This window comes from Petaurus breviceps, unplaced genomic scaffold (assembly GCF_028583685.1).
Source record: "Petaurus breviceps papuanus isolate PSGF00001 unplaced genomic scaffold, PetGlider_PUasm1.0 186, whole genome shotgun sequence".
In the NCBI taxonomy this organism is placed as follows: Eukaryota; Metazoa; Chordata; class Mammalia; order Diprotodontia; family Petauridae; genus Petaurus; species Petaurus breviceps.
The window spans coordinates 45,600,995-45,668,635 of NW_027185798.1; the positions used below are offsets into that span (position 1 = coordinate 45,600,995).

General features: G+C 37.7%; 1 protein-coding gene, 1 long non-coding RNA gene and 1 pseudogene across 4 annotated transcripts; 2 read left to right on the forward strand and 1 right to left on the reverse strand.

Annotated features, from left to right (window-relative positions):
- Nucleotides 1–35,054: 35,054 nt before the first annotated feature.
- On the reverse strand, nucleotides 35,055–35,532 carry LOC138162878 (uncharacterized). The gene is made up of 2 exons (XR_011168737.1): nucleotides 35,390–35,532; nucleotides 35,055–35,314 (listed from the first exon to the last, which is right to left on the reverse strand). It is a non-coding gene; the product is annotated as an uncharacterized lncRNA (long non-coding RNA).
- Nucleotides 35,533–39,353: 3,821 nt separating this feature from the next.
- On the forward strand, nucleotides 39,354–59,526 carry LRIF1 (ligand dependent nuclear receptor interacting factor 1). 3 transcript variants are annotated; one of them, XM_069090396.1, is made up of 4 exons: nucleotides 39,354–40,009; nucleotides 52,685–54,182; nucleotides 55,417–55,671; nucleotides 58,192–59,526. In XM_069090396.1, exons 1-4 carry the CDS (start codon nucleotides 39,942–39,944, stop codon nucleotides 58,657–58,659), a joined length of 2,289 nt encoding a protein of 762 aa, XP_068946497.1. In that variant the 5' UTR covers nucleotides 39,354–39,941; the 3' UTR covers nucleotides 58,660–59,526. The 3 variants fall into 3 exon arrangements, with proteins under 3 accessions (XP_068946497.1, XP_068946499.1, XP_068946498.1); XM_069090398.1 differs by lacking the exon at nucleotides 39,354–40,009 and adding an exon at nucleotides 40,282–40,645; XM_069090397.1 differs by lacking the exon at nucleotides 39,354–40,009 and adding an exon at nucleotides 52,076–52,386.
- LOC138162877 (ras suppressor protein 1 pseudogene) lies at nucleotides 47,045–52,912 on the forward strand (annotated as a pseudogene).
- Nucleotides 59,527–67,641: the final 8,115 nt, after the last annotated feature.

The following is a 67,641-nucleotide window of genomic DNA, read 5'->3' on the forward strand; positions in this document are numbered from 1 at the left end:
AGGAAAGAACTATTTTCTAAGGGGTACCTTTGATTGCCTCTTAGACTACTGAGGAACGACTGAGAAAATTGTGGTATGTGAATATAATGGAATCTTATTGGAATGTAAGAAATTACAAAAGAACAGATTTTGGAGAATTCTGAGTGGTAGGAAATGGTGAAGAAGGAAGTGAGCAGAACAAGAACAATTTACAGCAACATTGTAAGGAAGAATACCTTTGGAAAACTTAAGAACTCTGATGAATACCCAGAGGACTTATGAAGAGTAACTGGAAGTGTATATTTGGGGAGGAATAATTCACAATCAAAACAAATTCTAACCTTAGAGGGTGGATCATTTAGGATTTTAAAGGAAAAAATATTAAAGGCAGGAACCTGCAATTGGGGTATGGTGAGGGAAAGAAACAAGGAGTAGGGGTATACATGCATATTGAATCAAGCATAGAGTATTGGTTTTAAGGTTGTTTATACTTTAGCACCAAATGTAAGAGAATTGAATGGAAGGAAATGCACAATTAAAAAGTATAACTGTAAACGCAAGTAGGAAAAATGTAGCCATAAAATGGAAAATAGTGGCAGAATAGATTTTTGAAACCCCAAAATATAGTTTACAAAAAACTTTAAATGTAAAGATTAACATAGAGTTAAAATATCTAAGAGCTAGAGTAAAATCTACTATGCTTTATCTGAACCAAAATAATTAGGAGAAGCAATAATATTCTCAGAAAATAATGGAAAATAGACTTGACTAAAAGGAATAACTGGGGAAAAACTATATTATACTGAAAGATATCATAGATAATTAATATAAATACTTAACATGTATGCACTAGGTGGCATAGTACTTAAATACTTATGTGAAAAGTTAAATGAGTTACAGGAAGAAAAATATAGTAAAACAATTTTAGGTGCAGCTAGGTGGTGCAGTGAATAGAGCACCACCCCTGGAGTCAGGAGGAACTGAGATGAAATCTGAACTCAGACATTTACTAGCTGTGTGACCTTGGGCAAGTCACTTAACCCCAATTTCCTTGCCTTCTTCCTTCCAAAAACAAAACAAAACAAAAAAATCAATGCAAAAAAAAATTCTAGTTAAGGATCTTACTGTACCCTCTCTTAGATCTGGAGATAGGAAATAAAACATGAAGAAAGAAAAGAAAAGAATAAAATTTTAGAAAAGTTAAAGATGATAAGTTCATGGCAATTCCTGAAGAGTAATAGAAAGGAGTATATAATTTTCCATACTGGATGGGATATACACAAAAAACAACCATATATTAAGGAAGGAAATATATCATAAGCCAATGCTGAAAAGCAGGAATGCTAAACATATTCTTTACTTACCACCAGGGAATAAAATTACATTCAGTATAGGAGCAATATGAAGAATGGATTAAAACTAATTGGAGGAATCTTGGGTCATGTGACCAATGAACTAAAGGACTAGGAATTTTATTTAATCCTTATAAACACTCAAAAGTACCTAACAAAAATCATACACAAGGAGGAAAGTAGTAACAAATTTCTTCACAGGTAGGAAACCAAAAATACTAATGAGGTAAAGTTATAAATTAATATCACAGAAAGCTAATCCATAATCCCTCAAACACTATCTCAGCACTCCCTCCCTGACCAGCCCTCACATTCTGAAGGGCAGCACAGCTTGACCCACAGGCTTGTGCTATGGGATTCATTCAGCAATTTCCTTGATGCTGCTACAGGCTCTGTCAGCACACATTGGCCATACCTTTGCTTCACCATTCTGTAGTGATAAACAGCAGAATTCAACATTCCCCCCCCCCCAATACAATTAAAGGAGAAGAATTGAAGTCTAAGAAAGTAGAAATGTGCTCTGTCTTCTGCAGCAACAAACTTCTTTATAGCAGCACTCAGCCAGAATACTAAATAACAGAGTGAAGGGAAGTGGGATAATAGCATGTAGGCAGGGCTGCACCAGATCTGAAGGAAAGGGGACAGCTGTGCCAGTACTGTCATTTAAGAAGTAATTTGAGGCAAGTACTTGAAGTTGGTGAAATGTGAATTTCCCAACACTGGAGGAGGCTGAGACAGCTTTAATGTTCAAGCCATGGGAGAACACTCATCAAAGGCAAGGATTCAGAATGTGAGCAATAGAGGGTTATGAGGAAAAATGCCAAATTTATCAAAGATCTCAGGAGGAAAAAAAAATTTAAATCTTGAGCATACACATATAAGTCAAAAGGATTCTATTAATAACAGAGGGGGAAATGCCTATTAGCACATCTAAATGAGTCTAAAATTTTCTGAATAGATATTGCAAGACAAGCAAAAATGAACTAACGTATGATGAAGCAGAGAATCTTGGGATTCAAAGAAAGCATGGAACCACAGTGAGATGTTCCCAGATGGTTCAAGAGAGAAATCATGAAAGCAGAATTTATGGCCTGCACAATAGAAATAATTGTCAGAATAGAAAAATAGAATCTACAGTGAAGAGTTTCCACAAAGAAACAAAAAAGAGAAAGACTAATAGGTAATATAAATATACAGAAGTGAAAAATCTGGAAAAAGAGAAACAAAAATCAATAATATTAATAGAATATTTCTATAGAAGGAAAATATACTTATCTCAAAGACTGGATCACTAGAAAACTTAAGAATTATAGGTCTCACAGAATAATATATGAAAGTAAAAAACCTGAGTATTGTAGTACAAGAAATAATACAAGAGAATGCCTAGAACTTCTGAAATACAGAAAACAAAGTATCAATTACAATAATGCACAGATTATGTCCAGAAAATAACAATAACTACTACTACTCTGCAAACACCAAGATATGTAGTGGATAACTTTTAAAATTCCAATGACAACACATTATGAAAGCAATCAGGAGAAAGACTGTCAAATCAAAAAGAAAGGAAAATGGGATGGCTAGATGGCACAGTGAATAAAGCACTGGCCCTGGAGTCAGGAGGACCTGAGTTCGAATCCTGCCTCAGACACTTAACACTTACTAGCTGTGTGACCTTGGGCAAGTCGCTTAACCCCAATTGCCCTACAAAAAGCAAAAAAAGGAAAAAAGAGGAAATCAAATAACACAAGACTATTCCTCACCCACCAGAGACCATAGAAAAGAATGGAATAATGTATTCTAAAAAAAGGGGGTGTTTTTTCCTGCCTTCTTATTCAAAAAAGCAGTTATTTAAATCCAGAGTTTTATGTTTTTTTTTTCCCTTTTAAGATTCTTTTTGGTTATTGATTGATTTTTGGAGGCAATCAGGGTTAAGTGACTTGCCAAGGGCCATATAGATAGTAAATATCTGGATTTGAACTCAGGTCCTCCTGATTCCACAGCCATTGCTTTACTCACTATGCTGCCTTGTTGCTTCTGTTTGCTGATTTAAATAACACCGTAAAGCTGACCATCTCTAGATAAAGATAAGTGATGTTAATTGTTTCAAATTCATATATACCTTTAATTGAATAGTGTGAATTGGGGACTGCCAGTGGTTAGCTTGAATACACAAAAAGTATGCAGGTGGATATTTGAATGGTCAAACATTAGAAGTTTTTCCAAGGAGGGGCTTCATAAATTATCTGGGTATGAGAGGATGATGATAATTTTCAAATTAGTGGCGTATGTTTTTTCAATCCCTCAAAGCAGAGAAAGTAATCCATGCCAGTCTAAGCAATTGACCTAGGCTAAAGCCACATATGTGTATATATATCTAACCTTTGTGTATGTATATATACACATGTATGTATATGTGTATAATTACATATATGTGTGTATATATATGTATGTATAATGTGGTGGTGGCCTGCATCTCCTTCATGGTGAAGTGGATGCCCTTATCATAGGTGATAGTAACTGTAAAATCATCTCAGTGATTTAGACCTTTCCTGTCAACCTTTTAAGGAGTCTTTGGTTGCAAAATTGTTTCATCCCATCCTTTTATTTGTTCTCCCACTCCAGAATTAATTTTGAATTGTGATTTTAAGGTTGTTTGGAGGGGAATTTTGGAGAGCTCATGTGAGTTCCTGCCTTACCTTACTCCTCCATCTTGACTCTGCCCTCCCCTCATTATGATTCTTAAGGGACTCTGCCTTAGACCATACTTTTATGTATTATGAAAGGTCACTTATAAAATTGACCACTGTCCAGGGTAGTAGGGACTAGATACCATGTTGAAAATTCACTAAAGTATTTGGGAATGACTTGAATAGAAAATTCCCTAATCACTTCCCTAAGAGCTAACTTCCATTATTTGAACTATTGTCATATTGAAGATGGCTTAGTATTGTTCATCTTGACTCTTGAGGGCAGAACTAGAATCAATAGGTAAAAAATTACAAAGAGGAAGATTTATAATCAATTTAAGGAAAACTTCCTAAAAATCAGTTAATCTATTAACAAAGCAACTATTAAGTATCTACTATGTCCCAGACACTGTGCTAGGTCCAGGGGATACCAAGGCAACACTGAAAGTGTTTCCCATTAAAAAGTTTATGAACTAACATGGAGAAACAACACACAAATATATAGGTATATAAAAATGGGTATAAGATAATTTTTTAGGAAAGACATTAGCATTAGACATTAGCATTGGACAACAAGAAAAGGGCCCATGTAGATAGTGACATTCCATCTGAATGAAAGAAACTAGGGACTATAAGAGAGGGAGGTGAGGAAGGGGTGTCTTCCAGGTATGGAGTAAAGACATGGAAAATATGCAGAGATGTGACATTGTGTCTTTTCAGTCAGTCAGTCCTCATGTATTTCTTTTTAAAATTTTTTTTGTTTATTTTTAGCTTTCAACATTCATTTCCACAAGATTTTGAGTTACAAATTTTCTCCCTGTTTTTCCCCTACCCCCACCCCGAAATAGCGAGCCTACTGAATACCCCTTTCCCCAATTCTTTATGTATTTATTAAGTGCTTAATGTGTTCTAGGCACTGTGCTAAATTCTGTGTTTACAAAGAAAATCAAAAAACAGCCTCTGCTCTCAAAGAACTGACTTTCTAATGAGGAGGACAAAATGAAATCAACTTTTTACATATAAAATATATACAGAGTAGATGGAAGGTAATCTTAGAAGCAAGGTACTAGTAGTGGGTGGCTAGATAGGTGGATTCGGGTTCAGGCCTCCTGTAGCAGGTCAGATATGAGCTGATTCTTGAAGGTAGCCAGAAAACTCAGGAGATGGAGGTGAGGAGAGAGAAGCATTCCAAGTACAGGGAAGGTCAATGCAAAGACTCAGAGTAAGGATATGGAGTATCATGTGAGAAAGAAGTCCAATGCTCTGGATCGTAGAGTAGGTGTAGGTGAGGAAAGTGTAATAAGACTGGAAATGTCTTGTCTATGAGATAAGGAAAAGCTATACAAAAGTGGAATGGGTTGTCACATGAAGTAATCTCTCAATTAGTTTTTCTAAGCAGAGCCTAGGTGACTTATTAAGGATGCACAGAATGAGCTCATATGATTAGATAAGCTCATAGGTCTCTCTCAACGTCAAGGTTCTTTTTATAGCACTGCTCTTGGTTTTCCCTTCTTTACCACTCTCTGGAGGGTGACGACTCAAGCTTGGTTCAAGACAACTGTCGACGCTCCAAAAATGATGGTTCATGAGCTCCCACTTTTAGCTTTTATTGTGATGATAATGATGATGGAGATAACTCGTGTTTATATAGTACTTCAATATTAGTACATCCTTGAAAATTAGTACATCCTTGAAAAGCACTTTACATATTATCCCATTTGGTCCTTTCAGAAACTCTGTGAGATAGGTGCTATTATTCTCCTCATTTTATAGAGGAGGAAAGTGAGGGCACACCAGGTTAATTTTCTCAGGGTCATACAGGTAGGAAGTGTCCAAGGCAGGATTTTAACTACTTCTCCTGATTTCAAGATTAACACTCTAAACACTGTATCACCTAAGTTGCCAACTTGTCAAAAATAGTTTAAAGTAAGGACATTTATTGAAATGCTATAGTAAGAATAGTAACTACAAAACATTATTCCCTACAAAAAACCTAGGGAAAACCCTCCCAACATATACAACCGCAGTCAGAAAAGGGGGTATACACATAGAGAACTTTAGCAGAAAGTGACCCATACAGAAAATGAACATGACCAAAGCAACTAATACCTCTGGCACTTCAGAGCCATGATGTCCTTTCTTTTCTCATGGGTCCTCATCTTATTCCCTTTTAGGTGTGGACTTTTTGCTAAGCATGTCACTCAGCTGGGATCCCTGGATAGTAACTGCTTTCCATAACTGAACTTCCAACCATGGTGACTAATTCTTTTTCAACTGTGATGAAACCCTCTAGACCAGGGATTCTGAACCTTTTTTTGTTTCAGAGACCCTTTTGGCAATCTGATGAAGCCTATGGACTTCTCATACTGATGTTTTTAAATTGACAATATAAAACATGTTGGATTACAAAGGAAATAAATTATGTTGAGATGCACTTATCAGCTCACCAGTCATATTGGCTAAGATAACAAAACAGGAAAATGACAAATGCTGGAGAGGATGTGGGCAAATTGGAACACTAATGCATTGCTGGTGGAGTTGTGAACTGATACAGCCTTTCTGGAGAGCAATCTGGAATTTTGCCCAAAGGGCTATAAATACTTTCATACCCTTTGATCCAGCAATACCACTCCTAGGGTTATATCCCAAAGAGATAAAAGAAATGAGAGAAAGACCCATATGTACAAAAATGTTTATAGCAGCTCTTTTTGTGGTAGCAAAGAATTGGAAATTAAGGGGGTGCTCATCAATTGGGGAATAGCTGAACAAGTTGTGGTATATGCATGTAATGGAATACTATTGTGCTATAAGAAACGAGGAGCAGATGGTCTTCATATTTACATGGAGAGGCTTAAAAGAACTGATGCTGAGTGAGAAGAGTAGAACCAGGAGAAATTTGTACACAATTACAGACACAACTTATGTGTGATGACCAACTTTGATAGACTGGACTCTTCTCAGCAATGCATTGATATGTCAATCCCAAAAGACTCATGATGGAGAGAAATATGTGCATCCAGAGAAAGAACTAGAAAGAACAAAGTTTATATACAGGTCAAAGCAAAATACCTGATCTTTTTCCTTCTTTTATTTGGTTTTATGTCCTCTTTACCATTTTTCATTTCAGCTGGTACAATCCGTCCTTATAACCTGACTAATGTATAATGTGAAAGTATTTACAGATCTTATACTTGACTATAATCTGCCATGGGGTGAGGGGAGGAAGGGGGACAAAATGTGAAACTCAAGGAATTGTGGAATCGAATACTGTAAACTAAAAGGAAACAAACAAATTAATAAAAAAAAGATTAAAAAAAAGAGATGCACTTATCAAAATAAAAAAAATTCTTGAACCCCAGGTTAAGAGCTCTGCTCCAGGAAAACATATCTTCCTATTGTGTGTGTGTGCACATGAGCATGTGTGCACAAAGCTGGATGACTTTTTAAAAACAGCTTTTCAATTTTCAAGCATTTATTATTTCTCCTGCCAGCCTCTCTCACTACCCCTGACCCTTGGGGAAAAAAATCAAACCCTTGTAACAAAAAAGAATAGTTAAGCAAAAAAAACAAGCAAAAAAAGGCCCTCAAAAAACCCACATACTAGCCATGTGTCAAAATGGATGTCTCATTTTGCATGTTAGTTAGTCACCTCTCAATCAGGAGGTAGTTAGAATTTGTCATTATTAGCCTTCTTGAATTGATGGTTCATTTTATCAAAATTCTTAATTCTTTCAAGTCTTTCATTTTTACAATGCTGTTTTTATTCCACAAGTTATTCTCCTGGTTCTGCTCACTATTCTCTGCCTTAATTCATACATATCTTCTTGTCTCTTAATTTCTTATAGCACAATATTACATTACATTCATATGCTATAATTTTTTCAGCCACTCTCCAATTGATGGACACCTTCTTACTTTTCAATTTTCTTCCACTAGGAAAAACTGCTACAAATATTTTTGTACATGTTGGTTCTATATTGGCCTAGAATATAGACTACTATTGCTATAAAGAGTGAAGAGTTATGCACAGTTTAGTAACTTTGAGGCATAGTTCCAAATTGCTTTCCAGAATACTGAACCAATTTATACTTCTACCAACACTACATTAATGTATTTGTTTTTCCACATTCCCTCCAACATTTTGTCATTTTCCTTTTCTGTCAACTTTTCCATTCTGATGAATGTGATTTGGCACACAATTCATATTTCTTCAACTAATATAGATTTGGAGAATTTTTTCATATTCTTATGAATAGTTTAGGTTTCTTCCCCTGAGAATTGTCTGTTTATATCCTTTGGCCATTTATCAATTGTGGAATGCCTTATTTTTTATAAATTTGAATCAGTTCCTTACAAGTCATGGAAATTAGAAATATATCAAAGAAACTTGTTGAAAACATTTTTCCTAGTTAACTGTTTCCCTTAAAATCTTACCTGAATTGTATTTGTTTATGCAAAACTTCTAAATTTTATCTAATCATAATATTTATTGACCTATTTCTATACTGGATGGAGCTGGTTATTAGTTTTTTATTACTAATCTTTCAGGGGTTTTTTTTCAGATGTTTGCTGGGATTATTGTGACAATGCTGGGCTTCTTTATAACTTTTCACATCATAATTTTATCCAGAAGCCTTATTCCTTGGTCTTGCTACATGATCAACCTTCTCCTTTTATAATCAGTTATGTGGTACAGTGTATGGATAGATTGCTGTACCTGGAGAGATGAGGACCCAAGTTCAAATCTAGCCTCCCTTATTCTGTATAATCCAGGGAAAGTCATTTATCTGCCTCACTTTCCTTAAGTGTGTTGTCTCTGGGTTAAATTTCTTCAGTCTGGACTTGGTCTGGTCTATTCCCTCTTCTTACAGTTATCTTATTAAATACCATTTCTACTTTCCAATAGAGCACACTGAGCACTAAGATGTTAAACTTTTAAAGTGGTGTTTCTGTTTTCATAAATGATAAGGATACAAGAAATTCCAACAAAGCTGTTGTGTTTTTTGTCTGTTAAGCTCTTTCCAGTTCCGTATATGAATGATCTTGATGTTTCTTGAGTCTTGTGCCAAGAAAGATATTCGTTGACTCATTTTCTCTTCTACCATTCTGTATCATTTTGTGAGATGACACTATTCCTATCTAGATCATAGATCTAGAGCTGGAAGGGATCTCATAGGTTACCTCCTCTAGTCATTTTGGGAAACTAAGACCCAGGAGAGTGAAATTACTACAGTCATACAGTTAGTAAGCATAAGAGGAGGTATTTGAACTTAGGACCTCTGACTCATTACAATGCATAGTACTTTCATAATTTCCAAATACATTCCAACTCTCCACTTCTCATCACACAAGAAGCCATCTCTTGTAACAATGTTTTAAAAAGGGGAAAGAAGTTCAACAAAACCAACATATTAGATCATGTATATACAATGTTCTATAGCCATAGTTACCCATTTCAAAGAAGGAAGGTGATTTTTTTGCAATTCTTGTTCAGAGCCTAGATGGTCATTATGATTACATAGCATTCAGTTTTTTTTTTAAATCTTCCCACCTACCTTTATTTTTTGCCTTTTTGGAGGGCAATTGGGGTTAAGTAACTTGCCCAAGATTACACGGCTAATTTTGTGTGTGTGTGTGTGTGTTAAGTGTCTGAGGCTGGAACCGAACTCGGGTCCTCCTGATTCCAAGGCAGGTGCTTTACTCACTGCCACCTACCCGCCCCCACCTACCTTTATGGAGTCATTATGTAGTCATTATTTTTATGGCTTTGGTTACTTTAACCTGCTTCAATTCATATGTCATGTTTTGCTGAATTCTTCATATTTATTATTTTTGTGGCAAAGTAATATTCCATCATAGTCATGTACATTTGGTTGAGCTAGTCCTACATCATTGGGTACCTACTTTGTTTCTAGTTCTTTGCTACCACAAAAACTTACTAATATTTTTGTGTATGTGTAAACTTTCTGTCTTTAACCTTCTTGGGGTCTATGTCTATCAGTGGGATCTCTAGGTAAAAGGGTACGGATATTAAAGTCACTTTCTTAGCATAAATCAAAATTACTTTTCATAATAATTGGATCCCTCCAAAGCTCCAACCACAGTATATTAATGTGTCTGTCTTTCTATAACCCTTCTCACATTGAGTTATTTCCATCTTTTGTCATCTATTCCAATTTTCTAAGAGTTGCTTTGATTGATAGTTCTCTTTAGCAATTTGGAGTAATCTTTCATATGGCTAATAGTTTGAATTTCTATTAAGAATTATTTACTAATATCCTTTGACCGTTATCCATTGTGTTCACATATTTGTTTTAATTCCCTATATGTCTTATCAAATAGTTGATGAAAAGATCCACTCTCAATTCTACAGCTTTCATCCCTATACTAGTTGCCTTTTGTACATGCAAAATTTTCTCATTTCATGCTATTGAAGCTATTAATTTTACTTTTAGTCATTGCCCCTATTGCTTGGTTAAGAACTCTCCATGAGGTATAGTTGTGAAAGGAAACTACTCTTATTCTTTTATTTTATTTTGTGCTTTAACCATCCATTTCAGATAGAGAGTATATTTTGAATTTGCTATTACAATGAAAGATATTGGTTTAAACCTAATTTCTGACAAACTACTTTTCAATTTTTGCAGGAGTTGCCAAATAGGGAATTCTTTATCTACACAATTTATGTTCTGAGAGTTATAAATGTTTGAGTTATTGCATTTGTTTTTGATTCTTATAATTTTTGTCCAATGGATTTTACTTTCCTAATACCAAATTGTTTTGATAAATAGTGCTTTATAATTTGTGTTATTCTCCTATTTTAAAGATTGTTTTCCTTGAGATTCTAGACATTCTGTTCTTACAAATTTTTATTATGCTATCTAGCTCTGAAATTATTTGTTAGTTTTATTGGTATAGAACAAAATGTGCAAGCTAATTTATGTAATATTGTTATTTTATTATATTAGAATATACCAACCATAAGCAATAAACAGCCCTTGGATTGTTGCCATTATTTATTGCTTTAAGGTGTCTTAAAATGTATTTAAATAAGTCTCCTTTGCCTCCAAAGACAGGGTTCAAGGTATTTGATACATTCTACAGGTATTTTAAATAGGACTTCCTCCTTAATTTGGTTATTTTTATATAGATATGCCAAAAAATTTGAATTCATTATGTATCCTATAACTTTAATGAAAACATTGCCTCAATTATTTTCTTTCCTGATTATCTGAGGGTTTCTTTGTAATTATAATTTTGTTTCTAATGCTCTTGAATGTGCTTTTCTTGTTTTCTTTTCTTACATATATTCTTGATATTTTTTGTTTTTATATTACCCAGATTCACCCCTTAGCCCTCCTCCTTTTACCCCCTAGGAAACAAAAGAAGAGAAAACAAAAACAAAAACAAATCAACACACCAAAGAAATAAAAATCCAACATTATATGAAATATTCCATACTTGTGAACCCCAACTTCTAGAAAGGAGTGGTAGAAGATGACTTCCCATATCTTTTCTTTGGGACCATGCTTGTTCCTTATAATATCACATTATTCATAGTTTAATGGTTCTTTCCACTTACATTGTTGTAGATATATGTATTTTTTGCCCAGCTCTACTTAATTCACTTCACATCAAAGTTTTTCTAAGATTCTTTGTATTCATTAAGTTTGTTGTTTCTTACTTCACAGTAATATTCTATTATATCCATATGTAAAAATTTGGTTAGCCATTACCCAACCAAATTGCATCTTCTTTGTTTCCAGTTCTTAGCTACTAAGAATTGACTTGCTTGGGAGTATATACCTAGCAGTGGAAACTCTATATTAAAATAGACAGTTTAGTCTCTTTCTTTGAATAATTCAAAATTGCTTTCCAAAATAGTCGTACCAACTCATAGTTCTTCCAATAATGCATTAATATATACCTTTACTTTCCCTTGTCATTGCTATTGCTAGCATTTGCATAATCATGTCAAATAAAAATGAGAAAATGGAGGGAGATTGATTTTGCTTTACTCTTGTATTTATAGATAATGCTTCTATTTTTCCTCTATTAAAAATATGCTAGGTTTTTTGTTTTAGATATAGAAAATTTATCGTATTAAAATAGGTTCTTCTATGCTTATTCTTTGTAGGGTTTTTTTAAGCATAAATGAGTATTATAATTTATCAAAGACTTCCCTTCCTCCCTCCATATCTATTCATGGAATAATGTAGCTTGGGTTTTTGTTTGTTTGTTTCTAACATGATTAATTAGCCCAATTATTTCCCTAATGTTGAACTATGTTTGGATATAAATTCAACTTGGTAATAATGAACTTTTAAAATATATTGCAATTATAGCAATATAAGCATTTTTGTCATGGTTTTGTTTAATAGTTTTCTTTATTATTCATTGGTAATGTTGGTTTACAGTTCTATTTCTTTGCAGTATCCCTCACGAGTATAAAATGTAGGAATGTATTTGTCTCATAAAAGGAGTATGGCAAAATGATTTATTAATCTTTGAGAATAATTTGCAGCATTACTTTTTTCTTTAAATTGGATAGAAGTCTCCTGTAAATTCACCCTGTGTAGCAACCTTTACTAACTTTTGGTAGTTTTTTGCAGCTAATTGATTTCATTTTCTTTTTGAGATTTGATTTAAATTCTTTACATCATGTCTTTTCATTTCTATATGCTATATTTTTGTAGGTAATTCTCTATTTCTTTTAGATTTTCAATTTTGTTAGCATATGATTATGTTTAATAGGTTCTGATCATTCTTTTTATTTCTTCTCTGTTATTCTACCTTGTCCACCTTTTATTTTAACAATTTGATTTTAATCTTTGTTTTTCACCAGTTTAGGTAAATAATTATCAATTTTATTAGCTGCCAGTTTTTAATTTTATCACCTGCATGATGTTTTTATTTTGCATTTTATTTCTTTTTATTTTAAAAAAGTTTTCCTTTTGTGCTTGAGGCATGTTTGTTGATTTTCTTATTTTTCAAACTGCATATTCAGTTCACAAATCTTTTTTTAAATAGTGATAAGCATATTTCCATAACTATAATTTTCTCTTTGAGGATAGTTTTTGCTACATCACATCAATTTTGGTATGTTACCTCATCATTATCATTCTCTTTCACAGGTATTTATATTACATGGTTTATTCTTTAATCTGATGATTATTTGGGATGACATTTTTAAAAAGTACCCATTTAAGTCTCTATCTTTTGTGCTTCCTGTATTTACTATTTTTATCATATTATTTTCTGTAAAAGATGATTATTTCTGTTTTAAATATAATTTCTTAGTGACATAGTATAAATAACATATAATCTATTTTTGTAAAAGTACCATATGACACTGAGAAATATGTAAAGTCTTTAAAAGTTCAAATTCACAATATACCCTACATATTTTTTTTTGAAGCAATTGGGGTTAAGTAACTTGCTCAAGGTTACATGGCCAGGTGTTTCTGGGTGGATGCTAAGTATCTGAGCCCGGATTCGATCCCCAGGTCATCCCGACACTGGGGCCAGTGCTCTTACTTGCTGTGCTATCTGGCCGCCCCTATCCTACATCTTTCAACTGTAACTTCTCTAATAGTTTGTTCAGCTCTATAATTTCCTTTTTCTTTACCTTTGTTAGATTTATACAGCTGTGATATAGGAAGAGTAAAGCCTCTTGCAATTATTGTGTATCTATGCATGTTAGCAAATCAGTTAATACATAGATTCAGATACAATACCATTTGGTGAATATATTTTTAGTACTGATATTGTTATCTTTGGTTCCTTTAAGCACAATTTCCCTGTTTCTCTTTTGATGCTGTTTTGATTTTAACTTTGTTCGGTAGCATGCTATTACAACTTCTGTTGTAAAAAATAACCTTATGCATAAATTTTGTTCCAGATTCTCATTTCTACTCTGTCTTTCAAAGTTTTTTTTGTTTTATATGCAGCAGATTGTTGGGTTTTCTTTTTTGTCCATTTTGCTATTCTCTTTCATTTTAGTGGATTGGTTAATCTAGCCTTATTAAGTGTTATGATTTTTTAGGCCTGTAATTTCCTTCATTAGTTTTATATTGATTTTCATTACACTTTTTCTCTCATCAATTCTTTGTCCTTGTGATTAGTTCTGTGATACTGATGCTCTTCTATTATCATGTGTGCTCTCCCAAACCCCTATTTACCAGCCTTTTCCAAAGTGATTTGACTTCACTCAAGATCTTAATTTCTTTTCTTTAACTCCTTTTTTCTCGTGTACACGAACCATTCAAAATCCTCCTCGTTTCAACTTACTTTTGCTATACTCTTTGCCGTATATTTTTTCTTTGCCCCCCAATGATTTCTCTTGTCTTCCTCTCTCCTTTGAATTCTATTTTCTGGTTCACAGATTACACTTTTGCTCTTTACTGTGTCCATGACAAAGTTCTAGATTAATGTTCCCTCTTCTGTTTTGTGTCTGTTGTACTTATCTTTTCATTCCTACCCCATTTTCCTCATTTCTGATGTGATGCATTATTATAAAAATTCATGGAGGAAATAATGTTGAATCTGAGCAATGTTCTTGTAATTCTCAGTGCTTTCTTCAATTCTATGATCAGCCTCCATTCCCAAGGATATGATTCCTATTAGTGGATCTATTCCCTTCTCCCCTAACATTCTAGGTGCTGATGTTTACCCTTAGAGACTCATATAATCTGTATCCAGGGTTGGGATATTGTCCATAAAGGTACAACTTTTTTATTCAGAGAAGCTGTTTTCCTAATGTAGAGATTTCTCCCAGATGGAAACGCATTATAAAGTTTTTGTGTCTTAGAATACACTTGTTCACTCATAGGAATCATCATCAGTGGCACCATTTCTTTTCCTTTTTTGAGCAGATTTGCCATTAATAGTCCAAGTCCCAACTACTCCTCTTCATTTTTCTTCTTAGATGCTTCCATAGTTCCTTATCCTACTTTGAGTGACTACAGAAATTATTCCTTTACGACTCTATGGACTTGGAAGGTGCACATGATCCAATGTCTTCTGTCACCCTCCTCTTCTTTTCTCACTAATCTAATTTCTTATTCTGCTACTCCTTCCTACAAAACATTGGATCACCATCAGTGGGTCAGTGTATTTAGTTTATAGAGTATTAATGCAACTTTTCTTTCTTCCCTTCTCCTGATTCTTTAGCTCAGAGGTATCAAACTTGCAACCTGCTCCTGAGTGTGGCCAAAACCAGATTAAAATGTAATTGGGAAAAATTTAACAAAATTGACAACATAATATTAATTTGTGACTTTCTCTGTAAATCTGTAGCCCACAGGAATTCATATATATTTCAGTTTGACACCACTATTTTATTGACCCTTAAATCAGTAGTCCCTTTAGGTTCTGTATTTTTATATTCTTTCTTTGTTCTTCCTTTTCTCTGGGTAGTTTTTTTTAACCTGAACCTTTTATAAAAAACCAATAACTTATAAACATGCTAATAGATTTCATTACTGAGACTTTTCTTCAAAGTTGTTCCTATTTCACTGGTCTCATTTCTGTTTTGGGGGCATTTGCCAGATGAATAAGCTCCTCACCTCTACATTGACATAATTCTTCCTGCCATCCTGTAACATCTCAAAGGGTAGGGCAGTATGGTCTCTAAGTGATGCAGTGGATAGAGTGCTGGACCTGGAATCAGGAGGACCTGGAGTCAGGAGGACCTGGAGTCAGAAGGACCTAAACCCAGCCTAAGACACTTTCTGTGTGACCCTGGGCAAGTCACTTAAATCTCTGTTTTCCTCAGTTTCCTCAATTGTAAAATGAAGACCTGAAGAAGGAAAGGGCAAACCACTCCAATATCTTTGCCAAGAAAACCCCATAAAAATGGGGTCATTAAATTGGACAGAATTTTAAAAAAATTAAATGTTATTGGGAAATTGATGGTGATTTGACTCATCTTAGCAGGATATATTATTTGGGTTTTAGTTTCAGCTCCTTTGCTTTTTGAAATATATTACTGCATTCTTATCTCTAATTTCTCATGAATGTATAATAATCTTGGTAACATGAATGCCTCTCCACATTTGAAGGTTATCTTTCCTGGCTGCTTGTAAAAATTCATTACTGAAATTGTGAAATTTAATCACTATATACTTTAGAGTCTGATGCACATTTTTTTCTTTCTTTCTGATGGTGATCTATTTCTGATGGCAATGCTCCATTGTATTCAGTTCTGAATGGTGTTCTTGTATTATTTAGTAAATGGGTATATTTGTCATGTTTTTCTGGGAGACCTGTGGTTTTTAACTCTGACATGCAGATATCAAGATGAATTGCTTTGTTTTACTAAGAATCCACATATTGCCTTTTCCTTCTCTTCTAACAAATATTTTTCCACTTCAGTATTATTATTTTGCAAATCTTTGTTCTCTCTCTCTCTCTCCTTTTCTCTAGCTTCATTCCTAAGATTTTCTTCTAATTACTTTCTCTTTTGAACTATTCAGGGTTTTCTTACAATAATTTCATGATCTCTGGTGAGTCTGTACTAGTCCTTTTATCAGATAACTTTGATTCTTTCATTTTCCTTCACAGTATAATATTTGTTCGTGGTATTTTAGACACCTCTTTTAAAAACTTAATTTTTGCTTTTATACTCTAGTTTATTTGCTTGTGTATTAAGTTTTCATTTAGGCTTTCTCTCTTAAACCTTTGGTCTTATTGGCTCCTTATTGTATTTCTCACAACTCAATTCTGGGTTTTCTCTTTCCCCTTCCACTCTAGCCCCAAGACTGGTCTATTAGCTTTAACTACTTAAAGTTAGGGAGATAGGGTTTGGCTGACTCAGTTCCCTATCTTAAATAGACTGTTTGGAGGACAGGATAAGCTCCAGATGTGTTTCCAGTACCATCTACTTCAAGTTTAAGGCCCCTTTCCCTCTAGTCTGTGATTCTAAACAAAGCTTGGTTCTTTCTCTCTTCCTCACTTCACAATCCATTTTCTTTGTATGACTGGGAAGAATCAATGTCAGCTATCATATATGAGATCAGGAAGAAGAGATCAGGAAGAATTCAGGCTGAGTCAATGTAGTGAGGTAGTCAGGGTTCTCTTAAAACCTGAATCATAAGTCTTCCAGTTTGTGCTCACTCTTCTAGTTACTAGATTGGCTTAGATATGAGGATGTAATAGTAGGAGCTATTAAGGTATTAAAGTTCTCTGATGTTATATCAATAAGTATGTAATCTTAGGGGTTGGTGCTATCTTCTTATATTATGGACTCAACTGTGTTTATTCTATATCTGGTGCATAATTGCTTGTTCTGAGGTTTTAAAATTTGTTGTTGTATGGAAATAGCAACTACTCCACCATATTTTGGTTATTTGATTTCCCTCCAAAATATTTAATGTGAGTTGGTCCTCCAATTTAGCATTGTCCTTGAAAGTTATGGCTCTATATTTTGTAAAATGATCAGCAAAGTGTGGTTGTTTAGGGATTCTTTTGCCTCCTTAATGTGACAAAAGTTTTACAGTATTCTTTAGTAAGAAATTGTAGTAAAGTTAATGTCTTTACCTTTATTCACAGCCCATTTGTTGCTGTCAAAATCTTACTTAAGTAGGTCACATTGGAGCTGTTGTGATCTGCGTCTTCTCATTTTTATCCAATAGAATCAGTCACTTGTGATCAAGACAATGTGCTAGGTGTTGGGAATATAAAGAAAAAACAACAAAAAAGGTCCTTGAATTCATAGAATTACAGATCACTATAAATATAATTTGAGAATTCTAATAATTAAGGAAAATTTCCCAAGGAAGAGGTACATGAGATGCTTCTTAAAGGAAACTAGGGACTCTAAGAAGTTGAGGTATGACATGATGAAGGTCTGCACCAGAGCAGTGACAGTGTCAGAGGAGAGAAGGGGACATATTCGGGAGATGTCACAAAGTTGAATTCAATAGGCCTTGGCAATAGATTGCATATGGGGGGAGGTGGGTGGTGAGAAATAGAGAGGAGTCAAGGATAGCATCTAGTTTGTGAGCTTGAGGGATTGGGAAGATAGTGTTACTGTCAACAGTAATAGGTAAGTTGGGGAGAAAGTTTAGGAAGAAAGATGAGTTCTGTTTGACATACTGAGTTTAGGATGTCTACTTGACCCAGTTTGCGATGTCTGAAAGGTAGTTGGAGATAAAAAATTAGAGGTCAGTAGAGAGGATGAGGCAGGATATGTAGGTTCAAGAATCGTCAGTATAGATATGGCAACTAAATTTATGACAACTGATAAGATAACCAAGTGAAGCAGGAGGAGGAAAGGAGAAGAAGCCCAAGACAATTCAGTTACCTATGGTTAGAAAGCATGACCTGGATGAGGATCCAGCAAAGGATACTGAAAAAGAGTGATCAGATAGGTAGGAAGAGAACCAGAAGAGTTGGTGTTCCAAAAACCTAGAAAGAAAAGATTATCAAGGAGGAAAGGGTGATTAGCAATGTCAAGGATAGGTCAAGGAGAATGAAGATTGAGAAAAAGCCTTAGATCCAATTTAAGTGGAATGATAATGTCAGAAACCAGGTTGTAAGGAGATGAGTGAGAGGAGAAAAAGTGAAGGCACCTATTGTATAGATGGTCTTTTTAAGTAGTTTGGTCAAAATGGGCAAATGATGTAATAGTTTTCAGGTACAGAGAGATCAAGTTAGGGTTTATTCAGGATGGGTGAGATGTGGACATGTTTGTAGGCAATAAGAAATGAGCCAGTAGACCAGAAGAGATAGAAAATAATTGACAGAGGATTAGATAGATTGATAGAGAGAGCAATCTGTTGAAGATGGAATGGAATGGAGCAGAAAGAGGGCTTATTCTTGGTAAGGATTAAAACCCCATCATTATGTGAGATAAGAGTGGAGAAGTCATATGGGTCATGTGATAAGGAAGAGGGAAGAAGAGGGAACTCATGGTGAATGATCTCAATTGTTTTTCTAAAAAAAAATTAGGCAGAGTTCTAAGATGATAGGATGGGAAGATGGGGAACCATGGGTGATTTTGAGGAGGGATGAAAAGTTTTGGAAGAACTGGTGTGGAAAGTGCGATAAGAAAGAGTTGCTGAGGGAGATAAAGTAGGATTGCCTACGAGCAGTGAGGACTCAGTTGAGGCTGGGTAATGTAAATGTTAAGTGGACTCAGTCAGAATGATTGTGTGATTTTCTCCATCTTTGTTTAACAGTATGTATACAGGAGGTATGGTGAGTGGTGAATAGTGGGATCGAGCGAAGGCTGAGGTTTTGCAAAGCACAATCAGCAAAAAGTAAAGGGGGTTAGGGACTCAGGACATCACAGAATTGAATTGATTCATCGAGGGATTGCTATGTGTAAAAGAGCACAGAATGACTAGTTCAGGGAGGATAACAATAATAATAGTAATAATAATAATCATGATAACTTTTACATAGTGTTTACTATGTGCCAGACACTGTGCTAAGCACTTTACAATTATTCTCATTTTATTCTCACAACAACCTTGGGAGGTAGGTGCTATTATTATTCCCATTTCACAGATGAGAAAACTGAGGCCAACAGTAGTTATGCAACTTGCCTAGAATCAAACATCTAGTAAGTGTGAGGCCAGATGTGAACTCAGGTCTTCCTGACTTCAGGCCCAGTGCTCCATCCACTTCACCACTTAGCTTCCTCAGAGAGAATTAGAGGCCAACAAACTGAAGGTGATAGTACAAAAGAAGAACAGGATTTGGTGAGGGAAGGCAGAAGGCATGTGTGAAAAGTCAATAGGCTGTTTGGATCAGGGGATCTCAGAATTCTTGAACATGGAGGTTGTACATGTGTGGCTGATGGCAAGATTAAGGGTATGGCCATCTTTGTGTGTGGCTGAGGTTGAGTGGAGGAGTAAATCATGGGAAGCGATTAGACTGAGGAACTGAGTGGTTAAGGCTTTGAGGGAAAGTCAGTATATATGCTGGTCTCTTAACATGAAGGCAGGATTTGGGGAGAAGACAAAAATTATGAGTCATGTACTGTATTCACTGAGGAAGGTAGTGGATTGACTGGTGAGTCTACAGGAAACAACTAATAGAATGTTGCTTGGGTGATAGATATGAATAGTATAAATCTCAAAGGAGGAGAGGTTACCAAGTGCTAGAGGAAGGAGAACCTGGCAATGGGGAGCAAGTCTTCCAACTCCCTCATGCTGGCTAGTGGGCTGAAGAGAATGAGAAAAGTTGAAGATAGTACTAGAAAGGAACCTTCAGGAGCCTGTGCCACTAGGGGGAAGCTAGGTTTCAGTAATAGTAAGTAGATGGAAGGAGAGGAGAAGATTTAGAATGAAGTAAAGTCTGTTGCCTATGGAACAGGCATTCCAGAGGGCACAGTGGAAGAGATGGATGGGATTTGTTGAAAACTTTGGGGTGGGAGGGTGATGGGAATACGGAATTGGTTTTAAAGGATGGGGAATAGAATTTGAATGATGACCAGTAGGGGTTCAGAATCACTGGGATATGTAGGGTGTATCTAGGTGTGAGAATGATTCTTACTGAATGGAAGGCACCACTTCTCTTCCCAAAGTAGGTTGGAGATAGGCTGGAGGCAGACAGTATGAGGTGGGAAGCAAATGGTCAGGTGGAAGGACCACTTTTAATACTCCCCTTTCCCTCTGAAGGCTGGAAGTTAGGCAGGTAAAGGGAGCAGCAAGAGATGGAAGTCCAACCTGCAGAGCAGAACAAAGTCCCATTTGCTACCAAATTTTCTCTTTTTCCCCAACCTCTGGAGGGAAAAAGAGGGACAAGGACAAGAAGGCACCTTATCATCTTACATCACCATCTCTGGCCTATTGTTCAGCCTTCCTTGGAAGAGAAAAAAACATTCTAGTCTCCTGTTGCTATGGTGAGGAGAGAGGCACCCATCCATCTCAGCCACTCACATCTCCTGCTTGCTCTGTATACTCATATGGTAAGAAAATGGTGTTGGTCCATCATACTAGAAAAAATTGAGCTCATTCACAAAGAGCTCCCCATTTTCTTCTCCTCCTTATCTAACATTATTCAGATGATTTTTATTAGTATCTCCTCCTTCTTCCAGTCTCACATGACAAAGTGGCCATTTCTTTTGCTAATGTCAACACTCCTATGAGTACAAATGATCCCAATTCATCTTTTCTCAAGTAGATTGCCCCTCTTTAATTAACAAATTCCCCACCTCCCCAATCATATTTCCCCATCCTACTGAATCTTAACACCCACTAGATCATCATTCAAATCCTCTTCTCCCTCGATCACTGCCCAATTCCTTATTTCCTTTCCCTTCAACCCAATGTCCCACCCTTTCCTCTTCTGGAATGCTCCATAGTCAACAAACTTGTTTTTATCTTAAATCTTTTTCTTTCTTATTCCCTTTAACTTTTGGCTCTCATTGATTGTTGGGTCCTTTCCTGGCCATGCTTTCCAGCACTTGCTGCACTTTCACTGATGCCCCCCCCCACCCCATTAATTTCTCTAGGTGAAGAAGTTGGGAAACTCCTTACTCTCTCACTGCTACTTCCAAATTCTCCCGCTACTTCATTTAATAATCTCCTTTAAGGTTCACAAAATCACCTCTACCACCCAATAAAAATCTTGGTAGCTGTAGTCCCAAACTCCACAACACTCTAGTTCCTTCCTAAATGAGGTCAGTATCTGGCTCACAGGGAAGGTTTGACTCCCTGGCCAAAGTACCAACTGAAGAGGTTTTTAATGCTATTAGCTTCCTCTTGTGTTGCAAAGTACTGAGTGCTGATTCTATTCCAGCTGAGATTTACAGGGCAGAGGACCCACTGCTCATACAAAATCTTACCAAAAATTTCCAGGTTAAATACAAGAGGATGTTATCCCCCAGGAGTTCAAGGATGCCTCCACTGTCCATCTTTCTAAAGGAAAAGAAAATAGATTGTTCTGTGGCAATTGGGAGGGGGATCTCTCTTTTAGTTATTGCCAGCAAGATTCTCATGAGAGTCCTCCTTAATAGGCTGACTCTTCATCTGGAAGATGGTCACACACCTAAGAGAGCCAGTGTGACTTCAAAAAGGGCTGAGGAATGGTCAATATGGTGTTTGGTGCCCAACAACTCCAGAATGAATGCTAGGTGCAGAAGAGTGTGTACAAAATGTTCATCATTCTGACCAAGGCCTTTGATGCTGTCAGTTGTTAGGAGTTGGGGAAAATCATGGAAAAGTTTGGTTGCCCAGAGAAGTATTGTATGTCAGTTTTTTTTATGTCATCAGTATTGTATGTCAGTTTCATTATGGCATACTTTCACAGGTTCTGGGTAGGTTATGCTCTTGTACTTTCCCAATAATCAATGGAGTGAAGCAGGGCTATGTGCTTGCTTCCATGCCTTTCTAGCATGATGTTTTCAGCAATGTTATCAGATGTCTTTAATGAGGACAAAAAATGACATCAAGGTCAGCTATTGCACTGATGGTAAATCATTTAACCTGAAAAGGCTTTAAGCTAAGACTAAAGTGGAGGGAGTGTTGGTACGTGACTTTTTGTTCACACATGACTGTGCACTCAATATGCAGCCTCTGAGGTTGAGATGCAACAGAGTATGAATCCATTCTCTGCTGCTTGTACTAGTTTTGGCCTCACAATTAACATCAAGAAAACATGGGTTCTCCACCAGTTAGCACCACCACATCATCTATTCATGGTACCATTGGCTACAGCAAAGGGGAAAATTTTGAATGCTGTGGAAAAGTTCACTTACCTTGACAGTATATTTTCCAGGGATGTTGTTGCTGTTGTTTGACCTTTGTTCTCAAAGAAGACCATGACATCAGGGAGGTGATGCCATGACATGCAAGTGAATTGGATTTAAGTGAGGGAGGGCTATGCCTTACTTTCTCCTCCAGAACCACGTGGGTCCAGTGGTTAGATAAAGACAAATGGAGATGGCCCAGAATGCAGTGCGGGCCTTGGCCTCTTCAAGCTAAGGTCTTTAACAAGTCTCAGTCTGAATACACATAGACTATGAGATTTATGTACACATTGCCAGAGTTAGCTCAGTGTTTGGAAGGCTCTGAAGGAAAATGTGGCAGAGAAGAGATATTAGGCTGCTTACCAAACTGAAGGTCTACAGAGCCTACAGCTATTTACAGTTGTGATGACCTCATTGTCAGATGCCTGGGAAAACTGAACAGTATAACAGCCTCATGCCAGGAAACTGAATTGCCTCCATTTGAACTGTTTTAGGAAGATTCTGAAGATCATCTGGCAAGATGAGGTACCCGACATAGGTCCTTTCTTGAGCTGAACTGTCAAGGACTCAAACTCTACTGCAGAAAGCACAAATCTGATGAACTGGCCACACTGTTCAAATGCCAAATGCACTGTTGCCTAAAAGACTATTTTATAGAGAATTCACACAAGGCAAGTGTTCACATAGAGGCTAGAAGAAGTGACACAAGGACACTCTCAAGGTTGCTCTGAAGAATTTTGAAATAAATTGTGAGACATGGGGGACACTGGCCCAGAATCACCCAGCAGCATGTGCCCACATCAATGAAAGAGCTGTGCTCTATGAGCAAACCAGAATTACAGGAGCTCAAAAGAAATGTGACATATGCAAATTTAGAAACATCTCCATTCTAAATGTTTATATGGACTATTTGTGCCTGACTTGTGATATAACCCTCTGTTTGTTTTGCTCTGATCCACCACAGTTGGGACACACTGTACCTTTACCCCAACACAGTGATGTCATTTGGTCCTCTTTGAGAATGAAGGACAACAACCAATCTTTCCTTCCCAACTACTACCTCCATACTAGAGGTCATCAATATACATCCTAACCTTTCAGTTCCTAAAGTTATTCATTTCCCATGACCTTCCTTTTTGCCCCAACTCAGCAGTGATTTCACCATAACTCATAAATGCACCACATCCATGTTCATGATTTCTGAAAATTCCTTATATGATCATTGTCTATTAGCATTTCATCTTTCCGTCTGTTTTCCAACCTGGAATTGTGCTCTTCAATCACTTAATGGCCTCCAGTTTCTCACTTCTCTCCTAGGCTATCATTCTTGCTCTAGCTATACCCTTCTCCTTTCCCAATCTTGACCCCTTGGTGAACCAGTTCAACTTTACACTGTCCTCTTTTCTTGAGTCACTTGCTCCATTATCATAATGCTCACTGTACCCTGATAAGCGTCAGCTTTGGATCATTCTTGCCATCTGCTACCTTTATTTTTTTTTTTCAAATGCTTTATTCACTTCTAGTTTACATCATTCATTTCCACAAGATTTTGAGTTACAAATTTTCTCCCCGTTTCCCCCCTACCCACTGCCCCAAAATAGTGGTCCCACAGGATATCCCCTCATCCAATCTGCTCTCTCCCATATCTTCTCCCATACCCCCTCCAACTTTATAGTAGGGCATGGTGGATCTCTATGCCCCAGTGTCTGTATATCTTATTTCCCAGTTACATGTAAAACAATATTAATAATAGTATAATTATATACATATATTTAAACATTTGATTTTAAAACTTTGAATTCCAGATTCATTCCCTTTCTCCCTTGTCACCCACCCTTACTGGGAAGATAACCAATTCAATATAGGTTGTACATGTGTAGCTATGCAAAACATTTCCATAGTGGATATATTGTAAAACACTGACTATATTTCCCTCCCTCCTATCCCACCTCCCACTTGTTCTATTCTCTACTTTGATCCTGTCCCTTTTCAAAAGTGGGTGCTTCCAACTTCCCTCCCCCCCCAGCCTGCCCTCCCTTTCATCATTCCCCCTCTCATCCCTTTCCTCTCTACTCTCTTGTAGGGTGAGATACCCGATTTAGTGTGTATGTCGTTCCCTCCCTGAGCCAAATTCAATGAGAATAAGGTTGACCCACTTCTTTTTGCCTTCCTGTTCTTCCCCTCCATTTTAACCATTTCCCCTTACCTCTTCTATATGATATAGTTTACCCCATTCTGTCTCTCCCCATCTCCTCTCATTATATTCTTCTCTCACCGGTTAATTTCACCTTTTAAGTATCATCCTTTCCTATTAAATTGGTCCTGTGCCCTCTATGTATACCTGTACACATATATACACAATTCACATATGTATTCATATGCCTATATACCCTCCTCCATATATAGACATATGTGTGTATACATAAATTTCTATTCCCTTCAACTATTCTCATACTGTGAAAGGTTTCATAAGTTACAATTCTCATTTTTCTTTTTTTTTTACAAGTTAACTAAAATTTTAATGCCTTAAGAATTATATAAGTACAATTGAAAAACACTTTACAAATATAAAGGTAAAACAATCAAGAAATATTCAATTGTTCATGTTTGGGCTGTGCCAATATAATAACAATGATACTATCTAAATTAGTTTTTAGTGCTATACTAATCAAACTAGTAAAGGGTTATTTTAATATTATACAAATAGCAACAAGTTCATTTAGAAGAACAAAATGTCTAGAGAAATAATGATCAAAGTAGGAACAGGGGTTATATGCTTCATAGATCTCAAATTATAATGCAGTAATCATCAAAAATACTGGGATATAGATGATCAGAAAGGCAAAATAAATAATTTCAACTCTATAAAATTAAAATTTGGCAAAAAAGTGCAGCTAGAATAAAAAGAGAAACTTAAAAGATGGAGGAAACCTTTGCAACAAACATCATTAACAAAAATTTCATATAAAATACATAAGAAATTAATTATTATTTAAGACCAATAATTTTTCTTTCTAAGGCAAGGGATCCAAGGATATGAACAGTTTTCAAAAGAACTGCAGGAAGGACTACACAAAAAGATGCTTGAAACCACAAACTTAAATTAAGTTTAAATCAGAAAATTAAATTAAGATAATATGGAAATTTCAATAAATCCAAAAAGATGGAAATCATTAAGGTTGGAGTAACTGTGGGGAAGATGGGAATTCTCATTTTTCTATGTAGGGATGTAAATAGCTCAACTTTGATAAATTCCTTATGGATTCTTTTCCCTGTTTAACTTCTCATGCTTCTTGTATCTGAATGTCAAATTTTCTATTCAACTCTGTTTTTTTTTCAGCAAGAATGCTTGAAAGTCCTCTATTTCACTGAATGACCATATTTTCCCCTGAAACATGATACTCATTTTTGCTGGGTAGGTGATTTGTGGTTTTAATTCCAGCTTCTTTGATCTCTGGAATATCATATTCCAGGCCCTTTGATCCCTCAGTGTAGAAGCTGCCAGATCCTGTGTTATCCTGATTGTGTTTACACAATATTGTAATTGTTTCTTCCTGGCTGCTTGTAACATTTTCTCCTTGATCTGGGAACTCTGGAATCTGGCTATAATGTTCCTAGGAGTTTTCTTTTGGGGATCTTTTTCAGGAGGTGATTGGTGGATTCTTGCAACCTCTATTTTACCCTCTGATTCTAAAACATCAGGGCAATTTTCCTTGAGAATTTCTTGGAGGGTGATTTCTAGGTTCTTTTTTTGATCATGGCTTTCAGGTAGTCCAATAATTTTCAAATTATCTCTCCTGGATCTATTTCCCAGGTCAGTGGTTTTCCCAATAAGATATTTCACATTGCCTTCTATTTTTTCATTTGTTTGGATCTGTTTCATAGTATCTTGATTTCTCATAAATTCACTAGCTTCCATTTGCTCCAATATAATTCTGAAGGAATGATTCTTTTCAATGAGCTTTTGAGATTCTTTTTCCATCTGGCAAATTTGGCTTTTTAAAGCATTCTTCTCCTCATTGCCTTTTTGAGCCTCTTTTGCCATCTGAGTTAGTCTATTTTTTAAGGTGCTATTTTCTTCTGTCAGGTTGTTGACTTTCATTTCATAATTTTCTTGCATCATTCTCATTTCTCTTCCCAATTTGTCCTCCACTTCTCTTATGACAAAACAATAATCCCTCATGTATGCTTCCTTCATAAATATACCTTACATAAAATAACAACTGTGCCCTGTTAGAAATATCAGTTGTTTCATCTAACTAAACTGCGATGTTTGGGCTGCTCTTAAGCCTGGTAATAAGGTGCTGGCATTGGTCATACTTATTTCAGAAAATCTTTAGGAAACAGTATCATTCAATAAAAGAATTTTATGAATTTCATCCTTATACTTTTTCCCATGAACTATTCTGACATTTTAATAGCAGCAGGTAATGTGAGACCTTCTATTGTGTAGGGCTTTTTAATTTTTTCAATTAAATAAGAAGTTTCATATGATGCAAGTAAATATTTTTTGTTGACAGTAACAAATTTCTCAAAACACTGTTTTTCTTTACTTGAAGATTTTAAAAGTCATTCAAAATATTCCTTTGTTTTTATTGCAGTATGCTGCACATTTGGTACTAAGATGTCCTTTTATTCTGGCTGATTTCATGCTCTCCTGAGCCAAAACTTATTGCAAATTAAGCAAAGAGGTTTTTCCACACCATCATCATTATTAGAAGTAAATTCATACCATAAAAATGATTCAACATTTTTCTTAACAATTTGGATGTACTACAACCTGCTAGTGAAGACTCTGCCATGTTATCATCAGTATTTTTACCTCTTCTATCTAAATTTAGTCACTTATCCATAACCAAAAAATATCTTTGTCCTGAAATATAAATATTGCTAATAATTTCTCAAATAAATATTAGTTTTACTTTATGAAATTACACTTGTTTGAGTTTCATTTTGAAAACTGATATTTATACTTACATACACATACAACAGTGATAGTGGAGAAACATTATTAAAGTCCTTTTGTCTTTATTAGCTGCAGTTTACACTTATGTTTCTTCTCATGCTTCTTGTATCTGAATGTCAAATTTTCTATTCAACTCTGGTTTTTTCAGCAAGAATGCTTGAAAGTCCTCTATTCCACTGAATGACCATATTTTCCCCTGAAACATGATACTCATTTTTGCTGGGTAGGTGACTCTTGGTTTTAATCCCAGCTCCTTTGACCTCCGGAATATCATAGTTCAAGGCCTTCGATCCCTCAGTGTAGAACTGTCAGATCCTGGGTTATCCTGATTGTGTTTCCACAATATTCAAATGGTTTCTTCCTGGCTGCTTGTAATATTCTCTCCTTAATCTGGGAATTCCGGAACCTGGCTATAATATTCCTAGGAGTTTTCTTTTTAAGATCTTTTTCAGGAGGTGATCGGTGGATTCTTTCAACCTCTATTTTGCCCTCTGGTTCTAAAACATCAGGGCAGTTTTCTTTGAGAACTTCCTGGAGGATGATTTCTAGGTTCTTTTCTCGATCATGGCTTTCAAGTAGTCCAATAATTTTTAAATTATCTCTCCTGGATCTATTTTCCAGGTCAGTGGTTTTTCCCATGAGATATTTCACATTGCATTCTATTCTTTCATTTGTTTGGATCTGTTTAACAGCATCTTGATTTCTCATAAAATCATTAGCTTCCATTTGCTCCAATCTAATTATTTTTTTAAAATTATAATGAGCTTTATTAATTTGTTTGTTTCCTTTTAGTTTACAGGATTCAATTCCACAATTCCTTGAATTTCACATTTTGTCCCCCCCCCGCCCCATGGTGGCTTATAGTCAAGTATAGGATCTGTAAAACTTTCACATTATACATTGGTCAGGTTATAAGGATGGATTGTACCAGCTGCAATGAAAAATGGTAAAGAGGACATAAAACCAAATAAGAGAATGAAAAAGATCAGGTATTTTGCTTCCACCTGGATATAAACATTTCTTTCTCTGGATGCACATTTTTCTCTCCATCATGAGTCTTTTGGGATTGACTTATATCACTGCATTGCTGAGAAGAGTCCAGTCTATCAAAGTTGGTCATCACACATACGTTGTGTCTGTGTGTACAAATTTCTCCTGGTTCTACTCTTCTCACTCAGCACCAGTTCTTTTAAGCCTCTCCAGGTAAATATGAAGACTGCCTGCTCCTCGTTTCTTATAGCATAACAGTATTCCATAACATGCATATACCACAACTTGTTCAGCCATTCCCCAATTGATAGGGAATTTAATTTCCAATTCTTTGCCACCACAAAGAGAGCTGCTATAAACATTTTTTTTTTTAAAGCAATCGGGGTTAAGTAACTTGCTCAAGGTTACATGGCCAGTTATTTCTGGGTGTGGTGCTGAGTATCTGAAACCGGACTTGATCCAGGTCATCCCGACACTGGAGCCAGTGCTCTTACTCGCTGAGCCACCTGGCCGCCCCTAAGCAATTGGGGTTAAGTAACTTGCTCAAGGTTACACGGCCAGGTGTTTCTGGGTGGGTGCTAAGTGTCTGAGCCCGGGATTCGATCTCCAGGTCTTCTCAACACTGGAGCCAGTGCTCTTACTCGCTGTGCTACCTGGCCGCCCCTGCTATAAACATTTTTGTGCATATGGGTCTTTCTCCCATTTCTATGATCTCTTTGGGATATAACCCTAGGAGTGGTATTGCTGGATCAAAGGGTATGAAAGTATTTATAGCCCTTTGGGCATAATTCCAGATTGCTCTCCAGAAAGGCTGGATCAGTTCACAACTCCACCAACAATGCATTAGTGTTCCAGTTTGCCCACATCCTTTCCAGCATTTGTCATTTTCCTGCTTTGTCATCTTAGCCAATCTGACGGGTGATATGTGGTACCTCAGAGTTGTTTTGATTTGCATTTCTCTAATCAATAGTGAATTAGAGCATTTCTTCATGTGCTTATAGATAGCTTTAATTTCTTTCTCTGAAAACTGCCTGTTCATATCCTTTGACCATTTATCAATTGGGGAATGACTTGTATTCTTATAAATTTGACTCAATTCTCTGTATATTTTAGAAATTAGTCCTTTGTAAGAGACATAGGTTGTAAAGATTCTTTCCCAATTTCCCACCTCCCTCTTAATCTTGGTTACATTGGCTTTGTTTGTACAGAAACTTTTCAATTTCATGTAGTCAAAATTATCCATTTTACATTTTATAATGTTCTCTAATTCTTGTTTAGTCATAAAGTCTTTCCCTCTCCACAAGTCTGATAGGTAAACTATTCCTTGTTTTAGGAGATTGCTTACAGTATCAACCTTTATACATAGATCATGGACCCATTTAGACTTGATTTTGGTATATGGTGTTAGATAATGGTCTATGCCCAGTTTCTGCCATACTATATTCCAGTTTTCCCAGCAGTTTTTGTCAAATAGTGAGTTCTTATCCCAAAAACCAGGGTCTGGAGGTTTATCAAAGAATACATTACTATAGTCATTGACTTCTGAATCTCGTGTGCCTAATCTATTCCATTGATCCACTCCTCTATTCCTCAGCCAGTACCAAATAGTTTTGATGACTGCTGCTTTATAGTACAGATTGAAATCTGGTAAAGCTAGTCCACCTTCCCTAGCATTTCTTTTCATTAATTCCCTTGATATTCTGGAGCATTTATTCTTCCAAATGAATTTTGTTACTATTTTTTCTAGCTCTATAAAGTAGTTTTTTTGGCAAATTAATTGGTATGGCACTAAATATATAATTTAATTTCAGTAAAATTGTCATTTTTATTATATTAGCTCGACCCAGCCACGAGCAATTGATATTTTTCCAGTTAGTTAGATCTGACTTTATTTGTGTGAAAGTGTTTTGTAGTTATGATCATACAGGTCCTGGGTTTATTTTGGCAGGTAGATTCCCAAATATTTTATAATGTCTACAGTAACTTTAAATGGGATTTCTCTTTCTATTTCTTGCTGTTGAATTTCATTGGAAATATATAGGAATGCCGAGGATTTATGTGGGTTTATTTTATATCCTGCAACTTTGCCAAATTTATTTATTGTCTCAAGCAGTTTTTTACTTGATTCTCTAAGTATATCATCATATCATCTGCAAAGAGTGATAGCTTGGTCTCTTCTTTGCCTAACTTGATTCCTTTGATTTCTTTTTCTTCTCTAATTGCTACTGCTAACATTTCTAGTACTAGATTGAATAAGAGGGGTGATAGTGGACACCCTTGTTTCACCCCTGATCTTATGGGAAATGCTTCTAGCTTCTTCCCATTACATATAATACTTGCTTATGGCTTTAAATAGATTTTACCTATTATTTTAAGTAAGGCTCCATTTATTCCTATACTTTCTAATGTTTTTAATAGGAATGGATGTTGTATTTTGTCAGAAGCCTTTTCTGCATCTATTGAGATGATCATGTGGTTTCTGCAAGTTTTATTGTTGATATGATCAATTATACTGATGGTTTTCCTAATATTAAACCATCCTCGCATTCCTGGAATCCTACCTGATCAAAGTGTATTATTCTTGAGATAAGTTGCTGTAGTCTTTTTGCTAGTATTTTATTTATAATTTTTGCATCTATATTCATGAAGGAGATTGGTCTATAATTTTCTTTCTCTGTTTTATCTCTTCCTGATTTAGGTATCAGTACCATATTTGTGTCATAAAAAGAATTTGTTAGGGCTCCTTCTTCACTAATTTTCCCAAATAGTTTGTAGAGTATTGGAATCAATTGTTCTTTAAATGTTTGATAGAATTCACTAGTGAATCCATCTAGCCCTGGAGATTTTTTCCTAGGGAGCTGACTGATGGCTTGTTCAATTTCTTTTTCTGAGATGGGATTATTTAAGTAATTTACTTCCTCTTCAGTTAATCTGGGCAACTTGTATGTTTGTAAATATTCATCCATTTCCCTAAGATTGTCAAATTTATGTGCATACAATTGGGAAAAATAATTCCTAATTATTGTTTTGATTTCCTCTTCATTGGAGGTAGATTCACCCTTTTCATTTTTGATACTCATAATTTGGTTTTCTTCTTTCTTTTTTTTTTATCATATTGACTAAGGGTCTATCAATTTTGTTGGTTTTTTCATAAAACCAGCTCTTGGTTTTATTTATTAATTCAATAGTTTTCTTAATTTCAATTTTAATCTCTCCTTTTGTCTTCAATATTTCTAATTTAGTATTTAATTGGGGATTTTGAATTTGTTCTTTTTCTAGGTTTTTTAATTGCATGCCCAATTCGTTGAGCTCCCTTTTCTCTAATTTTATCATGTATGCACTCAGGGATATAAAACTTCCCCTTAGAACTGCCTTTAATGCATCCCACAGATTTTGGTATGTTGTCTCATTATTATCATTCTCTTGAATGAAATTGCTGATTGTTTCTATAATTTCTTGTTTGACCCACTCATTCTTTAGGATTAAATTGTTTAATTTCCAATTAGTTTTTAGTCTATCTTTCCCTGGTCCTTTATTGCATACCATTTTTATTGCATCATGATCTGAGAAGGATGCATTTGATATTTCTGCCTTACTGCATAGAATTGTGAGGTTTTTATGCCCTAGAACATGGTCAATTTTTGAGTATGTGCCATGAACCACTGAGAAGAAAATATATTCCTTTTTATCCCCATTCAGTTTTCTCCAGAGATCTATCATACCTATCCTCTCTAAAATCCTGTTCATCTCCTTAACTTCTTTCTTGTTTATATTGAGGTTGGATTTATCAAGTTCAGAGAGGGGGAGATTAAGGTCTCCCACTAGTATAGTTTTGCTATCTATTTCTTCCTCTAATTCCTTTACCTTCTCCTCTAGGAATCTGGATGCTACACCACTTGGTGCATATATGTTAAGTAGTGATATTGCTTCATTCTCGATGGTGCCTTTTAACAGGATATAGTTTCCTTCCATATCTCTTTTAATTAGGTCAATTTTTGCATTTGCTTTATCTGAGATAAGGATTGCTACCCCTGCTTTTTTATTTTAGCTGAGGCATGATATATTTTATTCCAACCTTTTACCTTTAATTTGTGTGTATCCCTCTGTTTCAGATGTGTTTCTTGTAAACAGTATATTGTAGGATTATGATTTCTAATCCATTCTGCTATCCGTCTCTGTTTTATGGGAGAGTTCATTCCATTCACATTTACAGTTATGATTGTTATCTGTTTCTTTCCCCCCATCCTATTCCTGCTCCTGCTAATGTTCATATTTTCCCTCCCTTCTCCCTTCCCCCCTTAATAGTTTTCCTTTTGACCACCGCCTCCTTCAGTGTTCCCTTTTCAGCCCCCCTCTCTTTTCCTCCCCCTTCCCCTTACTATTTCCCTTCCTACAAACCACTCCCACCCCTGTTTCGTAACCCTTTCCCTCTCCTACTGCCTGTAGGATATTGTTATACTTAATGAAGTATGCTATTTCTTCTTCACATCAAGAGTGACAGGAACAAATCTCATGCGAAGCTCCTCTCCCCTCTTTCCCTCTAAAATGATATTTTTTGTGTTTCTTCTCCATAGAGTTCTATGCTTAACTGGTTGTTATTCCCTCCTTGTACCAGAACCAATGAGGGAAAAGCTCATATGCTTCCCAACTCCCTCCCTTTTTTTCCTCTGCTATACAGTTTTTATGCCTCTATGAGTGGCATAATTTACCCTTTTCCACTTCAACCATTCCCTTTCTTCCATTGCAGTCCCTTTGTAGCCCTTAACAAGATTTTTAAAAAATCATCATTTTGTGTATTTTATAGTCATACCCTCTACTTGTCTATAACCAGTTTGGTCTTATCAAATAGCAGGGTGTGTGTGTGTTCTCCTTGTTTACCTTTCTAAGTCACTGTTGCATCTCATAATTGGAGGTTGAATTTTCCATTGAGTTCTGGCTTTTTTATCAAGAAGGTCTGGAACTCTGTTATATCACTGAATGACCATCTCTTTGCCTGGAAGAATATGCTCAGTCTTGCTGGGTATGTGATCCTTGGTTGTAACCCAAGCTCTTTTGCCTTCCGGAAAATTGTATTCCACTGCCTCTGATCTTTCAGTGTAGAGGCTGCCAAATCCTGTGCAATCCTCACTGTGAACCCTCAATATTTGAATTGTTTCTTTCTGGCCATTTGAAGTATTTTCTCTTTTATTTGGTAGTTCTGGAGTTTGGCCACAACATTTCGAGGACTTTTCAGTTTGGGATCTCTTACAGCAGGTGTCCGGTGGATTCTCTCGATTTCTATTTTACCCTCAGGTTCTCGTATCTCAGGGAAGTTTTCCTTAACAAGCTCTTGGAGAATGTTGTCCAGGCTCATTTTTTCATCATAATTTTCTGGTAGGCCTATGATTCTCAGATTATCTCTCCTGGATCTGTTTTCCAGGTCAGTTATTTTTTCTTTGAGGTATTTTACCTCTTTTTCTAATTTTTCATTCTTGTTGTTTTGCTTGGCTAATTCTTGGTTCCTCATAGAGTTATTTATTTCCATTTGGTTAATTCTGGTTTTTAGCAAATCATTTTCCTTGGTTAATTTTTGAAGCTCCTTTTCCATATCATACACTTTTCTTTTTAGAGAGATGTTTTCCTCATTATAATGTTTTTCTAATTGTGCTATTTTCGTTTTGAGAGAATTATTCATTTTGTCTTCTATCTCTCTCATTTTGTTTTCAAAGTACCTTTTGATCTCATCTAGGAGAGCCTTCTGTGCTTGGGACCCCATTCCCTGTTGAAGTTTCAGCTTTGGGTGTGGAGTCCACATTGTCTCCCTCTGAGGTTGGTTCCTCCCTCTGAGGATAGTAGGACTCCAGAGTCTTTGTCTTTGTAGTCTGCTTTCTACCCATTTTGAGGCAGGGTCCTAGCCACGCCCTTCCTTTAGGATCCCAAGCCTTTACTGTAGAGGGTTTTGCCCTGGGGCAAGAGTTACTATGTTTTCAGGGTCAGAGGGGGGGTTTGGAGCAAGTGAGGTTCACTCTGTCATCCTAGTCTTTGGAGGTCCTGAAAGGGGCTTTTAAAAAAAAAATTTCTGGGCTATGAAGTGGTAGCCCCAGGAGTGTTTGCTGTCCAGGACAGGGGCCCCTGTATTTGCTTCTTACCTTGCTCTTTCCAGTCCCAGTCCTTTGGTGATAGGCCTGGTAGTGGACCTTGTGGTTGGTGGGAACACTTGCCCTCTGAGTTGATCAGGCCCCTTCCTGGCCTGCGTCTGCCACTCCAATCTAATTCTGAAGCAATGATTCTCCTCATTGAGCTTTTGAGATTCTTTTTCCATCTGGCAAATTCTGCTTTTTAAGGCATTCTTCTCCTCATTGCCTTTTTGAGAATCTTTTGCCATTTGAGTTAGTCTATTTTTTTTTGTAGTTTAGTTTTTATTTCATAATCATAAACTTAACTCTGTTGTCTAGCCAGACTTGTGGAAGGAAAAAGGAAGTGAAATCCAAAGAGAAGTGCAGCAAGTGAGAGCAGAAGGATTACAGGGTATAAGAGCAGGTGGAATTTGGGGGTGCCCTCTCCATCTACAGAGGAATGGTGTGATGGTTAAGACAAAAAGCAAAAGAAAAAAAACTTATGAGAGCTGTCCACAGTCAGCAATAGTGATGTTGCTGGTCTTGCCATCCCAAGAACCAAAACGCTCCATGGCTTACACAATGTTCATGTCTTCTTTCACTTGGCCAAAGACAACATGCTTGCCATCCAACCAATCAGCCTTAGCAGTACAGATGAAAAACTGCTATTTGTGTTGGGTCCAGCATTTGCCATGGACAAGATGCCAGGACCAGTATGCTTCAGGATAAAGTTCTCATCCTAAACTTTCTCCCCATAGATAGACTTGCCACCAGTGCCATTATGGTGTGTGAAGTCACCACCCTGGCACATGAACCCAGGAATGATTCTGTGGAAGCAGGATCCCTTGTAACCAAATCCCTTCTCTCCAGTGCTCAGAGCACGGAAATTTTCTGCTGTCTTTGGAACCTTGTCTGCAAAAAGCTCGAAAGTAATCTGGGCCAGGGGCTTGTTATTGATGGCGATGTCGAAGTATATGTTAGAATTGGCCAGGGCCACAGATGCCGGGGCTGGGCGCAACAGCAGAGGAAGAAGCGGCAGGGATCGGCGTCTGGCATACAGAACCAAGATAAGGAATCCCGGTGGCAGTGTCTGCAAAGCTGAGTTCGTCTATTTTTTAAGGTTTGATTTTCCTCAGTCAGGCTGTTGACTCTCATTTTGTAATTTTCTTGCATTGTTCTCATTTCTCTTCCCAATTTTTCCTCCACTTCTCTTATCTGCTTCTTAACGTCCTCTATGGCCTGTAACCAGCTTTTATTTTTCTTGGAAGCTTTTGATGCAGGAGTTCTGACTTCACTGTCTTCCTCCTGTTCCATGCTTTGATACTTTTTTGTTGCCAATGTAGGAGTGTAAAGTTGGATTGCACTGCTTAGTTTGTTCCCTTTGCCTGCTCATGATGCCACTCAATTACTTGACTTTTGGGCTTTTTGCCACAGTAGGACTCTGCTATCAGACAGGGGAGCTTTATTCCAAATGCTGGGATTTTCTCAGCTGCCAAAGGTATTATTTGGGTGCCCTCTCTGAAGCCTCCACATGCTCTGGCAAGCTGGTCACATACCCCAGGACCTCCACCCTAGACCGCAATCCAGATCCAATCAGGTTAAAGCAAGAGTGATTACCCCTCAGTCTGGTTGCTTGGTCCCCCTACTCTCTGCAGGCCAGGAGCTGAAGCTGCCACATGGAGGCAGCTGTATGGTCACGGCCCCTCAGCGGCTTCTCGCCCCGGTGGCAAAAGCTGACCGCACGCCCCAACTACTGGATCCCAAAGTCCACACTGCACTGACCTCTCACTTTGTCTTTGGCATCTATGTGTTGATAATTCTGGAAACCATCACAGCTGCTGGTGATCTGAAGTCCCTCCATCTGGTGGTTGGACAGGCCCACCCTGGGGCTAAAATCTTGGACTCCCGCAGGGCTTGGGTCATCTCCCAGAGCGCTGTGCTGGCTGTTTACTGGTGGCCTGCCGGGCTCTCCTCAGCAGGAGGTTAGCTTTTATGTGTCATTTTGTGGGTTCTTTAGCTCCAAAGTTTGTTCAGAGTCCCCTTTTACATGAATTGGAGGTGGTGGGAGCTGGAGCCCAGAGTGCTCAGCTACTTTTTAGTTTAGTTTTACTTTATTGTAAAACTTTATTTGTACCAATGGGCACAGAGCATAGATCAAGCAGATGCTGTGGCGTGCTTACAACTTGGTCAGACTTCAAAGATGCTAATGCCATCCCAGCCCTGACTTTTGTCTTGCCTTGGGCTTTGATGAGTCTAGAAGAGAGAGGCTGACAACTTTGTGTAACTGTCTCAGTTAAATGAAGTCAAGACATAATCCCATGATGTCATTGATCCTCTTTGAAAATGAAGGATAAGGGGCGGCTAGGTAGCACAGTGAATATAGTACCAACCCTGGAGTCAGGAGGCCTTGAGTTCAAATCTGGCCTCAGATACAACACAAAATTAGCAATGTGACATTGGGCAAGTCACTTAACCCCAACTGCCCTACCTTTCCCTCTCCAAAAAAAAAAAAAAAATTATTAAAAAAAAAAGAAAACGAAGGATAAACAACCTTATTGTAGCCACTGCATGTTAATTTTGCCTTACTTCACTGTTTAACCAATTCATGTTTTCCCATGTTCCTCTGAATTCCTCAGTCATGACATAATTTACAGTAGTATTCCATTATATTCATATACAACTATTTATTTGTTCAGTTATTCCCTAATATGTAAGAATCCACTTTGTTTCCAGTTTTCTGCTGTCAGAAAAATGTCTTATGACTTTTTGGGGGATGTAACTTTTATCTCTTTTTGTTGTTGTTGGGGTATTTTTTTTCCTTTTTGGAGGGGGTAGGTGGGGCATTTGGGGTTAAGGGACTTGCCCAAGGTCACAGGGCTAGTTCTGTGTTAAGTGTCTGAGGCCTGATTTAAACTCAGTCCTCTTGACTCCAGGGACAGTGCTCTATTCACTGCACCACCTAGCTACCCCTACATTTATCTCTTTTGAAAGATTATAGTGAGAGGTCTGAACTAAAGCCTTTATTTTTCTTGACAAAATTTTCTTTTTTAAGCAGATTCAAAATTATTTTGTGACCTTAAAGTTGTATTCAAGGTAGGGATTATTCTTTTCCAAAATGACTTTTACTGTACTTAAGATTTCAGTAGGGGCTTTATTCATGAGGCTTTGGAATGAAGTCTACTTTGAATTTGATGCTTTTGCTTTTTCTTCTTTTTTCTATCCTCTGAAAACAATTAAGAACAAACTTAAAAGGAAAAATAAGGAAAGAAGTATAGTCTGAGTGCAGGTATGAAAAGAAGAGACACACATTGCTTTTGTAATAGTGGGGATACATATGGGCAAATTTTACTTGATCTAGAACCTTCAAGAGTTAGAATAGGCTTCTTTGGGGACTGTGCAAACCATTTAATTTTGCAATGAGGATTTTGTCCTGATGACTTAAGGATTAAATTAAATGATTAAAAGGAAGTGTTAATAAACCTAAAGACATAAGATTGCCAGTATGTGACAGTTTTATGATGGAAGCATCCCGTCTGAACATTTTATTAAGAATTTTGTCAGTGAAGAGGAGGTTGACACAATTGATGTGTATGTTGAGTGCAGTGTTGGGGGGCACTAGGTGGTGCACTGAATAGAGCACCAGCCCTGGAGTAAGAAGGACTGAGTTCAAATCCGGCCTCAGACACTTAACAAAAACTAGCTGTGTGACCTTGGGCAAGTCACTTAACCCCAATTTCCCTCCAAAAAATAAAGCAAAAAAAAAGTGGTTTTTTTGGGAGATTTATACATGTTTGTAGGAAAGAAGGAAAAATTGTGTTTGTGTGTGTGAGAGAGAGAGAGAGAGAGAGAGAGAGAGAGAGAGAGATTGAAGAGATGAAATAAACCAGAAGGGGTGACTTATGGATTAAGAATCACGTCAGAGCCGGAAGAAGTGGGATCAGTAGAGAAGCAGATTTTAGATCCAAGAAATGAAAAACTAAACAACTGTTCAGAACATACACGCACACATACACATTCGTTTTTCCTCTGTTCTTTGTATCCCGAGAGCCTACTATAGCTTCTAGTACATAAAAGCTGTTAATACTCGCTGAATTGAATTAAATACTATTTTTTAAAGATGAGTAAACTGTGTCTTAGGAAAAATGACCTCAATTCCGGCAGCTGAGTTGAAAGCACAAGTCCTTGGAAGGCTGATTCCCTGGGCTCTTTACCTACAATATCTGATTGCCCAAGTGTTTAAGAGCAAGCCTGCTGTAAGACAGCAGGCGGCGCTGTCCAGCAGGAGACAAAGGAGGAATTAAGAAAACTGAGGAAGTAGCGGGGATGCATGTTCTGGTAGACCAGAGCTCCAAGAAAACCCCAGTCTCTGTGGGAGGGGTCAAGAGAGGCTGAAGGGAGGGGCTAAAGAAGGGTCAAAATGAGCGGATTTGATGGGCGGAAACTTATTATAGCTCCAGGGATATCAACTCCTGGTCAAAAAGAAGGGGCAGAAACCAAAGCGGAAGCAGTTGTAGACCCGGAACCGTTCCTAGCTTCAATGCCTCCTCGAGAGTTTTCTTTTGCGATTATCGATTGATCCGGAAGGAGAGGAAGAGGAAATGATTGTCTATTGGCTGAACATGGAAGGGCGGAGCTCAAAAATCATCAAGTCACCACCTCTGACGGATATGACGATTCCGGAAATAGCTGTTCAAGCTGCGTTCTGGCTAGTTCCCTCGGTGGGCGTGGTCGCGAGGGCTGGGTCCACCTAATCACCGCCTCCCCCACTACCCTCAAAGCCCAGCCCCTCCTTTCCGCCACAATCAACCGGTCGCCCCCTACCGCCCCTACGGTGCGACCGGCTCTACTGTGGCGGAAGCTCCGCCCCGCTACTTCCCTAGCCAACTCTGACATCCGGGGCTTACGCCACAGCCCCACCCTCCTGGAGCTTTCATCCCTCTCAGTGTGGCCTTGGGCGGGGTTTCATATGCTTCACATCCACTTCCCGGGGGCACTGACTGAGGTCGCCCTAGAGGGTCCCTCTCTAGGACACGGAAACTGGCCCCCCCACCAGCGTTGCGGCGGCTCCCGCCCTTGATCTCGGCCCCCGTGCCGAACCCCCGGGAGCTCGCGCTCCGTCTGGTCTCTGCGTCCCCTTCCCGGGCCTTTCGCCCCTTCCCCATCCCTAGCATGTCCAACCTGCCGAGGGTCGTCCTGAAACCCCCCGAGGACGTTTCAGGCAGCGCCGCCCCGCCTTGGTAAGTACCCGGTTCTTCGGCTCCCCGCCCGTCTTCTGGCCTGGGCCGCGGCACTTCCCCCGGGCTTCCCGACCTCCCCGCGCCAAGGCTCCCCAGTGGAGCCCCGCCGACCCCGCCCTCGCAGGACCGTCGCCTCCGAGGAGCTCCGAGAGGACGGCCAACATGGCCGATGGCGCTGCGTGGCAGCGCGCGTGTCCGGCGCGGGCTTCTCGAAGATCCGGCGGCAGCAGTGGTGGCAGCCTTGGCGAGGGCGGGTCCCGCCTGGAGAGCGCGGCAAACCTCACAGCGGACGAGGGCCTTGCGCGTCCATCTCTGGCCCTGAGCAAGGGCGCCGCGGCGTCGGGGAGAAAGAAAGAGAAGGCGTCAGCCTGAGCTTCGGGGCCGCCAGAGGCTGCCCACGGAGAGCCAGCCAGAGCAGGGATGCTAATGAGGGGGAGGGCTTGTCCGGAATCGGGGTTTGGTGAGTTGGGATCGGAGGAGAAGTCCTCAGGGCGGTCGGCTTAGGCCACTCTGGAAGTGGGGACTCCCCACCCGATGCCAGGTGTCCAGGTGAAGTTGGCGCTGCCTTACCTGGCGGGCTTTCGGGTGCCTGGACCGAGAAGACCCCGAAGAGAAGATGGGGAAGCAGGCTCAGAGGTTCGTGCTTGATGGAGCAGGGACAGACCCTGCCACTCTTCTGACACCGAGTCCATTGTTCTTTTTAAGAGCTTTTGTGTGAAGAAACATTTCCCCCCTAAGTGATAGCATGTCAATTAAGTGGTCACCTGATCTAAAGAAACTGATTGTGAGTCAGGGATTCTTAGTGGAGATTGCTAAAATTTATGTGCTACCATAGAAAAGGTGTCGACAGCAATTAGAGGAAGAATATTAATAACCCTAGGGCCTTTTCCAGTATTTCATTTGATCCCTTACAACTCTGGGAGGTAGGTGCTATTATGAGCCCCATTTTACAGTTGAGGAAACTGAGGCAGACAGTGTAACTTGCCCAGGGTCTTTCAGTTAGTGAGTGTCTGAGGCTACATTTGAACTCAGGTTTTCTCGACTCCTGGCCCAGGGCTTTGTCCACTGCACTACCTAGCTCCATCAGCTGAGAAAATTATTGAAGAGGCATCACTCCAGAAAGACAGAATCACAGAAGTGATTCAAACCAAAAAAGTCAAGCTGCCCAGAGTTTTGAAATGGAAGAAGAGGATTCATACCTTGTAGGGAATTTGAATGGGAAGATCCAGCATTGATGTCTCTCTTTGCCGCTCTTGCAAAATGAAATCTTTTCAAGGATAGACTCATGGAGGAAGAACGCTGGTGATCATTTTCTGGTACTTAGGCTCTCTCCCTACTCAAGGATATTATGGGTAAAGGGAGAGAACCGTCATCTGTATATGGTTAGAAGGTAGCATGGAATTGGTCGTTATTATAGTATGATCTTGGGAGGATAGCACAAGTTTTGTAGTTTCTGCTGTTAGAAGGTAGGGGAGAAAATCAGCATTTACAAAGTCTCTGCTGTGTGCAGTGTAGGTGTTATTATCTTTCCTATTTTGCAGTTGAGGAAACCAACAACTTTAAGTGACTTGTCGGTGGGGCTCTGTGCACTCTGGCGCCCCCTAGCTGCCTCAAATTTGTGTGAGAGCAGAAAATAAGCTTTGGTTTATGACCTCAATATTCTGCATAGAGTCTGGAGTAGTACTTTTCATATGCATATTTCCTGAATGAATGCTCTTATATGCATAAATTTTAAGCATACTGAGAGAACAGGAAATTAGAAATACTGAATAAGTGCCATCTTAAAGAGGAGTTTTTTATGATAAGGACTATTTTTTTGTATCTTCCTAAAACAGTATTCTTTTAAAAATAGAATGTTCATTTACTCCTTTATTTTCCTTCTGTTGCACAATAGATGTTTTAAACTATGTTAATGATATGGTAGCGGAAAAGAATTTAATTTGTGACTCTTTTTAATTGTTCTTTGTTTTTTTTTTTTGTCTTTTGGAGGGCATTTGGGGTTAAGTAACTTGCCCAAGGTTACACAGCTAGTTTTTTTTTTTGTGTGTGTGTGGGTATTAAGTGTTTCAGGCCGAACCGAACTCAGGTCCTCACTCCAGGGCCGGCGCTTTACTCACTGCGCCACCTAGCCGCCCCGTTCTGTTTTTTTTTTTTTCTTTTTTGTTAAATGTATTTAGGATTTGTAATAGAAAAAAATTAAGCATTTTGCCAAATTAAATCAGGTTTTCTTGTATGTATCTGTTTATGACTGTTCCATTTTACTTTTTCACCTATCCAGTATTTTCATTGCCATGAAGAATTTGGGACTTTGTTTTTATTTATAAGTTTTTCTTTTCCTCATCCAGATGATTGTCATGCTTAGGTTATGTTATGAAGCTTAGACTAAGGCTAGACTTTGGGGACATGATCTGACATCATTTTGGAACCATTTGTCTTTTGTTTTTATTAGTTTTGGCAAGCTCTTAACTATTAATTCTATTTTGTTATTAGTTATGTTAAGAAAGGAAGATAAATCACATATGCAAATAAAATTTATCAAGTTGTATGTCTACCTCTTTTTATAGTTGTTAGCCTTTTCATGTATAAAAAACCCATCTCCCCACTTATTTACTAGTTAAAATTAAAAAATGAGAGGTCAGTGACTTGTCCTAATGTTACAAATCCAGCTTTCCTGACTGGACTTTATGAGACTGTCCATCTTCTTAATACTATTTTGTGTTTGAAATGAGGTGGTCCCAACGTCAGCTAGGCTTGCTTAGTTTTATGTATACATTTGGAAAGTGTTGTGAGGAAGCTAAATAATTTAAGGTTTTGAAGTATGTTTGGAATAAATTAAGTGTAGCCTTTTTATTACAACTGTTGATGCTCCTGGCTGCTGTCAGTATAAGGCACCATTTGAAACAAGCATAATTTTGAGAGCTACTAGTCTTTGTGTTCTAAGTCTTTTTTAATCTTTGTTTTTTAAAATTTATTTTACAAGTGTTAAAAGGCTTCTTGGACTTCTCTGGGATTCAGAGTCCTCATATGTAAAATTAGGAAAGACTGGAATAAGTTACCTCTTAAGTTCCATTCTGCTTCCCTGTTTTTGAGGTTTATGTTTATTTGAGGAAATATATATTTGATTCCTTTTATCACATATGTGTTTCACTTTCATTTTCAAGATTCTTCTCAGCCCATCATCAGGCAAAGTTCGTTTTTTTTTTAAACTTTAGCTAGTAGAGTAAGTAAATGTTTATGTGCTGAGTGTCAGAAACTGTTTTGCACTTCTGCAGGGAACACTGAAATGGATAGGAAAATGAGCATTGGCTTTTTGCAGTGATTGAAAGTAAAACTATCACAATTAAGGAGAATTGTGCCTTCTAGAAGGCACAATCGATGATATATTTGGAGCTCCAAAAGTGTACAACTTGAATTTCAACACTATCATTTAAAACAAATATTTGTAAAAAAAAAAATTGGCCATAGACCAAAAAGAATAAATGGGGCAGCTAGGTGGCTCAGTGAATAGAGCATTAGCCCTGGAGTCAGGAGGACCTGAGTTCAAATCTGGCCTCAGACACTTGACACACTTACTAGCCATGTGACTTTGAGCAAGTCACTTAATCCCATGTACCCTCCAAAAAGAAAAAAAAATAAATAAAAATAACCAAATATTTGTTAAAGAAATTATATATGGTATTTTTAGCCTCTGTACAGATAATAACATTTAGTTTCCATACTGTATGGAGCTTCCAGTCTTATGGATTGTAGTGACAGACACTTATGTAAGACAAGTGAATAAAACCTTTAAGTCAATATATAAATAATTAAAAAAAATTAGACTCATCAGTAAGGACATTATAGGAATCCATAAAGCAATAACATAATTCTAATGGTTCTCTGGAAGTGTTGCTATGGAAGTATTCAGTTGAACCAACATTATTGACTTACTGCTCTTTTAGGTCCTGGGGCCTCCTACAAACGAATTAAAATTTACAATCCCTGCTGTTAATGGGTTTATATTGGAAGTCACAAGAGGTCGCAATGAAACAACTGGTAAACAGTTAAGCTAAGTAACGTCCATGTGACCTATGACATTCTTTTCAATTTTAAGAATTCTTTGATTTTCTATAAATTGAATAGACAAGGTCTTAGGAGGTTTAAAGTTGAAAGAGACTATAGATAAAGGGATGGTTGGGGATGGCACCTTATATTTATTGCCTTGAAGAGAAAACAAGCTCTAATATGAGTGTCTAAATTTTAGAGCTTGAAGGGACTCTGGTCATCTAGTCTAATCTATTCATTTTATAGATAAGGAAACAGGTTTGCCTATGGTGACACTAATTTGATTCCAGTTCACCGTTCCTAGCTCATTTCACATCACTCTTTTTCTATTCCAGCTAATCTAGCCATTGTTCCAGAGACAGCATTCCGTGTCCTACCTCCGAGTCTTTGCATCGACTCTTCCCCTATTCCTAGAATGCTTATTCCTTTCTCATTTTTGATTCTTAGACGCGGTAGAGTTTCCTTCATGTCTCATCTCTGAGAAGCCTTTCCTGATCTTGCTAGTCGTTCTGTTTCCCTTTTCAAATTATCTTTTATTTGTTTATCCATAAGCTCCTCAAGGGCAGGCACTGTTATTTTGGTTTAGCATCTCCAGCATCCAGAACAGTACCTTACACCTGAACAAAATAGTGTTGAAAACATTTAATGTCCCAAAGTCCTCATGGGCTGCAGTATCACTGCATAAAAAAAAGAATGATATCCTTGGAGTGGCATATTTGGTATAATAGAAAAATTACTGGACTAGGAAAAAGGAAACTTGGGTTCTAATCTTCCCTACACAGTGAACTGTATGACCATGGCAATTTCAATGACTATTTCTTGCCTTCTCTGTACTTATTTGAAATTTGTAGCACTGGATTTGCTGATTTGTTTACAGTGTCTTCTTTTAGTGGGTTAGTGATTCTAAGAATTAAGACTTAGGGATGTTTAGAACCACTGAAACAAATAGAAGAATGAATGCTGAGGTAGGAGAACCAGGATTGTGTAGTATATTTGAAACGTGGGAGATTCCAAGTGGTAGAAGTAGTTACTGGTATCAAAATGTAGCCATGATCGAGGAAAAAGAACGGAGAAAAGGCTTTGGATGTAATCATAGCATGTTGTTGGTGTCCTTTTGAGGTTGGAGCATCAGTGAAATTGCTAGAAAAGAAGCATTGCAGGAGGGAATAGAAAAGCAATGGAAGTACCAGACAAATCATTTTTTTTAGAAGTCAGTCTTCTTTAATATCAGTCTTTGTGGTGGTCCATTTTCATTTTTGACTCTGCTCCCAAAGTGCATAGTGCCGCTGGGAGAAGGCAGCATAGACCCAACTTGTGCTTCATGAAAGTACTGGAGTAGGACCTGGGAATATGAAATGGCATAAAATGGAATTCTTGCTCCCAAGGGATTTACTGTTTAATGGGAGAGTGAGAATCTACATATAAAAAGATAGATAAAATGTATTTAGTTAAATTATTTTCAAGAAAATTCACTTCTCTCCTTCCTATCTCCCTGCACTTTGAGAGAAAAAGAAAAATGACCCCTATTACTGCATTGAACATATCCAAAAAAGAAATTCTAATCTGCACTCTTAGTCTCTCTCACCTCTTTATCAGGAGGTGAATAGCATATCATGATTTATCTGGAAGGATAGTTGGTTATGATATTGATCAATGTTCTTAAATACTTACTTTCTCTGTGGCTTTGGATAGGTCATTTAACCTCAGCTTCCTCCCCTGTAAAACGGGGATAATAACACCTCTCTTCTAGAGTTTTGAGAATAATTCTTGGCACATAATAGCACTTGATGTTTGTTTCCTTTATTCTTTCTTTTCAAAGTTGTCTTTACTGTATTGTTGTTATTGTATAAATTGTTGGCTTGGTTCTGCTCACTTCATTTTGCATCAGTCTTCCCAGGTTTCTCTGAATCCATATGGTCCTGTCATCATATTTTACAAGTGTGAAGTAGACCATAGAATTGTTTTAAATTTGCATCTCTCTAATTAATAGTGATTTAGAGCCTTTTATATGGCTATTGATAGCTTAGATTTCTTCTTCTGAGAACTACCTTTTCAGATCCTTTTTTGGTAGGGGAATGTCTCTTAGATAAATATGAATCAGTTCCCTTTGTATTTTAGAAATTGGAACTTTATCAGGGAAATTTGCTGCAAATATCCTCCCCCCAACACCGCCCCTCCCCCATTAACCAGTTCTCTTCTAATTTTAGCTTCATTGGTTTTGTTTGTGCAAGAACTTTTAAATTTTATTTAATTGAAATTGTCCATTTTACCCCATGTGAACCTCTTGTTTGGTTATGAATTCTTCCCTTATCCTTAGGTTTGACAGGTAATTTTTTCCTTTCTCCTCTGATATGTTTATGATGTTATCCTTTATGTCTTAAGTTATGTGTCCATTTGGAACTTATCTTGAGATGTACAGTGTGAGATGTTGGTCTTATACCTAGTTTCTGACAGACTGCTTTCAGTTTTCCCAAGTTTCTGTCAAATAGTGAGTCCTTGCCCCAGTAGCTGGAATCTTTGAGTTTATTGATACTAGGCTTTTGTGCTTCTCTTCATCGTATGTCTAATCTGTTCCAGTGGTTAATCCTTCTACTTTTTAAGCAATACTTAAACAGTTCTTTGTAGTCTAGTTTGATATCTGGTATTATTAAGTAAAGAGAGAAAATACTGGATTTTCTAAGATTTACATTCTTGGGTCAGCCAATAAGTTCTGTAGGAGGTGAGAGGAGGGATTGAGGTGAAGCATTCTAGGTAAGCAGAACTGACCACAGTATGTATGTGCAACAAGTTTGGCCAGTTATATGGAGAAATTATAATAGTTGGGATAGAGCTGAGGTTGGAAAGGGAGTGGAGGACCAGATTGTGGAGGGTCTTAAATGCTAAACTAAAGACTTTAAAATGATGCTTAAAACTGATTCATCTGTCAGTGGTATGTTAGATGGTTTGGTGGGTTTGAGGGAGAGCCTTGGAGGCTCAGAGACCCATTAAGAGATCACTGGGCTTCCCGGCTGATCGGTGCAGGACCCCCAACGCTGCCGCTCCCCACAGCCACATCCAAGTCTTTGAAGAAGCTGGTGGAGGAGAGCCAGGAGAAGAACCAACCCGAGGTGGACATGTGTGAGCGCGGCATCTCCAACATGCTGGACGTGCACGGCGTGTTTACTTTATCCCACATTACACAACTGGTTCTCAGCCACAACAAGCTAACAACTGTGCCTCCGAACGTGGCAGAGCTGAAGAATCTGGAAGTGCTGAACTTCTTCAATAACCAGATTGAAGAGCTGCCCACGCAGATCAGCAGCCTGCAGAAACTCAAACACCTGAACCTTGGTATGAACAGGCTAAATACTTTGCCCCCAGGATTTGGCTCTTTACCAGCCCTGGAGGTCCTTGACTTGACTTATAACAACTTGAATGAAAATTCTCTTCCTGGAAACTTCTTCTGCCTTACCACCCTGCGAGCACTTTATCTAAGTGACAACGATTTTGAAATCCTGCAGCCAGATATTGGGAAGCTCACAAAGTTGCAGATACTCAGCCTTAGGGATAATGACCTGATCTCACTGCCGAAAGAAATTGGGGAACTTACACAGCTGAAGGAGCTATACATCCAGGGGGACCGCCTGACTGTCCTTCCCCCTGAGCTCGGAAACTTGGATTTAACTGGTCAGAAGCAGGTCTTCAAAGCAGAGAATAATCCCTGGGTTACCCCAATTGCCGACCAGTTCCAGCTCGGAGTGTCTCACGTCTTTGAATACATCCGTTCTGAAACATTGGAGGGGTGAAAGATGGTGAGGAATCTAGGATGACTCTATGTGCCAGACACTGTATTAAGATTTGGGATTATAAGCAAAAATGAAAAAATCCTAATTCTTAAATAGTTTACATTCTTTTGTGAGAAAGAATTTAGGATACTTACTTGTGTGTATGTGTATACACACAGATGTATTTGCAAAGTGACGCAAGTTAATTTGGGGGGGGACAGAAGGTATGACTAATTGGGTGAACGATGAAAGACTTCAAATGGAAGGTGGTATTTGAGTTGCTTTAATTTGCAGTTCTCTTATTATGAATGATTTGGATCATTTTTTCACCGTTATTAATAGTTGGAAGTCTTCCTTTGAGAGCTACTTCTTCATGTGAGAATGGCCCTTGTTCTTACAAATATTGGATGTCAGGCTCATCTCAGAAATTAGCTGCAAATTTCTCCCTAGGTAACTTTTCCTTTTAGTATTAGCTGTGTTGGTTTTATTTCTGCAAAATTTATAATTTTACACCAAATTGTCTATTTTTCTTCCTTGATGTCCATCCCATACTTGAGTCTTGAACTCTTTTACTACTCATAGTTGCAAAAAAAATTATTGACCTTAGTCTTCTAATTTGTTTATGATATATTCACTTGGAACTTATTATATAGTATGAGGTGTCTGTCTAAACATTTGTTGCCAAACTGATTTCCAGTTTTCTCAGTAGTTTTTGTTTAATAGTGAAGTCGCCTTACCCAAGTAGCTGGAGTCTTTGTTTATCGAACACTAGCCTACAATGTTCAATTGCTTCTGTTTATTTTTTGACTTCTCTTCTTTTGGTCAGTGTCAAATATTTATTCCTATTACTGCTTTGTAGTATAGTTTCAGATCTAATACAGCTAGGCCCACTTCCTTCTGACTTTTTTAAAAAATTATTTCCCTTTTTTTTTTTTTTTGTGGTTTCTGTTCAACCACATATGGGTGAAGACATGGTCTCTTGTGGAATATTGCTTGAAAAACCTGTCACCTATTAAGGTCATAAATTTTTTTCCCCACCTCTGGTATTTTCCCTTCTGAAAGATACTCTTTGAATTAAATCCTTAATGCCTTGACATTTGTCACTCCAACTACACATCTCCATTTTCTATACTATTTTAGTCTAGCTACTTTTCTCCTCTTGGTTCTTTTTAGTGCCATTTCTATCTCATCTACAGACACATACAGGACTGTGATATTAGAGTACCAATGTGATTATTCTGCTTTCCTTGACGGTGAAAAGAATTTGCTATAAAAATCTTTGAAGATATTTTTCATCATTTTGAAATTTGTTTCCCTCCTTGCATTTTCATTCTTAAATACCTTTCACATGATCTTACATACTTGCCACACTCTTAAAAACTGGCTTTACTCTTCACTACTTCTCTATTTTTATGAGACAGTATTGCTCATAACCTTTGATTATGCAAGGTCTTTTCTTTTCATATTAGCTTAAATTCTGCTTTCATGTTGCCCTGGTATATATTTACCTACCTAAGTCAAGTATTTCCCAACTTAGATACTTTTAAAATTTTTGGTTTCCTTATTATGACAATTTATATTTGTTGAACTTACATTATTATTATAATTGATGTCTATCATTGCTCCCAGTTGTATCCCCCCCACCTTTTTTTGGTCTCAGTGACTTCAAATACAGTCCACAAGCCTTTACTAAGTGCTTACTATGGACCAGGTACTGTCCTAAGTGCTGGGAATACAAAAATGAATAGAACAAAAGATCATCCTTCTCTTAATGAGCTTACATTCAAATGGGGAACATATAATACATAAAAAGCTGAAAAATGGTGGTGGGAGAGGTACACATTTGGGGCTTTGGTAAGGCAAAATCCAGAGTTGGGAGTGGAATCAGGACAGGAATACAGACATGACTGGCCTGGGTGCTTTCTTTAAAATGGAGGCCCAGGGAGGAACTAGCCAGTCAGGAAGGGGCAGACAATACTTCCAATGTGAGAAGTCCAGGGGTGGAGTGAACTTCCAGGGTGAGGTGGCTTCTGTGGCATGGTAGAGATAGTTTTGTGAGTCCAGAGTGACCCTGGAGAAAAATCAAGATAAGTCTGGCCTGGACATTTTCCTCATATACTATGTCTTTTTTTTTATTCTTAGAAATTTATATAGATTTTGATTTTAATGAATTAGTATTCTGACTGTATAAACAGCTGGTCAAGAAATGATTCAATCATCAGTGAGTCATTTCCCACATATTAAAAGATAGTTTCATTTTTTATGATTTATTTAGTACTTACCATGACTAACACATGATTCTTTTCTTAAAGAAAATCTTCGTTATGTATAGCTGTTAGTCTTCAACGTAGCCTACAAATCTGTTCTCTTTCATTATTCCTGATTCATATTTTCGATAATATTTTTCACTGTCCTCAGCTATTTCTATTTTTGCTTTGAAGTCACTGAGTTAATACAGTATTTTTGAGTTGAGGGAGCCAAAGATTTCTGGATTAGTCAGTAAGCACTTATTTAGCATTTACAGTATGCTAGGCACTTTCAAATTGCTGGGTATATAAAGAAAATGTAAAAAACACTGTGTTTGCCATCAACTTCTTTAAAGTTGCTGACTTTAAAAGTTGAACAATAAAATTTGTAGTAGTGAGTAGGGGATTCTATTTCTACCCTTTTTTTCATTTTTTCTATTTAATTATATCCTGCCTCACATCGTTACTTAATTCTTTATTATGTCGATTCTCCAAAGTCTTTGTATCTTCCTTGAATGTCTGTACAGTGCTTCAGATAGAATATCCTTCTTTAATATTTTAAAGATTTGTGTTTTCATTGGTGTGGATGTGGCTTCTAGTGATGTTAATTATAACCCTTTTAGATACTCTTTTAGAGTTTCTGTAACAAAAAATTGATCACCTTGTGGCTTCTTTTGTGATAATGATAATGCTTTCAAACCTAGCTGGACTGGTCCTAAAGCAACAAACATACAGTCCATCTGTGGTCTCACTCTGAAGCCTTTCCAGCTGAATAGGACCTGCCAGGGATTGATACTCCACTGGCAGTTTTTTCAAGAACCAACAGCCACTCCAGACTATAAGAAGGAATCAGAAAGGGACTTCGGTGGAGGTTACACAAAACAGGTGCCTCTTATCATGCAATAGCAGACTTGAGAGTAGAAGAAACCATAGCAGTCATCCCATACATTAAAGTAATACCCTCTGTAACATACCCAACAGGTGGTCATCTAGCCTCCCTTCCAAGCCATTCCAGCTCTGACAGCTCAGTTTTAGAAAATTTTCCCGACATCTAGCCCAAATTTGCTTTTTTGCAACTTTTACCTATTGTCCTACTTCTGGCAAACCAAACAGGACTAGTCTGTTTCTTCACATGACAAACTTTCAAATGCTTATAGACAACTTTTTGAAGACAGCTTTCATGTATCCCATGAGTCTTTACTTCTTATTATTCAATCCTTATTTATTGGTCTCAGTACTTTTTCTATGTTCATCTGGGTCTTATAGCTTATTTACTAGCAACTTTGAAATACCCTTTAACAGTATTTAAGTGACCCTTTTATCTTTTAGCTTGTATGTGAATATTCTAACTTCAAAAGTTGTACTGATTTTTTACAAACAACACAAGATGGCAGCATTTCAGCGTGAAAAATGATGTATTCCTTCCAAGAATGCAACACAGCTTTTTTAGGTTTTAACATTTTGAATCTAATAAGGGCTTTTCAGATTGGAAAATCATTTAAAAATGACATTTTAAAAAATAATTCAACTTTATGTATTTCCATGAGTTCTGCTTGGTCTCAAAGGGGAGAAGAAATCGCTGTAAAGTTTCAGAGAATTAAGATATGATGTCAGGAAAAAACTAGCAGTTAGAGCTGTCCAGAAATGGAATGAATTGTCTTGACAGGTGGTGGGTTCCCTCTTTGGAGGTCTTCAAGTGTAGAGATTATGTTGTAGGTAGGGGTTCTTTTGTGTATCATTTACATTCAGTGACTTCTGAGCTTTCTTCTAACTCTGAAAAATCTTTGAAACTTAGCAAGGGTGGGTGCTGCTGTAGATAGGTAGATGGATAGATAAAATGAAGACAGGAATAACAATTAAATTCATTTTATTTCTTTGAAACACCTAATAAAATCATTTGGAATCAGGGGTGGGGCAGTGAGGATGGTGCCAGATCTTTAGAGCTTTAAGGCAATTGGTAATCAGACAAGAAAGCTATCCCAGCATTTGTAGTCTCTAGTTGCTAAGGACTGAAGAAAAATAATTGATGTATCCCATAAATCAGAAAGGAGATGAACTGGTAGAGGAAGGATCAGGAGTCAGTTCCAATGGAAAGGAGAGAATGCAAAGAAATCATCCAGTTCACACAGCTCTTTGTATGTCGTTGGCATTTAATAAATGTTTCTTGAATGAATCAGGAAGAAGCAGTAAGAAAAGATTAGAGCTACCACATTTCTGAGGAAGTAAGTTTTGGAGAAATGAGAGGAAAAGACAATGGGCAAGAGATAGTATAAATGGGGAAATGGATGTTTCTCCTGAAGACAAGACAATGTTGGGTAAAAATGTGTGTCTCTTTAAAATACTAAGATTTTATTTCCTTTTTCAGATCACATAGAAGTTTTGAATTGGAACTGACTATATCAGCTGGTTGTTGCTTCTATTTGAAGAATAAAAATTGTGTTTTTTAAGTGCTCAAATTTCCTTATGCTTTATCAGCTTGAGAGCTAAAAACCATAGGACTAAATGAAGAAATCATTCCTTTCAGAGATCATATTTACAAATGCTTCTGGTTTTTTTTTTTTAAATAGAAACATGTATTTTGTGATGTCTTTTATTCATTTTTATGTAATTTTTTTTTTAAGTATTGCAGGCTGCATGTACCAAGTGATTCAGACAACTGGCCTGGATGGAAAAAATCTTCTGAAATTGCTTCCAATTCCTAATTCCTCTGGAAACTTTATGCCACTAGTTCAATCTTCAGTCACATCTGATACTTCAAAGAATATATCAAATCCAGTTCATGTTACTATTCAGACTCAACTTGCTAGCACTCCTACAACTGCATCCATTCAATTTCCTGTTTTTCAGACAACGAATTCTGGAAACTATTTCCTTTCAAGAGCTGTTGATAAATCCGAAAATGTTAGAGGAGCCTCTGTGGGGAAAGACAGTTTGCCTTCAGCTCCAGCTGCACAGAATAATGCCTCGAAAGTTGAAAAACTGACCTTACAAAAAGTCCCTGTTTCTCCCCCAACTACTCAAGGTGACACAGCATACATGTTAGTAGATACTAAGAACCTGCCAGTGACTGTGAAGTCTCCTGTATTACCATATGGGCATCATTTACAGATTCCAGCCAATGCCGAAGTAAAATCTGTACCAGCATCATCTTTGCCACCTCCAATTCAGCAGAAAATACTTGCAGCTGCGGCTACAAACACCTCAGGAACAGCAGAAGCTTCAAAAGTACCAACTGTTATTTATGTGTCTCCAGTAAACACGGTAAAATCTGTAGTTCCTAAGACCTTTAAAAATATTTGTCCCAAACCTGCAAATCCTACAGAAGCTGCAAAACCTACAGTTCTAAACACTCCACAAACACCAGCAAAAAATCCTACTACAGATGTGTCTAATAATGAAGGCCAGAAGTCTCGAGATGCACCAATGAAATGGGTTGTACAAGAAAATCCACAGTCTTCCCCTTGTCTTGTTCCTGTCAAGTCTTCAAACAACATGGCTTCAAAAATCTTAAAAACATTGATGGATATGAAGAATGTTGAATCTAGTTCTCTAAGTATGCCTCCGTTATGTTCAGGCACTTCTAGTGGAGCTCAAGCAAAAATTACTCCCATTAAAGATAATGCTTTGGTTATGTTTAATGGAAAAGTCTATCTCTTGGCTAAGAAGGGGTCAGAAGTTCTGCCATCTCAAACTGATCAGCAGAATTCTGCTGCTCCTGATGCATCACCAAGAAAAGATGGATCACAAACACCTAATTCCAACTCTGTCACAAAAATCACAAATGAGGTTGTAAATATTGTTTTGGCAAAGAACAAGACTGCCTCTCTGAAGGAGACAAAGTTGATTTCAGATACACAGCTTGTTTCCGAGCTTGTTCCGAGTCTAGAGCAGCATAATAGAGTGGAATGTACTTCTCTTTCCGCCCAAAGTCCACAGCATGTTAAGCAACCTCTCTGTCTAGAGCAGTACAAAACCACGCACATAAAACTAAACTTGCCAGATGTGGTCAGTTCAGCGCAAAATGCCAAAAATGAAATGGGCATCAGCCACACGAAAGATTCTTCTGATGATACCACTATTACATCAAAACACTGTGTTTGTACAGATCAAGAACCAAAGGTAAATTCTCCCAAGCCAAGTATATGTCTAGTATATTTCTTTGCATGCATATTGAATTATTTTTTCTCCATAGGGCAATGATTGTCATCCATGTTGCCTTTTTCTCCCTCTACAGAAACACTGGATGAAGTACTGATTTTGAAATTTGTGAAATTATATTTTGTAGCAACCACTGGGGTTGAAGCATGCAAATAACCTGAGGGAACTGGGAGAGGAGAGTGTAATTGACAAGTCCATGCAGAACCTTGCAGTGGAATCACTTTTACCGAGTCCTAAAAAATAAGTACAGGCACTCTGTTCTGGAGGAGCTTAGGACTGACATTGCTTATTCAAAGCACAATTAGGTATCTTATATTTTAACCGTACCTCTGATTTTAACATTAGAAATAATCATTGTTGTACGTTTAGAATTATTTTTATCTTAGATTGTATTTTTTGAGAAAAAGATATTCTGTTGATTTCTTAAATTAGGGAGTAGGAGGAGGCATATCTCTTCTCTTTTTAGTCTCTGCAGGGCCATTCAGTTCCTCAGTCCTTGACTCACTGGTTGGTTCTTTGGATAGATATCCAGGGATACATGATTTAAGTGGCCCACTAGATCTACTCTCTGTCTTTGAAAGCAAATTCCCTAACTTTTCCTATTTTCTCCTCTGAACACATTTCCATGTCTCACCTAAGCTCAGCACTCATGAACACAACCATTCATATACATAACATTTTCAGTACTTTCTTTGATTTTCTGCCTTTCTCTTCTGTCATAGAAATTGTTGAATGGCCGGGGAAGTAGACAGCTAAGTTCTGATTATTACTTTCTAGGCTGGTTAAACCAGGCCAGCTTTTCTAGATATTTTAATTTCCAGACAGTGATGAATTAATTTAATATTTCTTAACTGTTGTCATTCATTTACTTTTTAATTTCATCTATAGTAGTAGTAGTAACAGTAGTGGTAGTAATGACCTGTACCTCTTTTGGTATAGAATCAAGTCAGACTAGTAAAAATATAATTAAATGAGAAATCGCAGGGGAGCTTTTAAGTTTCACACTGTGGAATTCAATTTTCAGAATGTGGGTGGTAGTGCAAGGATTTCCTGTACCTATCCTAGCCATTTAGGATTTTAAAGCATGCTGTTCTCTTTTATGTAAGATGAGGTAATCACTTAATTGCAGGTATGTTGAAATAGCTTGAGTAATTTACAGCATTGTTTATACGTTGTATTCTCTCTCTGATTTTAGAACCAGGGTGAGATGGCGTTTGTATTGGAGACACGTACCCAAAGCAGAAATCAAAAGGAATCATGTTGGAGGGAGTATGCTGAATTAAGAAAGAATTTTGGTATCACAAAAGATTTGAGAGTGCGCCTCACCCGAATTCCTCTGTTTGACTCCACAAGTTTATATTCCCCTAGCAATTTGACAAACAATATTTCTTCTAAAGAGTCAAACATTATTGTGGATCTAACATCTGGGGAAGAGGAAGAGAGCCAGGAGGTAAAATAATTTTAAAATGTCTTTTGTAGGTTCCAAAAAGGAACACAAATTTATTCTTTTAATATTCTTAAGCTTTCAGCTCTTAGGAACAGTAAGCAGAAAGTTCTTGCCTTTGTTTTTAAATCCTTGTCACAAAAAATAGACATACGCATCCTAAATTAGTTTTTTGGAAGAATGTAATACATATAGTCTTTTAATGTATGTGATAATGTACTTAGTGCTTTTTCTTTTTTTAATCATAAAGCTAAGAGAAATACACCTAGGCCATTCCCCTGTGTCTAGGCTGAACTGTATCTAAAATCATTTGTATAAATAGGTGATCATTTTTGTACTTAAATTTTCATGGCAGCAAATTGAGCCAAAACCTCCCTCAGTGAACCTTTTAGGATATGAAAGGCTTTTTGGCTCAATAACGAAAAGCTTTCTAACAATCATAGCTATCTACTGCTTCAGGAAGTATTATAGAAATATCAGTTATTTTTTTTTGCAGATGACATGAAACTAGAAAGGATAACTAATAAGTTGAGTGAGAGATTTCAAAAAAGTCCTGACTTACATTGCTGAGCTAGATTTTGAGTTTTTATTTAAGTTTTTATTAACAAAAACTTATTTTCTCTCCATCCTAAGTCTCACTTACCCTGCCCTCACCCCATAGGATAGGGAGAGGAAAAAAAACCCTTGTAACAAATTTAAAGCTAAGCTAAATAAATTTTTGAATTTGAGATGTCCCAAAAATAATCTGTCACATTTTATACCCTGAATCTATCAGTGGAGCAGCTTGCTTCATCAATTGGTTCTCTGGAATTATGGTTAGTCCTTGGATTAATCGGAGTTCTTACATTTTTCAGAGTCATTTTTTCTTTGCAATGTTATTCTTGTATAATTGTTCTTTCTGATTTACTCCCTTCACTTTGCATCAGTTTATACAAGTATGAGCCAGATTTAGTTAAGTGACATTTAACAGTTAAATGTAAAATCTTATAGTCAGATTAAAAGGAATGACCTCCATAAATACAAGTTGGGGGAGAAGCAGCTGGAAAACAGTTCACTGAAAAGGCTTTAGTGGACAATTAGCTGAATAAATCAACAGTGTGATATGGTCATGAGGAAAGAAAATAGGATTTTAGGCTGCAACCAGTTGTGGCAAGGGAGATAATAGTTTGACCAGACTCTAACCCAGTCAGACCACATCTGGAGTAGTAAGTACAGTTCTGGATGCTACATTCCAGGAAGTGAATTGACCAACAGGAGCACATTCGGTAGAGGAGGGGTCAGGAGGGTGAGGAGGAGACTAGAAATCACACGAACGAACGAATGAAGGTAAATGAAGATAAAGGAACTCAGAAAGTTAGTTTCAAGAAGACAAAAAATTAACAGGGGAATGATAATTGGCTTAAAGGGCTTTTGTGGAATGGGAATTAGCCTTCTTTTAATTGGCTTCTATGGGTAGACCTAAGAGTAGGAGATGGAAGGACTAGACAGATTTTGATTCAATGAGGAAAAACTTATAGTCATATCTACCTGAAAGTAGAGTGGGCTGTTTCAGGAGGTAGTGGGGGGCCCAGTTACTGCCAATTTTAAGTAGAACCTGGATGAGCACTTTTTGGGGTCATGTTGTAGAGTGGTTTCTTGATCCCTTCAAACTCTTGAGTTTCTAACCATATATCACATAAGATCAGAGGACATATCGAGAAAATGAAATAATCTGACCATCTTTAACATTTGAAGGGAAATGTATAAGGTTATATTCAGTTGTCTACTCTGCTTAGGAGCAGAGTGTCCCAGAGTAAACCCAATTCCTGATGATCCAAGTATGTTCCACATGAATGCTGGGGGAGGAAGAGAAATGATCATGATGACTTGTCATATTATTTTACTGCTTATTGAGGAATGAAACAATCATTCACATTCTCACTTTCATCTCTCCTTTTTCTGCCTTTCTTCATACTGTTGCTATCCATAGAAGAGGAGGAAATTAGATTAATTCACAAAATTCTTCTGCCAACACCATTATTTTGTGTTAGTCACAGTCATTTGAGTCTAGTATGAAAATATGGGCTAAGTAATTATTCTCTAAGAATATCAATAGACTGTAGCTTATCTATTGTGTTACTTTGTCTTAAAATGGATAATAGTTTTCTCCGTTCCTCCTATTAAAAAAGTAAACAGGAAAAGGAAAGAAATAAAAGCATTCTGTGTGGTGGGGTAGGAGAGGAGTTATGCCCTCTCCATACCACAATATGACATAGGTAAGTGAGACTAACAAGGTGAGCTTGTGGTAGACTAATAAATTCAGGTCAATTTAATAAGCATTTATTAAGTGCCTCTTATACTAGGTGTTCTGTTAGTCATACAGAGACAAAAAAGAAGTAATCCCTTTGTTGAAGGACTTTATGTGCTTTTGGGAGGAAACAACAAATATTTATTTGATTAATACACAATGTTTTCCCCTATTGTCAGCTGTATTAAACTGTTAGCATAATGTAAATAATACCATTTTTGTTTTCTTTTGGGATTTAGCTTACATTACAACAGAACGTGGATAAGAAAAGAAAAGCAAAAACTGTTATGAAGGTAGACTGTACCAAGAAGAAGAAATCTGGGAATGATGTGAACTCATCTATGGACACAGGAACTGATTGCCCCAGTCCTCAAATTCTTAACAGTATTTCACCTGATTCAGCTTTATTGCCACAGAGTAATAATAATAACCTCATTTGTTGTACGAACTCCACTGAAGAAAATTCTCCTGAGCCAGAACTGCATGCCCAAGATGGCCCCGACAGAGGTGCAGATAGTCCAGCCTCTGTTTCTTTTGAACAAGAACCTCCAGTTAGTCAAGACTGTTATATTGATGATAGTTTCCCCACGACATTGCCAGAATTGGATGAAACTATACGAGACGAAAAAATAAAAAGACTGAAGCAGCTGCTGAAAGAAAGAGAAGCAGCTCTTGAAGAAATTCGTAAAAAGATGCAACAAAGTTAAAAATGTGGCTGTTGACTTGAAGAGATCTTAATGAAGTGTTTATTTCTCCCCTTGTGGTTTTGTAAAAGTTATTTAAATGTACAGATAATCTGAAAGCTTTTTTTTATTCTAAAACATTGTTTTTTTCACTGAATTATTGAATATGTTTAAAGGGGATAAAAGAGACGGAAGCAGAACTGTTTGTTCTAAGTAGTTCTAGCTTGGAATACCTTAAGTTTGTCTTAGATGTGACTGTTTTTTGTAATAGGAAATTTGATACTTTTATATCATTTTAATTTGAATTTTCCAGTTCTAAGCTTGTATAGTTGCCATGTGTCTTTTGGATGTTAATTATGCAACAGTGATTTTGATAAGACTCCAGAAATCTTATGTCTGGGAGGAAAATATGACCTCTGTTTTTAGCTCTACCACCAAATTCCCTAGATAACTTTGGGAAAGTTGCTTAATGATTTATGTGGTTTCTTTATCTGTAAAATGAAGATAATGATACCTGTTCTCCTACCTCACTCATATACTGAGGATTGGATGATACATACATACATATATTTTTTTACTCCATGGAAGAAAGGTATTAACAACCACAATTATTAAGTGTTAATAGATTTTTTTTCTTAAAGATGAGGAACTTATATTTTGTAGGTTTAACCAGATTGGTTAAAAAATGTAACCGGACATTAGAATATATTGTATTCTTGAAGTAGGAATTTCAATTTTGAGTGAAGTTTCCTTTTTTTTTCTTCTACATACACCTTTTACCTGGAATGGAATATGAAACCTAGGTTGATTAGTAATCATTCTTTAGAGCATAGTCATTGCTTTGGATTGTAATAAACTTAAACATGTAGTACGTTTTTTAAATTACAAGAAGATATTTTATTGTTGCTGCTGAAGGACCTACTGATTTTAGAAGAGCTTCAAGCATTGGGAGAGGGGAAATACTGGAAGGTGTCATTTTTCACTTAGTTACCAACAGATCCCTAAGAGGGAGAAATGATTTTGAAGCCAGAAAAATCTTTTAAAAGGCTGAAATTAGTGCTTACCATCAGTCACAGGAGATTTCAGTGATAGTTTTAAACTTGACATTGAATAGCACTTTCTAGAAGTCCGAAATCAACCAAGAGCAACAGTAGAGTTAGGAATTGAACCTTTCTGGCCTCCTGTTTTCTTTCACCTGTCTATATCAAGTGAAATCTAAGAAGGATAATTTGTAGCCTTGATGAAAAAAATTCCAGTAACTAATAAGGGCTTAGGAAGTTATCAGGGGCTATAGAGAGGGAGAGAACCCAGAAGAAGAAATGTGAAGTGCAGTAGAAAGAATGCTAAAGTCTGCCAGGACATCTGGGTTTAAGTAAGTACCTCAAGTGTGTACCTTTGTAACTGTGAATAAGTCATGGAGTTTCTGAGGCCTGTTTCTCTATCTTTAAAATGGTGACTATACTTGCTTTGCCTACCATAAGGTCATGAAGAAAGTGTTTTGTAAACTTTAAGTACTGTATAAATGTGGTTTTAATATTTCTACCTTATAATTAGTTTTTGTAGATGAGAATAGAAGGGATTAGAAATTTTAATACCCAGAGAATCCAGTTTTTTAACTTGTGTTTTGTAGAGACCACAAATACCAAGCCTACTACCTCTGTGTGGCTCTAGTTTTTTAGTCCTGCATTTTTTATCCATTTATGATTGTCCTCTACTTCTTATCTAGCCCTGATTAATCTTTCCAAAGCCTCACAGAGTAGTGGGGGTTAAAGTTGACAACGATAGTCTCCATCTATGGGATATGTAGGTTTGACTCTGGGATAGAGTATATGAAAAGCAGACATGATTCCTTTGTGTTCAGTGAATGTACTTTTCTCCTGAATGAGGGAGAGAGGAATCAAACCAAAACTGGGTTAGATCTAGTTAGGGTATGATAATAGTTGGATTCCTGGCATTGGCGGATCTGCTGTAGCAACGGTGGTTAATGCCTAGTACCAGATTATTGGATTGTACTTGTGTTTTCTTTTCACTTAACCTTATCCTTAGGACCAACCAGGTGATTCTTAACCTGAAGACTTTACATTTCAGGGGTCCCATGGACTTGGATAGCCAAACAAATCATCTTCAATGTAATTAGTTCTGTATACTTTATTTGAGGCATTTAAAGACATTATGAGGACCAGCCTGAGAAAGGGCTCTGTGATACCATAAAAATAAAAAAAAGTTTATGAACCCCTGCCTGAGAAGCATTTGGAACATGGAAATGGTGTTTCACAAAATGCCCAGATGGTTCTGTGGCCTTTTATATTCACTAGTTCTTTCCAGCAGCGTAAATTACTATTCATGAATGCCTGCCCATCCTGTGTAGCTCTTGTGCTTTCCACAGGTGGTTCACCCAGAGTTCTGAAGTTTTTCTTTGAATTCTCCTGACATTTGGAGGGTGCCAGTGGAGCAATCTGGTGGTCTATCTGTAATCCCTCAATCTCACCATGTGACTAGCCCATTTCCCTCCTTTTAGCTTATAATTCCTCAGTAATCTTTGTCCTGTTTTTTGGAGTTTTTCGAAAACACATAGTGATGAGTGGTTTTTGCCATGGCAACCCATGAGACAAAGTTTATAAAAAGAATGAAAAATTGGGCTTAATGTCCTTTTGTTATCAGCTTGCCAGGCTTCTTGAACACCATTTAATATGTTGAGACTAATGAACAGAATCAAACCAATAGGTTGAAAACAAATCATAAAAACCACATCCATTAATTTGCTGATTATTGGTGTAATATATCTAATTTCATAGATTCAATCTAATCAAAGGAGATTTGTCAAGGCTCTCAGGCTCAAATTTTATGTTGGTCAGCTGCTATTTAAATATTTGTTTCTCTTCACATACTTTTTAATTTAATTGTCCTTAAATATGCAAAGGGAGGGACTACATAATATGACTTCAGGAAGCTGCAAGCATTCTAAGTGTGGCAGCTTTGAGATCCCTGCTTTAAATCACATTGGGAAGAGTATGTTTATATATCAATGATGTATATTCAGAAAGATCAAAAAGGGAGGTAGTATTGGAGAACCCCAGGTTATAAAATGTAGAAGTTTTTCCCCTTCCTTGGGCAGCTGATAGAATCATCCAGATAATTAAACTCAGTTATATAATAATTACTCATCTGTGAGGAATTCAAGCAATCACTTGGAAGCCCTCATGGAATGCTTGTTGTCGGTACTAGGAAAATGAGTGTTTCTTGTGGCATGTGATATTTTGCTCTCCATTTACAAAGATGGTACTTTTCTTAGGATATACTTGGTTAAATTTTTTTTAAAGCAATTGGGGTTAAGTAACTTGCTCAAGGTTATATGGCCAGTTATTTTTTGTGTGGGTACCAGGTATCTGAGGCCAGAACAGATCCCAGGTCTCCCGACGCCAGGGCCAGGGCCAGTGCTCTTACTCACTGCGCCACTTGGTTATTAAATTTTTTGCATTAGTAGTAGTAACCAACTGCATGTTGATCTAATTATTTGAGAACAGACACATTTGGAAAATGGCACGCAGGCATGGCATTTCACTTAGATACTGTAAAATCAAGTAAAATGTTGGTGCCTAAGATGAAAAATGTTCATTGTTGCATTCAACAGAACTAAAATGTTTATCCTACTATGAGTTCCTATGCCCTGCAAGTTCATTTGCCTGTATACCTGAAGATACCAAGTAATCAATACGTAGTGCTTTTTTTCTTGGAAACCTTGCCCATCTTCAGGGCTTATTTGACTTTGTTATGCTATTTTTCTCTAGGTGAGCCCACATATCCAGTTTCCTGGTGAGTTTGGAATTCTATGGGGATTGCAGGGATCCACTGGGGAAATTTTGTTGTAACAGGGACTCATTAGGGGAAATTTAGAATAAGGACCCTGAGGAGATTTTTCTGGACCGTTAAAGGAATCACTTCTGGAATGGGGACCCATCCCCTCTCCTCCCATGTGAGAAATTTTGGTGTTCTTGTGTAGAAAGGAGTGTTTAGAAATTTATTCAGACCCTAGTTTGCCTTATGCATCGAAGGAATTAAGGAAGAGTTTTTTTATTCAGGGCAGCTGGTTTCTCTACTCCTTGTGTGGAGAGAGTCCCATGTGCTTTGGTTGGGAATGTGATTGGAACTCAGGTGTTCTGAGATGAGTGTCATTTTCTTCAGGAGTTTCTCAGTAATTGAACCCACTTTGTGAATGTGGGCCCAGAGCAGAGGAGTAGAGGTGGCATAGTGGAACAGAGTCACTAAACCTACTTGGTTTGATTTCCTACTTGAGAGTGAAGAGATGATGGCCTCCTTGATTCCAGATCCCACATCCCTTGAGGGAGAGCTCCACAAGGTCTGAGAATCTCTGTGGTGTCCAAATTTCCTTCCAAGATAAGGAGTTCTTTTTTGCTTCTGAGTATAGAAAGCCCATTTAAGCATGGAAACGGGAGAAGTGTTGATTACTAAGGAAGCAGTAATCTTTGGTAAGCTTTATGAAATGTTCCTTATTTGTTGAATCTACATGACCTTATATATGGGTACAATGGTGATAAGGCTGTACCTTTGGGACTGTATAAGATTGTTTCTGTTCAACTGTTTTAGGACTCTTTTCTGTAGAATACTGTAGAATCAAGTGAAATGACAGTGCTTGTGCTTCCCCAGAGACACTAGAGGACTATTCTGAATTGGGGACGTGAAAAATTTGTTCAAGATAAACCCCTACCTATTGGCTAAGAGTGGCAAATTTTTCAGTGGGGGCGGAGGGGAAAGAATGGAATGGGTATTTGGCTCATGTAGATAGAACGCCTTGAGTACCTTGAGTAATGTCTTTCTGTGGAGAAAGATGTGTAAAGGAAGACTGGAGATTGTAGACATCCGTAGTTATGACCTGCTAAATGTATACAAAATACGAGGCTTTTTCACTTTGAGGGCATTTGAAAGGCTTTGACCAGGTTTTGCCATGACTTTCTTGCTTCAACCCTGTTGGGTGTTCCTTCGTTCCTTGTGGTGTGCCTCTCTTGCTCATGGTGGCCAGTGAGAATCCATGCTATAGGGGGAGAAAAGGGCTATGGCTGTTGGCCTCTGCATCTCTTCTCCATTCTAGGTGAAGGGAGTGAGCCTCTGTGACCTGGCTAAGTTTTCAGAGGAACAAGGCTGCCTCAGAATACTGGCACTCCAGAGTTTGGAGGGCACTTTGGTATCCTGGTGTCGAGACCAGCATCAGTGTCTCAGAGCAAGGGGTGTCACTACCTGCTTAGCCCAGACCAGTGGAAGGTGAGATTAGGACTTCTCCGGCAGCTGTAGTGAGACAGTCTTATGTAGGAACTGAGTTAATTTTGATCTTATTCCCTCCAGGGACCTAAGGTGGTACAGGGGAGAGTTACCCCCACAATGTTTGGGTGTTCTTGCTATATTTCTGTAGTAAATATTCTTTTATTAAAAAAAAAAACTTACAATCAGATGGTGCAGAGAAGTAAGGATAGATGAGGACTGATAAGAAGTGATTAGATTTGGCAAATAGACCATTGTCAACTTTGGACAGAACAGGCTTAGTTGAATGATATCAGAAAGATTGTAGAGGATTTAGAGAGGAGAGGAAGTGGAGGTTTTTAGTAGCTGACTTTTTCAAGGAGTTTAGCTGAGGATGGAAGGGAACCCACAGGGTAGTAGCTGACAGGGATGGCAGCTGACAGGGATGGCTGAGAGTGGGAGGAGTATTGCCATGGGGAACTTGGGAAGATGAGAATTTTGGAGCAGTCTTAATGCTAAGTGAGATAGCAAGTTGACTAGGGAGATATAAAAAGAGAGCTCTGCTGTAGTGAGGGTCGAGTTAAAGACTACATTTGTAGTGAGCCAAATTGGCATGGATAGTAATGAAAGGCTGAGGTTATTGGAGTTATCTAAGGTTGGGGTTTAACAGGACATAATCAACAGTAGGACAAGGAGTAAAGGGATTTGAAGTGTAGAGGATAGAATAATTTAATTCATTATCAAGGGGTTGAAATACAGAAGAAAATGATGGGCAGCAAATGCAAGAGTGATGAGTCTGGGAAAGAACTAAGGGATGGAAAGATTGGAATTGATGAACATTTAGGATATTGAGGAACTGGGGAATTAAGAGTATTTGAGGTGGCATCAATATATATGTCAGGAGCTGTGGTGGAAAGACAGCCAGGCACTGGACTCTGAGGAACGAAGGAGAATGCCCTGGGATTCGAAAGATAATGACCACCTTGGGTTGCTGAGAAGATGGCGTTAGAGGGACAGTCTGGAAATGACAGAGAGGAGCAAGGGGTAATTTTTCTCTCCCAACACAACCAGGGAATTGGGGGCAGGGGTTTGACTAAGTATAATCAGTATTGGAAAGGATGGCCAGGATACAGTATCAGGAGAAAGCTAGGTTTTCATGATTTCCAGAAGATGAGATAGGAATGGTTTCAAGGAAAAGCTTTCTCGGTCCTATTAATTATGGAGTAGGCATTCCAGAGAGCATAGTGGAAGTGGTGAGTGAGTCTGGAAGAAGGCATTGCAGTAGTAGGATTGAGGTAAACAGGAGTAAGGGAGTAGGAACCTGGGGGTGGGGCTCGTATCCACAAACCCCAAACACTTGGCTAGAGCAGGACTCCCTGGAAAGGCATGAGAGCACAGTGAAGTGGAAAGAATGGTGGATTTGGAGTCAAGGGCCTTGAGTTCAAGTTATGGCTCTGCTATCTTTCCCTGTCTCATCTTGAGCTTAATCTCTGTTGGCCTTATTTTCCTAATCTGTAAAATGAAGACATTTGGACTGAATGACTTTCATGGTCAGAACTCTAAATATAGGAGCCTATGAACAGAGACCCATCATTTTGTTTTTAACATTTGAAAAGCACAGACAATTCATAGAATCTTAAAAGTTCAAGGGACCTTCCAACTTTTTGCCCGCTGAGGAAATCTCAGCCATGTTCTTGACAGGTATTCAGATGGAAGTTATAATGAGAAGTATTGATTAGGAATCCATCTCCCCAAACCTGGACAATTCTTAATTGTTAAAAAGTTGTTGACCTGAATTCTCTCTTCCAACCCCCACTCTCATTCTCCCTGCAATTTATAATTTTTTGCCCTTAGGTCCTAATTCCAATTTCTGGAGAAATATAGAATGAACCCATTTTCCCCATAAACTTTCAAATATTTGAAGACTATCAGATTTTGACACCCTTCATCATCCTAGTGAATTCAACTCTGTTAATGTGTGAAGCTCAGAATTAACACCACAGTTCAGATATATTCTGATCAAAGACTGTAGTCACTCTTGTACCTTTTTTCTAGACCTTATAATTAACAAATACTCTTAACCTAAACTTTTTAAACCAGGGGTGTCAAAATACATGGCCCACAACACCTCCAAGATCAACCTAAACCAGACTGATGATTAACAAAATAAATAAAAATACAATAAAACATAGATAATACTACATTTTAAAACCAAGTCAATATGTTACCCATAGGGATCCTTATGTACAGTTTAGTGGCCCCAATTTCTATTTGAGTTTCACATCCCTGCTTAAGACAACTTTTAAATTACCAAGAAAGTATCAATTTACATTGAGAGTGAGCATTTCCTCACTTGGAAGTTTCCTAAATGAATGCAAGCACAGGTCTAGTACATGTCCTTATACATTTTGTTGAATAATGTGAACTTGTAGAGTCTCATTTGCTGTGGGTCAAATCATGTCCCTTCACATGTAACTACAGAGAGTGCAGTCAGATTTTGAGTTGAAAAGGACCTCAGAAGTTATATAGTTTAATCAGCATTTTGCCAGGAATTCTTTCTACAATATTGTTGAGTGCATGAAGTCCCAGACTGTGTTCGAAGACTTCCAGCAATAGGTAACTCGCTACTTAGTGAGTCAATACTTTTTTGCTGTTGAACTCTAGTTCTTACAAACCATTTTTTTGGCCTGAGGGGGAAGGTAGGGAAATTGGGGCTAAGTGACTTGCCCAAGGTCACATGGCTAGTTTTTGTGTTAAATGTCTGAGGCCGGATTTGAACTCAGGTCCTTCTGACTCCAGGGCTGGTGCTCTATTCACTGCGCCACCTAGCCGCCCCAAAAACCTTTTCTTTATGTTGAACTGAAATTGATTTTTCTACAATTTCCATCTACTGAGGCCAAGCAGAAGTTCTTTAAGCAATATGATTACTCTTTAAATACTTGCAGACCACCATCTTGTCCCTGCTAAATCTTTTCTCTAAACATTGGCTAAATGTTATAGTTGAGTTGTTTAAGTAGTATCTGACTTTCTGTGACCTCATTTGGGGTTTTCTTAGGATACTGGAGTGGTTTGCCACTTCTTTCTCCAGCTCATTTTAGACATGAGGAAACTGAGGCAAACAGGGTTGAGTGACTTGCCCAGGGTCACACAGCTAGTAAGTGTCTGAGGCCAAATTTTAACTCAGGAAGATGAGTCTTCCTGACTCCAGACTTGGCAATCTATCCATTGCACCATCTAGGTGTCCTTAGGCTAAAGATTGGCTACTTCAGACAGTCAACCAATTCTTAGATGGCAGCCAGTCCTCTCACCATTGACCTAGCTCTTCCTGAACATGCTCCAGTTTGTCATTGTGACAAAGTGTTGGCCAGTAACGATGCCAGTTCTATACCCCTCCCCCCAAATCAGTTATTATAATGGTTACCCTTTGACAAACAGAAAGTCCCTTCATCTATCTTGACAATAGTTCTTTTAGAGGCATTTAATGAGCTACAGTACTGGACTTGGAGATGAAAGGCCTACGTTCAAATCTTGCCTTAGACACTAGCTGTGAGAACATGAACCAGTCACTACTTCTTAGGACCTTTTCCCACCTTGTTTCCCTCACAGTGTGGCTTTGAGGAAAATGCTTTGTGAATCTTAAGGCATTTAAGTTGTCACTGTTAGGTACTTTTCCTTTGTGGTCCATTCTGGCTCTATGTGTGTGATCGTGTGTGTGTGTGTGTGTGTGTGTGTGTGTGTGTGTGTGTGTGTGTG

Excerpts from the sequence above, each read along its gene's own strand:
- LRIF1 (XM_069090396.1), top strand. The coding sequence starts at position 39,942 with ATGTCCAACCTGCCGAGGGTCGTCCTGAAACCCCCCGAGGACGTTTCA. Across the intron at positions 40,010-52,684 it reads GGCAGCGCCGCCCCGCCTTG|TATTGCAGGCTGCATGTACC; the intron begins GTAAGTACCCGG and ends TTTTTTTTTAAG. Across the intron at positions 54,183-55,416 it reads GTACAGATCAAGAACCAAAG|AACCAGGGTGAGATGGCGTT; the intron begins GTAAATTCTCCC and ends CTCTGATTTTAG.